This window comes from Notolepis coatsorum (assembly GCF_963971535.1).
Source record: "Notolepis coatsorum genome assembly, chromosome: 12".
NCBI lineage: Eukaryota > Metazoa > Chordata > Actinopteri > Aulopiformes > Paralepididae > Notolepis > Notolepis coatsorum.
The window spans coordinates 108,150,461-108,218,734 of record NC_140176.1 but is presented as its reverse complement, the minus strand read 5'-3'; the positions used below and the strand labels follow the sequence as shown (position 1 = coordinate 108,218,734).

The window sequence follows — 68,274 nt, the reverse complement described above, 5'->3', positions numbered from 1 at the left end:
GCTGTTGCTTCACTCAGGGAATTACTCACAAGTACTCCGGGAAGCGACAGTTGTGATTGGCGGTTTGAGATGGGTCAATATTATTTTTCCTATTCAGCTTATCTATTCTGAGTATTTTGAGTAACAGTGAGTGCCTTTACATGTACAATGTATTCTGAATGATATCTCATATCCCAGTCTTATTCGGGATAAGATGCTTATATGCATCTTAAAGGTGCATGAAGTGGTATATTGTTGTTCAAATAAGTGTTAAATAGCTCTACTGTTTGGTCAGCAACATGGGTCTCTCAGTCCCGCCACTCTGCAGTAAACGGAATATACATGTTCTGATATCCCGTTCTCACTTTATCCAATCGTGAGAGAGAACCCTAGACACTTTTACTTATTGCTGGCAGATTATTTTACTTGTTTCAAGCACATAATTTGCTTAAAACTAGTTTTTATTTCTTATTTTTGTCAGACAATTTTTGCAGTGTGGAGTTCTCTCTCCTGAGTTGGATAAAGTGGGAACGGGATGCCAGGAAATATATTTTGTGTTTTACTGCAGAGCAGGAGGGACTGGGAGACCCGTGCTACTGACCAGACACTCTATATCAGTGATGGCTGTCGTAGAGCTATTATTGTAACGAAGAAAACAAAACCACTTTTACAACACCTTTTTTAATTCCCCGCTCACAGAAATCACCGTACACATGTAATATTCTGAATATTGCCATGGAAACGGGAGCGTGTGAAGACTTCAGACAAATCAGTTTGTCCCCAGTGTATTCACCTTACTTCTCATTATTAGGACGACACCTTATCTGGCTTTATATGTAAATGAAATAAATGTATATGCGCCGTCTCAAAAAGCACTGAATTACTTAACCCCCGAAACCGAATGCATGTAAACGCACTCACTAAACGTTTAAGCCGTCAAAGTGTTCTGGCTCCAGTCGTTGCGACGCCACCTCCTCATGGTTCCAAAGAAAAGGCCTTGCTGTCCTCGGCAGCAAGGTCCCCCGTCGAGAAGCTCACGTGAGGCTGCTGTCCGGTGGAAACCGTGTGTTTTCACTCTGCATCGGAGGCCCCGGTTGGTCCTTAACGGTTTACATGGGAAGTTGAATGACCACCAGGGGGCGCCCGTAAAAACGAGTTGGGATTTTTTTTTTTTTATTAAAGATGCAAGGTTTTCATCTCACAGCAGTGCCAATATTCATTTAAATGTTTTAATGTTTCATACCAGACCAGTTGGCGTAATGCAAGAACTTTGACTTTAAAAGGTTGATATGTTTTTTTTTTTTCTTATGTTTCTTCTTCTTGGAACTATTTGACCTATTTGTTTATCATTGGACCTTCTCTGAGGAACTCTTGAGCCCCTGCTGATGGAAGTGTTTTGATTGTATGGCTCTGTGGTTTCAGACTGATGTGTGTTTTTAACTTCACTGCTCGTTCCAGAAACTGTTCTGCAGAAACCGTTCCATGTGCAGTTCTGCTTTCTGTACTCGTCACGGTCGATCGCTGACATCTAAGGCTGAGACCACTTATCGATTTATCGATAACTGCCTGAAATCGATAAGTGGCATCACTTATTTTTTTGCATGTGTTAAAAAAAAATATATATATATATATATATATATATATAAAAAGTTTTAAATACTTTTTTCTTAAAAAAGAAAAAAAAATTAATGTTAGTTGGTGTGTGTCGTGGGCCAGCGTCGCAAAAACTACAGTGAGTGCACGTGACGCACACAAACTAACATTAAATAATGTATTTAACTACTTTATTTTATTATATATTTTTTTTACATATGCAAAACAATAACAAAGAAATCTTTATTTATCGATAATTTTGTCCCGATTTATCGATTCTTCCAAATGGCATATCGTCTCAGCCTTACTGACGTCATCTCCCTCGTGTGAAACGTGTTTCTCCAACGGCCCTCGGGGCACCGAGTCAACCTGCCGACGACGTGTTCCGTCGAGTCACCAGCGCCAATAATCAATAATCAGTCTGTCGGAGATGCAAGGTTTCCACCATGTCGATGCCGAGTGTGTTTACGTGAGCATTAGTATTCTGGACACTAGCTAACGTCCCGGTTGTGGTCTTGGGTCTTAACCCTTTCACTACCACACTACGGAAGGTTAACCCTTTCACTACCACACTACAGAAGGTTAACCCTTTCACTGTGTCAATACAGAAGGTTAACCCTTTCACAACCACACTATACAGACGGTTAACACTAGGCGGTCTCTAGTGTGGTAGGGAAAGGTTAACCTTCTGTATTGTGGTAGTGAAAGGGTTAAGGTATCGCATGCATTTTTATATCCTGATTCTTACCTATATGCCTGTGTGTGTATATATATATATGAGTAAACAGAATATTGCTATGAGCGTTGCCATGCAAAAGGAACTCCCCTCTATAACCATGAAAGCCACCGGTAAAAGGGATAGCTCTTCATCACAAAGTGTTCACATGCCCCAGTATCATATTTAATATCCGAGTGTCCCTGCGATCGTATTCTGGTTCCTCATATTATCTGGATACGATCTTACCGGGAGTCTGGTCGTCTTAACGTGTGACACCTCATAAGCGCAATACTTCCTAATTCCTCCTGATGTTAATGTTCACATAAACACACAGAGTCATGGTCAACTACTGGTTCTTGATGAACAGACGACCTGCTCGAGGAAGCGGTTTCTGTCTTAAACAACGTGTTCATTCCAAAACCATGAAGAAATGTAATCGATGGCTGTGACCCCCCCCCCCCCCGTCTGTCTGTCTGTCTGTCGTTCCGTCTGCCGGTTAATTTCAGACTTCACACTATTATCTACGTTTGTCTGTATGTCTTCATCCCATTCTGGCTGTGTCCCGTTTTGCACTTCTTCTAAAAGAAAATGATCTTGGGGGGAAAACGTTTTTTTATTTTTCATCACGCCTTCAGGAAGTGTGTGTTAAGACCTAAGTTAAGATAAGTGACACGTCTGTAGTGCAGAGCGAGCACGTGACTCGAAACCTCTTAAGACGCGCTTCGTGGCTCTGAAGGCATAAGGTAACACAGACACGCTTCCTAGAAGTTCTTTCTTTTTGCACTTGTTGTCAAAGTCTCCCCATCCCATCATTTGTTTGTTGTCATGGCTACTAATAGGTCCATCATTCCGGCGTGTGGCGTCTCTCTGGGACCCTCCTGCTTCCAAGCTTTGTCGTTTCATTCACAACACGCTTCCGTTTGCTCGGTTGAGCTGATCATATTCAAGGTGTCTTCCTGTAGGCAGTGTGGCTTTTCCCCCCACAAGGTTCTTTTTTGGTTTTTAATCGATGATGATAAATCACACATTCTGTACAGCTTAGCATGATATTTAATAGCCTGATTGATTTGATTGTATTTATTTGATTGCTCAAAACAATCCCCAAATTGCAATTTCCACTGAAATATTGCCCCGTTTGTGTGTGTGTGTGTGTGTCATGATCTTAACCCTTTCACTGCCACACCACAGAAGGTTAGCCCTTTACTATCAGTAAAGGGCTAACCTTCTGTATTGTCACAGTGAAAGGGTTAACCGGCTGTTGTGTGGCAGTTAAAGATGTGGAAGATGCGATACCCAGAGTATCGAGTGGACCAGACATGCATTGCATATCGTCCGTGTTCTTGCATGAGCCTGGTATCTACAACCCCCCCCCCCCCCCCCCCCCCCCCCGTTTTATTAAATTATAGTTGACATCGTCACCCACTCGCAGAACACGTTTCATGAGTCTAGGACCAAGCCAACCCATTGCAAAGGCATTATTAATCCTTGATTGATTGATTGATTGAAAACTTTATTAACAGATTGCAGAATGGGTACAATACAGTACGGCTCAATACACTTATTGTTAAGGGGATGCAGACCAGAGAAAGACTTTCGTCTCGTTTACATCAGGGTCCCCCCATTCTTTTCACTGCCACATTACATAAGGTTAACCCTTTCACTACCACACTACAGTCTGTTAACCGTTTGTAGTGTGGTAGTGAAAGGGTTAACCTTCTGTAGTGTGGCGGTGAAAGAAGGGTTAACCCTTTGTAGTGTGTTAGTGAAAGGGTTAACCGTCTGTAGTGTGGTAGTGAAAGGCTAACCTTCTATAGTGAAAGGGTTAATGGGGATTGCAGGGTTTGACGTTACCAGGTCCACGCAGGGCACCGGCACGTGTTTGTGTGAACCATATATTCTATTTTATTTACAACCTTTTATTATTATTTCTTCTTTTGTTTCTTGACGGAGCATCTTTCTGTGGAGGTGCTCGCATACCTTTAGACCAAACCAGCCGTTAGGATTTCGCTCAACTTATGATGATGACGATGATGATGATGATGATGATAAGCTTTCCAAGTGTGTTGCATATATAAACTTCGTACAGTGTACACTAATAAAGCTGTTTTAATTCAATTGAATACCGTTTCTGTGTGTGTGTGTGTACATCGCACGTGCATGTAATTGTATTTTGACTTTGTTGCTGTCCTGCAAAAACATTTTTAATTATCAAATAAAAAAAATTATGATTGACCGCTGACGGTAATCCCCTACATGTAGGGGATTCAAGCCAAACTCTGGGTAGGAGATTCAAGTCAAACTGCATGTAGGGGATTCAAGTCAAACTGCATGTAGGGGATTCAAGTCAAACTGTAGGGGATTCAAGTCAAACTGCATGTAGGGGATTCAAGTCAAACTGCATGTAGGGGATTCAAGTCAAACTGCATGTAGGGGATTCAAGTCAAACTGCATGTAGGGGATTCAAGTCAAACTGTAGGGGATTCAAGCCAAACTGTAGGGGATTCAAGTCAAACTGCATGTAGGGGATTCAAGACTGGCAGTTTTGACAGTGGCGATTTTAGGAATTTTTAAACAAGGGGGCACAGGGGGGGGGGGGGGGGCATGAGCTAGTATTGTGGGGCACCAAAAAAAACGGAAGTAAAAATATTGTTTTCACATGCATTTTTTTTTTTTTGCTACGCATGACCGGTAAGTATAAAGGAAGTTGGATTTATCTACACAGGTAGCCTAAGTGTAGCAGGTAAGGTATAAAGGTAAGTATATTAGGTTACATTATTTTACCAATAGCAGATCAGACAACTCTTCAGCCATTGTGGTTCATAGAAAATATTTTATTGGCACCACTGCTGTACAAGTCTCTTTTTTTCACATGAAAGACACAACAACACAATAATAATAATAATAATACATAAGACATCACAGGACAGAAACCTATTGCAATAATGACAAGACAATAGAGATAGAATAAATACAATTAAAACAGAAATAAAAATGTAATTATATTGATAGACATTACAAAAGAGATTCCTAATTACAACAATAATTGTTCACCCAAGGGCTGTCTACTATTAACAAACCTAAAACATGTTAGCCATTGTAGGTCATTCACCAGGTCAGAGCGAAATAGTAAATTATAGGCACAACTCTCAATATCCGTAACGGATCTATTGTTCTAAGAATAACATTAGTCTAAGAGCCCAATAGCCAGCAAGGCCACTGGACTGGAGACCAGAAGCAGAGCAGCCATTGTAGTGCTGTACAATTATTTAAAAGTGTTTTATCACTCAATAAATTCAATTAATAATAAACTAAATTAATTGTATCACTATCAAGTTGCCCCATGGCATGAAATTATTCATTCATATTAATTGAAGTATTTGCATGTGAGTGGTACATGCATCGTTTCAAATATTGTATTGCCACCAGTGCTGTGCTTATTTACATTTATACAACTGGTTACAAATCAAAGTATTTTAAACAAGTGTTTTCTCACTCAATTATCAAGTTGCCCCATGCATGACATGAAAGGGATTCAAGTATTTGCATGAATGCAAGGTACATACATAATATTTCTCCACTGCTGTCAGACAACTATTTACTTCTCCAAGTATTAACATAAATGACCACTCATTAGCAGATCAGACTTTTCTCTTGTAGTACTTTTACCACTGGATGGCACTATCACTAAATACCACCTCTGGTTGTAAATGCTGTATGGTGCAACAAGCTCTGGTAAATATACAACAGGTTATGGGCCCAGATCGACGCTAAGAAGCTACACAGAGTTTTGTGTGAGATGAACAGTAATGTGGGATTTCACAATGGATGACAAGCTGTTTATTGACCGGCTGAGCGGACCAGAGAACTGGGCAACTGGAAGTTTCAGATGGAGCACTTGCTAAAAGCTAAAGGACTATGGGGTAATATGCTAATGGCGACAGATACATTAGCTGCAGGTGCTAATTCTCAAGCACGGGCTGAGTTTGATAAATGGAGAGATATATACAATATACAGTAAATAAATACAGTAAAAATATACGGAGGTCTACAGTAGGTGTAATATTGCACAGTGCGGTTTCAAAACTAAGAGTCCAGGAAGATGGTAACTGTCACTCTATGCCCAGTGATGCAGTGAGGCACAGTGATGCATTGTATATTCTGATGGCTGTCGGAATGAAGGACTTCCTGTGCCGTTCAGTGCTGCATTTAGGTAGTGTGAGCCTGGCACTGAACATGCTCCTCCTGTCAGCCAAGTCTGTGTATAGTGGGTGGGAGGGGTTTTCCCTGATGGCCTGGCACTTAGCAGGGCTCCTCCTCTCCGCCACCCTCGCTAGGGAGTCCAGCTCCACCCGAACCACGCTACAGGCCTTCCTGACCAGCTTATCCAGCCTGTTTGTGTCCCCTGCTCTGTAACTAACAAGCATTATGCATTATTATTAATTTGAGGCATATATACATATCTTCTGTATATTGCTATACAGGCATGTATAGCAACCTATAATTGACTCTTTGATGTCCGGCTCTGACCTTTTTTGATTGATTGATTGAAAACTGTATTAACAGATTGCAGAATGAGTACAATACAGTACGGCTCAATACACACAATTGTTAAGGGGATGCAGACCAGAGAAAGACTTTCGTCTTGTTTACATCAGGGTCCCCCATTTTCAATTCATCATAACATATATGACATACACAACATACAGATAGACAGTACTGCTACATTTATGACATACCAGATTTGCAAATACAGTACTGTTTGTGATACAAAAAGAGTCCAGAAAAGAGAGTATATACATTTGACATAGAAACTGTACATTGGAGGAGGTTGGGTAGGTGGGGTGGGGTTGGGGGGGGGGACTGTACATTGGAGGTGGTTGGGTGGGGTGTGGGGGGGTTGGGTAGGAGGGGTGGGTGGGGGACACTGCAACTGTACAAGCAAAACTGTACATTGGAATATTGACAACCATACTTGGTCATTTACTGTACATTGGAGGGGGTTGGGTTAGGACATTTACAGGGGCCAGTTTCGAATTGCAGTCTCCCGTAGGTGTTCTTTGAGAGTGATTTTGAAAGTGGATAGTGATTCACAATCCTTTACAGCTTTGGGTAGGGCGTTCCACATTGATGTGGCATAATTGCGAAACGTGTTTAGTCGAATCTGGGTTTAACATGATTTGTGGAGCTCCCTCTGGTGTTGTGATCGTGGTATTCACTGACCTTTGGGAAGTATTTTGACATGTACATGGGTACCTTGGTCGTGTAGTGTATCTTGTAGACCAGGCCCATTGCAAGTTGCTGTACTGTCGTCTACTACTCTAAGCCATCCTAGGTTGTCAAAGTGGGCAGGGGTGAGGTGGGTTCTAGGAGTAAGGTCAAGCAGTAGTCTGACCAGTTTGTTTTGAGATGTTTGTAATTTTGTTTTTAGCGCCTTTGAGGTGCTTTGGTACCATGAGGTGCAAGCATAGTCGTAGTACCCTTGAATGAGTGCTCCTGCCAGAGTTTTCAGGGTATTCTTGTTTACCAGTGAGGAGATCCGGTACAAGAATCGAGTTCGTTGGTTGACTTTTTTTATTACATTGGATGCCATTTTGTCACAGGAAAGATTTGCCTCTAGGATGGAACCCAGGTAGGTAATTTCTTCTTTCCTTGTGACAATATTGTCACCCACTGTAACTGAGAAGCCGTCGGTCTTGCTGAGTTTGTTATTTGAACCGAAGAGAATGGACTGTTTTGCCCAGGTGTAATGATAGTTTGTTATCAGCGAGCCATATGCAGATTTTGCCTAGTTCCGAGCTGAGTTTTTTTTTCAACCTGTAACTTGTTCTTGTCAGAGACCAGCAGGGCTGAGTCGTCCGCAAACAGGAACAAGTTGCAGTCACAAGCTGATGACATGTCATTTGCATAAATTAGGAACAGTAGCGGTCCTAGTATGCTTCCTTGTGGAACACCACAGCTCACTGTGAGGGGGGGGGGGGATAGAGTACCGTTTACCTCCACCATCTGTTCTCTCCCCTCCAGGTAGGATTGCATCCAGCTCACTGATAGACTATCAAAACCAATTGCTTTTAGCTTGTCAATCAGAATGGTGTGATTGACAGTGTCGAAGGCCTTTTGTAGGTCCAGCATGACCACGCCGCAGTATTTGCCCGCGTCCACCTCTTGTTTGATGTGGTCGTTTAAATAGAGAAGGCATGTGTCAGTGGAGTGGGATGTTCTGAAGCCAGATTGGAATTCGTACATTAGATTTTTTTCCGCAAGGTACTTTTCGATCTGTTCGTATACAATTTTTTCCATGACTTTCGAGATGGAGGTAAGGATAGAAACAGGGCGGTAGTTGCCTGGGTCTAATTTACTGCCCTTTTTGTGCAGGGGTGTTACTCTCGCAATTTTGAAGTCCTTGGGGACGTGTCCCTGTTTTATGGAGAGGTTTATTATGTGTGTGATGACTGGGGTGATGGCGGCTGCTGAGTCTCTGAGGAATTTGGAGGGGATGTTGTCATGGCCAGTGGCCAGTTGGAGGGTGCTCAGTTTTTCTTGAGTACCTCATCTGTTGTTACCATTTCCAGTTTGAAGTCGTCTTTGTGGACCCCTAGGTTCTTGTAGTATGCTACTATGTGTTCTACCCCATAATGCCCTGAGTGGGAGGGTAGTTTGTTTACCAGTGTTGTGGCTATGTTTGTGAAGAAAGTGTTTAAGTAATTGGCTACATCCAGCTTGTCTGTGATGAGCGTGTTGTCCGTCTTTATGTTTATGTTTGAGAATCTGGTTTTAAGTTTTTTACTGCAGCCTAGTTGATTGATTTCCAAAGTTCACGTGGTTTGTTTTTGTTTTCCTCAGTTTTGTCATTGATGACATTTTTGTTTGCTGTTTTGATCATGGAGTTTACGTCATTTCTTAGTCTGTTTCTTTCCAGTTTGAGTTCAGTCACGTGGGCTTGGAGTTCACTGCTTGTGCTTTTGGTAAGCTTTGACTGACTTTTACGAAACTCAGAGAATTTTTTGTCTCTGGTTTTCATAGCGGTCAGTATTTCAGTGTGCATCCACGGCTCAGCGCGATTTTTTACCCTGGTGGTTCTTAGGGGGGCCATGTTGTTTAGTATTGTTGAAAATTTGGTTTTGAAACCAAGCCATGTTTCTTCAACCAGTGTACCATTGAGTTCATCTGACCAGTCCAGTCTAGTCCAGTCTACATGACATAGATATACAGTAGTTACATTTGTGAAATACAAGATATGCAAATATACAGTACTGTTAAATAGAGATCCCAACAGAAAATATATACATATGAGGGGGAGGAAACTGTACATTATTTCGGAGGGGGTGGGAGGGGGGGTTTAGACATTTACGGGGGCCAGGTGCTCTTTGTCTTTCTTTGAGAGCGGTTTTGAAGGTGGTATTAAATTTTTTTTTTCGGTTGTGGGTAGGGCGTTCCACATTGATGTGGCATAATTGCTAAACGTGTTTAGTCCCTTGTTTGAGCCGAATCTGGGTTGAACATGAAAGCAGTGAGGTAAGTTTGTCTTCTAAGTTTGTCTTCTCAGCGCTGGAGTTGTCTAGGGTTGCTTCTTGAAGCAGTCAAAATGCGCTCCTTGGCTACACCTACAATGGTTGTCAATCATTTCGACATCAGCTGTGACCGGTTCAGAAGAACCCACATTGAACTTGAGAGGTTATGTATCCTTTATTCCTTCCGCGCCGGCAAATTATAGTCCCCTGTGTAACTACTGTAACCAGAGTGCTACGGACTGGTTTAAATTTGCATCAGCTTGCGCCAATATGGGCAGGGGCACAATGGGGGCACATACATTTAGTCATTTAGGGCAAGGGCACGATGGGGGCACATACATTTAGTCATTTAGCTGACGCTTTTATCCAAAGCGACAAGTCATCAGGAAGGGCACAACTCTCTCAGCTGAGTAACAATGTTCATCAAAGTGTTGAGTGTTACAGTGTAGGTTAGTTTATTAGGACGAGTGCATGACGGTAAGGTTAGTTAGGGTTAGATATTTTTATAAAAAATAAATAATAATAATAATATAAAAAAAACAATAATAATAATCTGGGGTGGCACCTCAGGGGCACCTGAGATTTCAGGGGGGGCACGTGCCCCTGGTGCCCCAGTGGTAAAATCGCCACTGACTGCGTGTAGGGGATTCATGCATCTCCAACATAAACACCTATAGGTTGAGAATGTTCCAAGATGCATCAACCTTCCTCTGGGTGTGAGCAACAGACGTACAGCATGGACAGTATTTATTATTCATGACCACGAGATAACGACACCGTCTGATCCGCCCGACAGCAGACGGTCCCCTCGGTGGTCGAAGACGACGCTCTGCACCGAGTCCGTGTGGCCGCCCGACAGACACCACACCTGGGAAGAAGCCAGCTCCAGTAACTTCACCGTGCCGTCGTCACTGGCGACCGCCAGTGCGCCTCCCGACGGACTGAACGCCACGCGGTTGCCGGCGTGCGGCCCCGTATCCACGGTGACCACGGCGGCCGAGTTCTTCCTGACGTCCCACAGCTTGATCACGCCGAAGGAGTCGCACGAGGCCACGGCGCCCCCCAGTGGACTGAAGGCGACGTGGTTGCAGGAGTGCCGGTGGCCGTGGAAGGTCTGGGTGCTCTGGCCCGCCCGGACGTCCCACAGGGCCAGCGTCTTGTCCGCGGAGCAGGTGAGCAGCGTGTTGGAGGAGGGCAGGAAGGTGACGGCGTTGACGGAGTCCGCGTGGCCGCGCAGGGTCCAGCGGCAGCGCTCGCTCTGCAGGTCCCACACCTGGAGGATGATGATAACGGATGTAATTTAGATACTCAGTGAGCTCTCAGGTCCCACACCTGGATGATGATCATAGATTTAATTTAGATACTCAGTGAGCTCTCAGGTCCCACACCTGGATGATGATCATAGATTTAATTTAGATACTCAGTGAGCTCTCAGGTCCAACACCTGGATGATGATAATAATAACAGATTTAATTTAGATACTCAGTGAGCTCTCAGGTCCCACACCTGGATGATGATGATAGATTTCATTTAGATACTCAGTGAGCTCTCAGGTCCCACACCTGGATGATGATGATAACAGATGTAATTTAGATACTCAGTGAGCTCTCAGGTCCCACACCTGGATGATGATGATAACAGATGTAATTTAGATACTCAGTGAGCTCTCAGGTCCCACACCTGGATGACGATGATAATAACAGATTTAATTTATATACTCAGTGTATATTTTATATACTCAAGGTGCTTCACAGCAGAAGGAAAACAAAATAAAAAAATAGAATAAAAAAGGTTTAAAACAAGAAAACATTCAAATGAATAAAAATAAAAAGATAGGAATAGAAAGGTTTAAAGATGTTCAATATTGGCTTTTTTTTTTCGATATCCGATATACCGAGATTGTCCAACTCTTTATTTCCAATACCGATATCTGCAGGGTTTCCCCCCCAAAAAAACGTTATAATTTCAGGTAATTAACATTACATATCTCTTGTTGTGGAATTAACACAACATTATGCACATACTTTTGACAATAAATAAAATAAGAATTTGTTCTTACTTGCTTGCCTGGGTAAATAAAGGTTAACTAAATAAATGTAAAAAAAATATATATATATTTTTAGACCGATACCGATAATTTCCGATATTACATTTTAACACTTTCGCGACCACTGGGACCCGTCTAATATAGTGGTTGAGGACCAGCTTTTGTAAACAAACCGTGTCTTTTTGTAGAGCTAAATCTATACTTTATAGTATTGCCATCTGTCCATTCTCATTGTTAATTGAGTTCATAAACCGTCCCTTCAAAATGGCTTAAAGAAAAAAAAATACATCAATAGGTTGTCATTTTATAGCGCCGTGAATATGAGCATTATAGCGGATTTTGTCTCGTATATTTTCTGGGAGGCTAGTTATAGGGCTAATAGCTGCTAACGTTATATCCAATGGCATTTCCGTTTTACAGATGCTACAGAAATAACTGAAACTGCATATTATCGGGACTGTCCCAAAGCATGTATGCATGAAAGGGGGGGGGGGGGGGGGGGGGGGGGGGCGGGGGACGTTGTTTATTATTATTGATTACCAATAGCAGTGTTCGTCTAACTAGCCACATAGGCCGTTCACCTGGTTGGCTATCAGAACGGTGTCCGATGGGGCTGTAATTTACGTGAAGGGGATCTTACTGTGGTCGGGCCTGATCCCCCCGAGCATTTCCCCGTTATCGATCGCCATCTGGTAGATCGATATGTCCATTGGCTGATGATAAATCCCCTTATTGGTGAAATCTGCTACCCGGAACGTAATCCAAGATACCAGGCTGTAGATCCAGAATTATGCTACTGGAATATCCATTGAAAGAAAGAAAAAGAGGCTGATTCCTTCAGCCACAGGGCACACTGCAGTGGCGCGATGGCGCCCCTAAGAGGATCTGGCCGGTATTGCACCTTCTTGAATTCACAGACTAGGGAATATCTGCAGTGCCGCTCCGCGACCTTGAACCGGTCATTAAAATGGAATAAAAGCAATAACAACTTGCCACGGCTATATACGTGATTCTGTTCACAACGCATGGATTCGAAACCTGTATAAACTCGTGGTCGGGTGGCAATGTGTTAATGCCAATATCGGATATCCCAATTTAAAAAACATAAAAACATTTCAAATGAATCAAATAAAATAAAATAAACAAAAGACAGGAGAACCTTGGCGGTGTTGTCCATGGAGCAGGAGGCCAGGAAGTCTCCGCAGGAGTGGAAGGAGCAGCCCCAGGTGGCGTGGCTGTGGCCGGCCAGCGTCAGGATGCAGCGGCCCCTGGAGAAGTCCCAGATCCTCACCTGGAGAGAACCGGTCAACGTGTCAGTATAGAGGGAGGTTCCATATCGGCTTTTTCACCCATATACCCATATTGTCCAACTCTTAATTCCCGATACCGATATCAACTGATACCGATAATATGCAGGATCCCCCCCCCCAAATAAACGGAATAATTTCAGGTAATTAACATTACATATCTCTTGTCGTGGAATTAACACAACATTATGCATACTTTTGACAATAAATAAAATCTGAATTTTTTTCTTACTTGCTTGCCTGGGTAAGTAAAGGTTAAATAAATGTTTAAAAAAAAATATATATATATATATATTTTTTTTTTCTTTTTTGAAAACAGATACCGATAATTACCGATATTACATTTTAATGCCAATATCGGCTGATAATATCGGACATCCCTAGTATAGAGGAGTTCGTTGGTCCACTTTTGTATATTCAGATATCGGGGAAACAGAATATATATATATTCTTACCATATAATGTAATATATATATATATATATAATGTAATATATATATATATATATATATATATATATATATATATATATATATATATATATATATATATATATATATATATATATATATATATATATATATATATATACATTTATATCATAAATCAAATAAATTGTATCCTGTTAATCTGTAGATCGTTTTCGCCTAAAGGTACATGCCTAAGTAAATGGAAGATTGCTCCACTTCTACAAGGTCAATTTGCATGTTCTTGGTATCTAGGAACATCTAGGGACCTGAGGGTATGTATTTCCAGTGTCATAAATATTGTGTCTGTTACTAGGCTGAGTAAATTGTAATGAATACATTAATTATGATTAATTATGATTTTGATGATGATGATAAACATTTTTTAACATTTTCTGAAAAATGCTCATTGAGCTCATTCACCACCTTATTGAGATCATGTGTACAAAAAATCTAAGCAAATGAACTGCGGGAAGATGATTAAACAGAAGGATTTGTAGATACAGTAATTAATGATAATCGACTTTAATTATGAATTCATATTTGACCTTGAACTTGACCTTGACCTTATTATGGCCAAATCATACATCTATGGATAGGGAAAATGCTCCTCTTTCCAATGGCAGGGTTGAATGGATTTAGTCATTTCTTGCGTTTTTTACGATAATTAGCATTTTCCAATAAATTTGTATTTCCGATAAAACATATAAAACATCGGTAAAAATGAAAATATACACTTTGACTACTGTTTTGATAGGGTTATGGTATTTACTCTTGGCTAAAATGGAAAACATTAAACTCTTAACATCCAAGGGCCCACATGTGGACGATTAGTTGCCGACCTCTAGTGGCTCGGGTGTGCATTTCTTTTAATACAATATATAGGTAGAATTAAAGCCTATTAAAGCCTACCTATTTGTTGCCTGTCGAACCGTTCAGCGGTTCTCGAGTTACATGCCGATATGTGAGGCGTGCCCCAAAGTATGCAAAAGTACACATTACCACCCCCGACTCCCTGGGCTCTAGCACCGTCAATCATTTGGCGATCTCGAAAATCTTTGCACAGGGTTGTAGCCAATGTGTGGCTTTCCAATGATACCCCATGATATGATAATTGGGGATCTAATACGGTCTCTATTGATCGTTTTATGATAAAGGGAAAAAAAGTCCCAGGTTATTTGTAAGGCCTGACAACAGATGTTAAAACATTCCCTGCCATAATTTATATCCATCAATATACCCAGTCTGCCACCACTGTAAGCCTATGGAGATGTTCACCTTCTTTGCATGGCTATAACTTTTAAAATTGTATTGCTAAATTTACATTACTATGGCCCATTCAACATCGATTATCTATCGTTCAGGATGTAGGAACGTTATACTTTTTCATTCATACATTCATACAAAAATACCATCTAGAATATAAGTATGTTTTTATCGTTTTCTGCAGTAATTCCTAGAACGTGAGTTATAGGCCTAAACGCATCGATTGCCGTGTCTTCCCTATACACGCTATATTAAAACATTAAACTGTATATGATCGTATACGTTATGCGTCATCATGCGCGGAGGAAAGGGGGGGGGTCGTTTATAATTCCGTGATAGTCAGTAAATGCTTTATGTAGTATGGGTCAATGGGTGATATATTGATCAGATGGTTTGCAGTGAAATGAATAAACAATTGGGCTGAAAATACCGTTAGCATCCTCTTACCGTGCGTCAAAGAGACTGGCGGTGAAATATCGCAATAAACGCCGAAATCATATCTATTATTACGTTTATAAAGCGATCGATATGTACTAGTCTGTCGGGAGCCTTGCAACAATGTCTGACGGCCGGATGAATTTAATCGACGCACACCTCCCACTTCCTGTTGTTCGAGTGTAACTCGCCCGACCATCCACCAGGCGGCGGTATTGAGCCGTCGTTGTATTGAGCCGTAGGGTCCAGCTGCAGCGTCGGAGGTGTATATATGAATTATGAATGCCATGGCGAAAAAAATTAATATTGATCTCAATATCGCTGTACAGCGTGGTCTGGCGGTCAAAGCATGGCGGGCAATAACGTGTTACAGCGTGGATGGCGGTTGTAGCTAAGGGGCTACACAACCCTGACTGTATTTAGATGTTTAGATTAGACCACTACTAGAATATTAATTAGCCAGACAATATAGGTACACAAAATGGCGGACACTCCATTAACTGCGAGGGGACAGTGATACAAGTTAAACAATCACTTTAATATTAATGCCAAAACATACATAGCATATGAACACAGATCTCCTGTTATTACTTTAATATCAATGCCACAATGTCCGAGGTAACGATAGTTCCTATACTACGGGTACCCGACCGTTGGAGCTCTGAATGGAGTAAGGCGGAGCGAAGCAGCACAGGGAAAAGCAAGATGGTGGATGGAGACGGTAATTCTCTCTGGAGCTCCGACTCCAGAGAACTGAAGACTGGTGGGATAATCCTGTCGTCGCTGGGGAAGAGGGTCTCGTACGGACCGGTCCTTGTATTCCTAGCGCCCGATGGCAGGATTAATAGCTATTAGTCCAAAAGCCTGTTGGCATGGGTGATAGCTAGTTAGCCCCTTTGCTAGGCTAACCCGCATGAAGTCTTCAATAAGTAGTTATATCCAGAACATCGCTGGGTTCAACTATAAGTCTCTCCACGTTACTTCGCTTCCACAAGTCACTATACTGGGCCAATAGTGGCTCGACGATATTATGGTTGTATCTAATTAGCCGCTCGGCTCTCTATAAACGATACGTTGCCTTGCCGTCTGTTTACAACTGCGCCAAACGTTACTTCTCTCTCACTCTGTGTTACCTGTGGACTGAGCCTGTTCACCCACACAGATCAATGCGCTCTCTCTGGGCTTGCCTGGGCATGTTCTGAACATATCTAGAGGGGCGCGCGCTGGCACCTACGGCGTTAAGAATGGGACATATACAAAAGGCGAATGATAAATACTGGCACGTAAAACAGATGACGTGAAGATATATATCTTATATATATAAACAATATATAAGTTATACAAAATAATAAACGCAGACTTTCAGTGTTAATCTGGACCTTCAGAACAGCCACCCCCTAATTAGTCCGAACCTAATTAGCAAATAAATTTGGGCACAGATTAATATCCAGGGTCAAGTCAATTTCTCCATAATGGGCTGTGGGGAGTTGGAAGTAATCTATAAAGTCAGTGGGTTATCGTCGTCGTCAGGGGGGTCAGGGAACGCAGGAAGCTCTATCAACTTAGCTACTGGTCTGGTATAAGTCCGCCCATGGACGATGACTTCTGCCGCTCTGACCTTCCCATCCGAACCATTGATCACTCTGCTCACACGGCCGGCTGGCCACGTAGCTCGGGGTAGTGACTGGTCTATGATCATCACGACGGTCCCCACGGTCAGGTTGTCCCTGTCTTTCACCAATTTCTGACGGGCTTGAAGGGAGGGTAAGTAGTGTGGGAGGAAGCGGGCCCAAAACTGGTCGGCCAGTACTTGGCTGTGTCTCCACATTCTCCGTCCGTTCATCTCGTCCTGTCTGTACACAGTCTGAGGAAGGGCAGGGTCCAGCCGCGCCATCAGGAGGTAGTTTGGGGTGATGGGGTCGATGTCAGCTACGTCGCTTGAAACGTAGCCGAGGGGCTTGGAGTTCAGAACTCCCTCAATCTCGGTGAGGACCGTAGCTAGGACTTCATCGCCCACTGTCTGGGCTCCAAGTACGGTGTACATAGCAGTCTTTATTGATCGGACCTCTCTCTCCCACGTTCCTCCGAAATGGGGAGCATTCGGTGGATTGAACTGGAAGGTGACCTGCGTCGGAGCAAGGCGGGTCTTGAGTTCTTCACCCATGTTCAGGAAGCTCGCTCTCAGTTCCGTGTCTCCTCCTCGGAAATTTGTCCCTTGGTCTGACAATAGCACGGAGGGGGTCCCTCTCCTCGCTTGGAACCTCCGGAATGACATGAGGAACGAGTCTGTACTCATCGACTGGAGGAGCTCAATGTGAACAGCTCGGGTGGTCATGCATTTATACACGATGCCCCACCTCTTCTGTTCCTCTTCCTCTCTTGACGTTGAATGGGCCGAAGCAGTCCACGCCCGTGGAATGGAAGGCCCGCTCGCCGAGTCGGAGACGGCAGGGAGGCAGGTCTGCCATCTTCGGGATAATAGGCTGTGCCCTCCACTTGCGACAGGTCGGGCAAGTTCGTTGGAATCGGCGTACAGCTTCTCTCCCTTGGAGTATCCAGAAGCGCCGTCGGATCTCCGCAAAGACTCGCTCTGCCCCCGCGTGGCACACCACCTCGTCGTATTTCTGAATGATCAGATCTGTTATCCTGTGTCGGCTGCTTAGGACGATGGGATGCTTAACATCCTCGGCCAAGTCCGGGGCCCGTCTCAACCGACCACCCACCCTGATGAGGCCCTGGGCGTCGATTTCTGGGGCTAAGGTGAGGAGTCGACTGTCTGAGGGGACTGGCTTTGCCCTTATCAGACACTCCATTTCCTCTGGGAAAGAGTCTCTCTGCGCCCTCTGCAGCACAAGAAGTTCCGCTTCCTTGTAGGCAGATGCACTGAGGTCTGTGGTGGGGAGGAGCTGCGGGTGGTGCCATAGGAATGTCCTTTTCTGGGCACTCTCCAGAGTTTGACAGTCGTCTAGGTCCGGGCCCGTTGGATCCGGGGCTTGACTCAGCCCGCAGAACATATACCTTTTTATTTCTGACTCGTCTTGGTTCGCCTCCCGCGGTGTGGAGATAGGCCACTTCTCCTCCGGGAGCTTGAGGAACTCTGGGCCATCACTGTATGGGTTAGGACGGGTGAGGTCGGCTAGGGACATCCCCCGTGTGATGACATCCGCCGGGTTCTGCTTGGTGTCAACATATCTCCAACATAAGGGGGGGCAGGTGGCGCACGGAGATTACGTTCGTCACCAACACCGGGAGACACTAGGATTCGCCTGTTCGAATCCAGCTCCCGGCGTTGCTATCAGCTTGGCTGGCCTCTCACACTGATACAATTGGCTGTATCAGGGGGTGGGAAAGCTGAAGGGTGGGTCCTGGGCGTTGTGGACAGCGACCCCTACAGTTCGGTCGGGGCGCCTGCTCAGCGAGGGTTGGAACTGAGGAGAGATAGTGTGGCCTCCCACACGCTACACTCTCCCCGGTGAGAACCTGCGCGGCCAGGTTGGCCTGCCCCAGGCTGCACATGCGTCGGAGGAAAGCATGTGACAGTCTCCGGTCTCCCGGACCAACAGTAGGGGAAAGTATGCAACAACCAGGAAGGGTGGGATGGGAGAAAAATCAGGAAAAAGGAGGGGAAGAAAGATAATAATAAAAAAAAAAAAACATATCTCCAACATTCCGCTCCTACCAGGTCTTGGATTTCAGATACTCGGACTCCTACGAAAACCTTGTACCGACAGGAGGCGGACTGGATCCAGGTGATCACGGTCATGGAGTCTGACCATAGGATGATCTCACGCACCGGTATGGTGAGTTCACTTTGCACCATTTTGGCGAGTTGTGCGCCTACCAAAGCTGCGCAGAGCTCTAGTCGCGGGATCGACTGCTGCTTGCGGGGAGCTATCCTCGATCGGGCCAGGCCGAAGGCTACGTGGACTTCTCCTCCCTCTTCTCGAGCTCTCAGGTAGGCCACTGATCCGTACGCCACTTCAGAGGCGTCGCTGAAGACATGCAGGTCTGTCTGACACTTCTCCAGTCGCACGGTAGGGGGGAAGTAACTCCGCGGGATGGCAACCTCGTGGAGTAAGACAAGTTCATCCTCCCACTCTCTCCATGTGGTGGCTAGGTGCTCGGGTATGGGGTCGTCCCAGCCCTGCTCCTTGGCCCACAGTTCTCTCACCAGCATCTTCGCCCGGGTGGTGTAGGGGAGAATACACCCCATGGGGTCGTACTGGCTGGCGAGTGTTCGGTACACACTCCGCCGAGTGGTCAGTCTAGTCGTGGACGTCTCTTGATCCGTCCTCAGAGGTGTGTGTCGGTAGTGAAGCGAGTCCGTCTTGAAGCGCCAGACGAGGCCCAGAGTCATCTCTTGCGCTTCGCCTGGGGTGTGCGCCATCCAGGTCTCGCTGCTAGCGGCTTTAGTCTCTGGAGGGAGGTGCTGGAGCACTTGAGGGTCGCTACTGGCCCACTGTCGGAGGTCGAATCCACCTTTGGCTAACGAAGCCTGTAGCTTCATTAGGATGCTCTCTGCTTCTTCTGGCGTGGATACGCTCTGTAGGCAGTTGTCCACGTAGAAGCTTCGTTCAACGCTGTGTCGGACATCATCGTCAGCTCCGGGGTCTTCGGCCACGTGCTTCTGTAACGCGAACGTGGCGCAGCACGGGCTGCAGGTGGTGCCGAAGGGGAGTACCTCCCATTGGTATATCGAGGGTTGTTCGTCGTCGAGCCTCTCCCTCCACAGAAACCTCAGTAAAGGCTTGTCTTCTTCCATCAGTCGAACTTGTAGGAACATCCCCTTGATGTCGCCGCTGATGGCCACTTTGTCCTGACGAAAACGTATCAGGACGCCGAGGAGGGAGGGTCCGAGTGTCGGGCCGGGCAGGAGTAGGTTATTCAGATTCTGCTGTCCAATCTGATAACTGCAATTGAACATAATGCGGTTCTTTTTCCGTTGTGGGTGACCTTGTGGTGGGGCACGTACCAGGACTCTGTCGTCCCTTCTGCCTCGTGGTCATCGATTTTCTTTATGTGGCCGGCCGTTACCAGCTTCTCGATCTCGGCGCGATAGATCGTTGCTTGTGGGGGATCCTTGGCGAGACGCCGCTCAGTGCTCTGTAGGTAGTGGTGCGTCGCTCCCTTAGGCACATGCAGAGTGGGCATCCCTTCCCGCCTCAAGAGTGGGGTTGCGTATCTTAGCACTCCGTCGACCTCGACCCTAGTAGTCTTCTGCTCTCCTTGGACCAAACCATCTTGCGTTCGTTCTTGAATGGCAGTGCGTCTAGTGTCCATAGCCTCTCAACATGCTGTAGGAGTGTTGTCTGTGTCGCTCGCCTTGGTGTAAAGGCAGCGTGTGGACGTTGGTCGGCTGGAAGGCCCGGAGAGGGGGCCCTGGAGCGTCCACCCCAGTCGGGTCTTAACCGCGGCTGGGCATCCTCTGGGTCCGATGTGGACCGCATCAGTTGGGACAATGAGGTCCGCGTGGTCGGAGCCAATGAGTAGGGTCGGTGTAGCGCCGCTGATAAGCGGTATGGGCAGTTGGCGTAGGTGGTCGTACTTTTCCCTCAGCTGTGGGATGGGGTAATCGTAGCATGACAAACCTATGTCGTAGCTCGTGAACGCCTTGCTGATGCTGTACCGCTTCTCAGGCTGGTCGAGCGCTGCAATGATGAACGAGACGTTTTCACCTTTGATTGTCTTTAAGTCTCGACGAATGGTACGGAGGGTCATGGTCTCCTCTGGGCCCGCAGGTCCAACTGGGTCGCGGCAGAGGCGAGGAGGAGTGTCTTCTCCGACCCGTCATCGAGGATGGTGTAGGTGTCGAGTACCTTGTCCCCGTGACTGAGGAGTACTCGTACCACCTTGAGGAGCACCCTGGAGCTCCCACTCTTCGCGGGGTCGATGTAGAGTACTTCTGCTCTCGAGTTGCTTTGTGGAGCTGGGTTTCGCTTGTTGCTCTCGTGCAGTGCCTCGAGGTGAGCGCCGTCACACTTGCCACACTTCTTCTTAAGGCGGCATTCTGCTGCCATGTGGCCGCGCGTGCAGCGGAAGCAGCGGCGGTTAGCTTTAATTCACTGACTTACTTCGGCGGTGGTCAGTTTCTTGAATGCGTCGCACTGTGACAGCCAGTGTTCGCTGTCGCAGTATTGACATGCGATCTTCCATTTCTCCTTGGCGGGGGGGTTGTGACTCTTCTGCCGTGACACCGACTCGGCCTGGTGCATCACTGTGATGGGCCTGCTTTGGTCTTTAAACCTCCTCGGTCCCTCTTTAATGTTCGAGCCACCCCATGCGAAGGTGTCAATTCTTAGGCTGCTAACCTCCCTGGCTAGGAAGTCAGCAAGATCCAGCAGTGACTGTTCTGGGCCATTCGGGTCACGGTAGTTTTGTTGCCGCCGAAAGCGTTCTTGGCGGAATGGGGGGAGCTTCTCCAATATGCGCTCCACGTTGGAGTTGGCGTACAACTCGTACATCCCCTTCTCTCGTTGGGACCCGAGCATCCCTACCAGGGACTGTACCTTGACGGATAAGTCGTCCAGGGCTCGGTTGTCTTTAGCCGGGGGGAGACGTTCGATCTCACGTATCTCCTGAATGACATAATCCCACGTACGTCCGTAACGTGCGTCGAGGGCAACCAGGGCGTCAGAATAGGGAGTTTGTGAATTGGAGTATGCCAGCGCTATGTTGTGCGCTCTAGTTACCTTGAGGTGCTTGAGGAGAATGGCATACTTGTATGGCTCGTCCTGTACTCCTGACATGATTGTCTCTAGGCACATACGCAGCTCGGTATACTGCGCTCGGTCTTCTCTTGTGAAGTCTGGGAATGTGTGGGACCCAATGTAGGGTGTCATAGAGGGCTGTGACACTGACACACGTGGGGGGAGAGGCATCCGCGGCGAGTCTCCCTGTGCGTTGGGTCGTTGGTTCGTGCTGGGCGGGAACCAGGGGCTGGGTTGCCAGGTGCTAGTCCTCAGTGCCGTCTGGTGCTCGAACTCCCCACTGGGGCGTGTTGGGGGTTCATGACGCAGCGTGTCGTGACTGAGCCCGGGGCTGCGCTGTGCCTCCTGGTCTGAGATGGAGTAGTGCCGGTGGGCCCTCTGCCCTCCCTCGTCCTCAGTCAGGCTTTGTAGTCGCTCGGCTAGCTGCTCTGCAACGTAAGCAGGTTCTTCCCTGAGGGGGGGTCCCATGTAGCTTCGTCGGGGAGGGGAGGGTGCCCTCGACCCTTGGCGTGATGATCTCCGGGAGCTCCGGGTGGAAGAGTGGGGAGTCATGTTCTGGAGCGCTTGCGCCATTATTTGTGCTTGTAGACGGTCTCGTTTCTGCCTCGCGCTGCGCATTGGCGCGGTCTCGCTCCATGGTTTCTTGAGCCTGGAGGCGCCTCTCTTCCAGTCTGAGATGTATCGTGGCGTCAGCCTGGAGGCGACTCTCTTCCAGTCTGAGATGTTCGCGCTCACTCTCTCGTTGCGCCTGGAGGCGGTCCCTTTCGGCCGAGGCGGTTATCGTGGCGATCATGACTTGCGCTAGCCTCCTATCGGCTCCGCTTGGGGAGGACGCTGATGATGGTGATTTGGAGCCGACTGGGCTTGGCGGTGACCTGGTCTTCTCACGCGCTCCGAGGTCCATTTCGGGGGCGCGGTACTCTTTACTTTCATGCGCTTCGAGGTCCATCTCGGGGGCGCGGTGCTCTGTGGGTATAGTCAAGTCATGCCCCGTTTGTCCCCCCCTGTAAGCTAAGTTAGTTTCACTTAAACTAGCTTGGGTCTCTACATCTAGGGTTGACTTCTCTGTAAGGTTGGGCATGCTTGAGCTACCAATGCTATCCCTGCTTAGCGTCCTCGTGGATAAACTATGAGGTAAATCTACAGCGTAGCCCTCCAAGTAGGGAGGGGGCTGAGAGGGGAGTAAGTAAAGTAGCGGGTGAGGAGGGGGATTGAGAGAAGGGTGGGTTATGGAGTGGATGGCTCACAGATTAGGAGACTAGATTATCCACAAGCAATTCCCAGATGTTATTAAATTGTGAGACTTCGATGTGATCCACGGTTGAGATTGTTTCCTGTGATATGTAATTTGAGAGAAGGCCCAACCATTGCCCAGTATTCAAACTTTTTCTTGTCTTCCAGTTTAAGAGGATAGTTTTCTTGGCAACAGCTAGAGAAACGAGTAGGGGTTTGGTGTTCTGGACTAATAAATGGATAGCAGTAGTATCCCCAAGTAGACAGAGGGAGGGGGAGAGAGGAATACTGCAGCTCATGACCCGGGATAGTGTATTGATGACGGAATTCCAGAAGTCTTGAACAGGTGGGCAGAGCCAGGTGGCATGAAAATAGTTGTCTGGGGTGTTGAGGGTGCAATGGGAGCATACATCTGTGCTTGCAAATCCCATTTGAAACATCCTGTGCTGTGTGATATGTACTCTGTGTAACACCTTATATTGGATTAATTGAAGGTTAGTGTTGTTAGTCATTGTGAATGTGTTGGTGCAAATTTGTTCCCAGGATACGGCATTGGGAGAGAAAGCCAAGTCCTGTTCCCATTTTGTGAAGGGGAGATGGAATGTAGTGTCTGCGCTTGCCAGTATTTTGTATATTTTTGAAAATATTTTCTTCTGTGATGTTATTTTATTCATTGCTAATATAATTGGAGGTGGTTCAAGATCATTCTGTGTAGTGTTAATTTTTTATTTCAAAATTGATTTCAGCTGTAGAAATTGGAAGTGTTGGTCTGTCTCAATGCCATATCCTTCAGTCAAATCTTGATAAGTGATTAGGCTGTTGTCTGTGAAGATGTGGTGAAGATGAGTAATGCCTTTTTGTTTCCAAGCTGGGAAGTATATGGGTGATTTGCCGAGTTGAAAGTCAGGGTTGTGCCAGATTGGGGTGTATTTACAGGGGGTTAGTGTGTTACCAGTGATTTTGTTGGCTTTCCACCAGGCTGTCAGAGTTGTGAATTGTGTCAAACAGCCCTTTAGTGAAATCCACTTATCACGTTGCCATTTTTCGCCTGATTATCGAATCATCCTGAAATCAACGCTATATTATCGGTATTATGTTTCCTCGCGCATGCACGAAAGGGGACGGGGGAAAAACCGGCCCTCCGTGCGTCTATCGCAGCCAACGGCACACACACACACACACACACAGGCTGCAATCTCGGGAAAGATTGATAATATATAGTCCTTACCTTGTATATGATGTACTGCAAAAAGAATAATCCAATTATCTGATCGCCATTCCAAATATTCATCGCAATCGTTTGTCCAACGCTATCCAGCATTGCACATGAACGGGCGGGCGGATGAACTCGTCGAGGCAACCGTGGTGACCGCTTGTCTGGCCGGAGTGTTTAGAACCCGCCCCCACGCCGCAGCTCGGCCGAGAAAACAAACCACATCGTTTCAAATGGAGTGCAATAGCGGCCGCAAGGCGTTAGGCGGCTCTATTTGCCGTCTGCGATCTCAGACACATTCAGGACAGCATGCACAAGGTGCCTCGATTGATTATGAATGGCAATAGCGAATAAAAGAAATAACGAAACAGAAACGTAGATCTACGTTTCCGGCACTCAACGGTCGGGCCACAGAAACGTATACCTACGGGAATGGCAGTCAATGTGTTAAACTATAGCAGCTAATTGTATTCAACTAAAACGTGTAAAATGCTATTCATAAATGGTTCAAATTCATTGAATTCAGCTCAATTCGATTTCAAACGGCACAATGTATTTTTTTTTTTATTATGTATAGGTTACTAATCATTATTTAATACATATTAATTAACCCCAATGCCAGTTTTTACAGTGTACACATTGACAGCTTGCACTCAGTGCGTCCCCTGTATATGTATGGATTGCATTTCATTGAGACCAAAACGCCACAACGACCAAGCAGGGGTGTAAAGTACTTGAGTAATTGTACTTCGTTACAATACTTAAGTACTGTTTTTGGGGATTTGTACTTTACTCGAGTATTATTAGGTTTGTATACTTGTACTTTTACTCAATTACATTTCAGAGGGGGAAACAAATACTTTTGACTCCTTACATTTAAAATGCAGACCTGCAAAGTACAAATCTCGCAGGTCCAACTATTTTAATTAGTATTTGTTTCTCTGGCCGAACTAGAAATGGATATTTGATTAAACACCTGCTATCAGAAGAATAGACAGTGAGACATATATTTTTTATTTTTACTTTTTAGTACTTAAGTACATTTAAAAGTAGAAACTTTTAGATTTTTACTCAAGTGTGTTTTTAGCCAGGACTTTTACTTGAGTACGATTTTGAGACGGTACCTTTCACTTTCACTTAAGTATAATTTCTGGGTACTTTTTACACCCCTGCCTGTATGTATGGTTTGCATTTCATTGAGACCAAAATGCCACAACGACCCAGTGTGTTCTATATGATCCCACGTCAGACTCCTTTACTCTCCAAACTCAACTCGAGCGCCTGCGTTGGGAAGACAGCGGTCCTTACCGTCGTGTCTCCGCTGGTGGTGGCTAGACTTCCCCCGTTCGGATGGAAACTGACGTCGGTAAGCCAGTCGGTGTGGCCCTCTCCCGTCATAATCATTTCCCATGCCTATAGGAGCCATGTTAGAAGAATAGTATCTGTTTTACAGACCTTGAATGAATGAAAACTTTATTTAACAGATTGCAGAATGGGTACAATACAGTACGGCTCAATACACACAATTGTTAAGGGGATGCAGACCAGAGAAAGACTTTCATCTTGTTTACATCAGGGTCCCCCGTTTTCAATTCATCGTGACATTCACGTTGGAATTGCATTATCAGAAATAAACGTTTCGAGTTAGAATATTATGTTTGTTGTCAAGTTATAGAAATGGTCTATATTAAATAATATGAACTAAACATTTGTCAATTGAATGATACCGTGGGGTCTTCACCGGGCAGCGCCCACAGCCTCCACAGGTGGTCATCGCTGGCAGAAGCCACTATAGCCTTGTTGGGATGCAGGGCCAGGCAGCTTATGGGAAGGGTGTGGGCATTCAGGGCGCTGGCGAGGCAGAAGGACCCAATGCTCTTCTTGGTGGCCTGCTGGGCCACGGTGGCCAGGGATTTGATTTGGGCCAAGTGGTGGGGGTTCAAACGCATCCCGAGAGGGAACTCTGAGTCCGGGTGTTGCTGCTGCTTGTTGATGCTTTTCTCCGACTTGGACGCCTGGGGTTTCTCATCCGAGTCTGATGAGGGGATGAATGAATGAATGAATGAATGAATGAATGAATGAATGAATGAATGAATGAATGAATGAATGAATGAATGAATGAATGAAAACTGTATTTAACAGATTGCAGAATGGGTACAATACAGTACGGCTCAATACACAATTGTTAAGGGGATGCAGACCAGAGAAAGACCTTCCGTCTTGTTTACATCAGGGTCCCCCATTTTCAATTCATAGTGACATTTATGACATACACACAGGGAACAAAATAACCACCCGCCAAACGCCAATGGCGTGTAGATTTCCTCCTTGGCTGGTAAATTACAGAGGCTACTAAGCCACTCTGGCGTGTAAAGAAATTGGGAGGCATATGAGCATATTAGAGTATTCTATCAAGGCATACAGTGCAAGCATTTCACTCGCATTTGCCACAAAAAAAATAGATTTGTGCGAACTGGAAAAATCATTTAGGAGCACAGTGTGCGAGTAATCGTCTTGCGTAGTGGGCGTGTCAACGCGCAATTGTCATTTCATAATAGTCACGGAGCAGCGCGGACCAGCTCTGTAACAACTCATCTCGAGTCTGCTTCTATGTGCAACGAAAACTCTGCGAGCAGCGGTTCCAATTGTCTAACATGCTTTGCATCCTCACCAGTCCTGTATACCCACGCCGCGCTAAAACATTAACTACTGTAATGTTATCTGCTAACTGAGAACTCCAACTAAGCTAACCTGCTAACGCTAACTACTGCTAACGCTAATCACTGGGAAGTGGGAACGCTCAAAGGCATAGTGAGGGAAGGAGGGGCTGAGAATCTCTTTCTCTCTCTCTGTGTGTGTGTGTGTGTGTGTGTGTGTGTGTGTGTGTGTGTGTGTGTGTGTGTGTGTGTGTGTGTGTGTGTGTGTCTCTCCCTCTCTCTACATCTCCTGAACCTATTTCAGGAAGATATTGATGGACAGTAGCTATAGTATAACTATTATTCAATAGCGCTTAAATTATAATGCATTAAATAATTGTATAAAGAATTTTCCAAAGCAGCTTGACAACCAATATCCTTTGCGTCTAGTAGGCATGGGCCAATATGTGATTTTGGTGGTATGTGCTATTTGCACAGATGTTTGTCCCTTAGTATGCACACGCACAGTATAATATGCATGTAATAAATAGTTTGTTTATAAACTCTGTTACTTGAAACATGTTCACTGTGCTCCTAAATTTCTTTGTGTGCTCCTAATATTTTTTTTTATTTAGGAGCACATGTGCTCCCTGGGAAAAGGGTTAGCGTAGAGCCCTGTATAATAGTAATAATAATTACACATGGCGATATACTAAAAAGCTATTTCTAATTTCTGGCTGGTAAAAAATCTGCCTGGCTGGTAGTTTTTTTAATCTACCAGCCACCTTGGCTGGTAAGCCAAAAAGTAAATTTTGTTCCCTGATACACAACATGACATCATGACAATTATGACATAGGGACATACGTGACATACAGGTATACTGTTACATTTGTGACATATACGATATGCAAATATACAGTACTGTTACCCATAGATCCTGTAGAGGTGGATGGTAATGAATAAGGCACTGGAGAGAGTGGATCCATTTCAATTGACTATTCTTTGTTTAGTTCCTGCATAGCATCCCACATCATGGCATACAAACCTCACTTCCTGTATTCACGCTTCTTCTACATACCTGTCTAGGCAGGTCACCTCTGGTGACACCAAGTGGTGCACATAAGTAACTGCATGCTTTAAACACTGTAACAGTAGGACACAACAGATCCTAACAGAGAGTATATACATATGATGGGGAGGAGACTGTACATTAGGAGGGGGTGGGTGGGTCATGGGAGAAAATATATACATACGGTGGGGAGGAGACGAGGGGACATTATTGCGCATGGTGGCTTCCAGGTTCTGCTGCCTGAGTGCCCTGTCCCTCTGCAGGCGCGCCATCACCTTCTCTCTCAGCGCGTCGCGGTGCTTGTCGCTCAGCTGCTGGAGCTCCGGCGCACAGGACGCGCGGAGCGCCGTTAACCGCTGCACGTCTCCCAGCAGCCGCTCCTTCTCCCCGCAGACGCGCCCGTACTGCAGCCGGTGGAAGTCCCTCTCTCTCTGGACGGCGATGAGCGCCTCGCTGGCCCTGAAGGCGGCCTGTCTGAAGCCGTCTCTCTCGCCCAGCGCGTCCCTCAGCTCCGCGCGCAGGAGCCGGTTGCGCGTGTGCGCGTTGGGGACAAACATAACCTCGTTTTCTTTCAACGCGCCTCTTTCTTGCCGCGTCAGCGTCACCCCGTCGTACCACTCCGTTTGGAAACTCGCCAGAGTTCTGCTCATGCCCATGTTGACGAGGAAGTTGCGAAGGAAATCATCCACCACCTCTGGGATGATGTGGTCACAATCCTGCCGCGTCCTTACCGCGTCTGTCCGTGGCGCGTCGTGGGGGAACTCTCCCTCTGAAAAACGTCTTTCTTCATCGGGAAGAACTTCTTCATATTGATAATAATCGTCCTCCTCTGCGTCCGCTGGCATAGACATAGCCTGTTTTTGGGATTCGAACTTCGTCAGGGTTTTTCGAACGGACGTTCGAACCTTCGTTTTTAATTAAAACATTAAAAAGAATTATACTTTTTTTTTATAATCTTTTTTTTTTTTTGTATCCTCAAACAAAATCCTCAATTTGAATAAAGTGTTGATTTAGAATTCGAATGCCAACGTAACGATTACGAACGACTGTTAAAACTTTTGGGCTCAGCCCTAGTGGACACTCACCTTTCCACGGCTAAACGGTAAATGATAAATGAGATCTTCTGAGAGAATTGTTGAATAGATACACAAATGTTCTAGAATGTTCTATTATGACATCATACTGTGCCATCACACATGTTCTAGAATGTTCTATTATGACATCATACTGTGACATCACACATGTTCTCAAATGTTCTATTATGACATCATACTGTGACATCACAATGGAACATGTTTGAGTTCTATTTGAATAATATAAATACTGTTTGGTAAGGCTGTCCCCGAAGCCTGTTTTTGGGATTCGAACTTGACATACAGATGCCGTCTAACAGTGAAGTGAGCTTGTGTTATTGGATTGATTGATTGATTGCTTGAAAATTTTATTAACAGTGAAATGACGAATGGCATCTAACAACAGACTTCCCGCGATTTATATTTTGTTCCACAATGAGTCATGACCAACCAATTACATAATCCAACATTGTGTAAGCAACTAACACATTCCACGTGACAGAATCGTTTTTTGAATGAGTCGTTACGACGCTATCAACACATCCATTCGTAAAGATTATTGTCCGCCATCTTGGTTTAATTTCTAAAAACTCGAACTGGCGGAGTGATTGTAATTCGGTTGTGGGCGGGTTCTGGGATCACGAGCGTGTGTTATGAGAAATAACCACATCTAACTTGACTGTTTCAGCCAATCAGAATCAAGAAATTTGCATGCCATTGTATAACAGCCAATATTCAAGAGGCCCAAAGCCTATGATCAAAGTATGGACTGGGAAAAACAATGGATGAGGAGGTGGTAGAACATACGGTTATCCTATATCCATAGTTATATGAGTATAGCGAGCGCTCTGCTCGTAGTGGAACTGTCCCTTTATCCAGTCTAATAATGAATAATTTTCTCCACATGCACACACCCATCCGCCTGGCCACACCCACATCCGCTCCTCTACATGAGCGGGTCGTGGCCACACCATCAGCTCCTTCCCAAGTCTTTCACCACCGAAGGCGAAGACCACGGGGCCCTCAGTGAGTCCGAGCAGAGCGCTCGCTATACTCATATAACTATGGTTATAGAATAACCGTATGTTATATATTGTAATAGCTTACGCTCTGCTCGTAGTGGAACACAGGAGCTGAGCAGAGCGGAAGCTCGACAGATGTACCCGCTGAGGCCCCCCACAACCATCAGAACCGGGGAGGACCGAGCCCCCTGGACCCCCCTAAAGGAGGACGGGAGGAAATCGGATCCGACTGTGCGAAGAGGGTTTAGCACCTCAAAATGCACACGGTGAGCAGACCGTGGGACTTACCTTCACACAGAAGCACCCACGACCACTCAGGCGCGCATCCCACATGCCACCAGGGAACGGACGGGAAGTTGTTCAATGCTGTTCTCTGCTGGGGGGGAAGCATCACTGTTTCGGACAAAAAACTTATAAATAAAATCATCAAAAAGGCTGGCTCAGTAGCTCCGGGGTTGTCACCAGCTTGGCTGGCCGTTCACACTAATACAATTGGCTGTATTAGAGGGTGGGAGAAGCTGGCGGGGTGGGTCCGGGTCATTGTAAACAGTGACTCCTACAGTTCGGTCGGGGTGCCTGCTAAGCGCGGATAGGACCTGAGTGGGATAGTGTGATCCTTCCACACGCTACGCCCTCTCAGGGAGGATCCGCGCTGCCAGGTGAAAAAGAAGCGGTTGATTGGCTGGACGTGTGTCGGAGGAAGCACGTGATAGCCTCCACTCTCCCAGATGATCTGACTGTGGGGGGTAAGTGCGCAGCGACCAGGAAGGGATTGGGAATTGGCATACGACTAACATTGGGATGGGAGAAAATCTGAGGAAAATGGAGGGGGAAAAAGATCAATAAAAGAAAAAAAAAGGCTGGCTCAGTGATTGGCCTTCCTCCTGATTCCCTGGAGATCACCATAGTCAAGCGAACCAGGACTAAACTGAACACCATTTTATCTTTTGTAGGTCACCTATTGTTTAGTATTTTCGATGCATTTAGTAACAGATTGCTGATGCCTCAATGCTCTACTGAGCGATTGAGAAGGTCCTTTGTACCTGCTGCGGTAAAAAAGAAATACGAACACCGATAGCACTGTGTTAAGAGGCTCTCCTATTGTGTTGTGTATCCTGTAGTGTATTGTATCATGCAACTGTGTCTTTCATGTTTGTATATGTGTATTCGCTCTGGTGGCAAATCATGTTTCCCCTCGGGGATTAAGAAATAAACCATACCATACCAAAACACCCCCGTCACAGCCCCCAACATCACGGGGTCGAAGGTCAAGAACCCAACCCTGTGGCAAGGCCGTAGCAGCGGAGCGCGGAGGAGGACCCAGCCCCAGGAACAACCTGAGGGCCAGGACCCCCCGAAAAAGGGGCGTGGTGAGGCCAACGAGGCCGTAGCATCGGGACCCCACCAGACGGTCACTGGTGACACCACCCCCCACATCGCCAGCGTATCGGACAGGGCCCAACCAAGAGCAAGCCCTTCCCCCCTTGGCACGCCGCTCTGAAGCACTCCACAAGAGGCTACACCCCCACAACACTGTGGGGCCAGTCGGCGCGCCGGGGAGACAACCCCCAAAGAGGTTGATCCCTCAATCCAGGCAACAGGCCCCAAGAGCATAACTCGACCTGTGCCCGGAGCACTGCGGACTAGACCCCTCCAGCGGGGTCGAGGTTCAAGAGAAGGCTGACACGATTGGCAGATGTCATGAAAGGTGCAGGGGCACACTCGCGGGCAGACGGGGTCAAGCCCGGCCTCAACCCGAGAGTCGACTCTGCTACCAACACACTGGGGAACCAACCACCCCCCTATGTTTAGTTTAACAGGAGGCGGTCGTTCCTTTAACCGACCAAGAAAAAACTCAGAAACATAACTGCGCAGGATTTATCAAGGATTTTACCGGGGTCTTTTCCTCCAAAATACGCAAGAATCGTTGTTCAAAACTGGCAGAGCTGGAAATGCTTTACTCTACGTTATTTTCCTCTTTACAATACAACTACTCGGTTCGATTGGAATCTCAAATTATTGTGTTAAAAAAAGAGATGAATGCCATTTTAAAACAACAATATGAAGTTCAAATACGTAGCACAAGACAACAGTATTACTTTCATGGTTCTAAACCAAGTCACCTACTAGCTATGCAGATACGAGCCAACGCAACATTTGCAGATATCCCTACTATTAAGGCACAGCAAGGACTTGTTACAGACCTTAAAAAAATCAATGAGACATTCAAAAAGTTTTACTCCAACTTGTACAAATCAGAAATGGCCTTCGATCAAAACAAAATGGACATATATCTTAATCAAATTAACCTTCCTAAACTATCAGAGGATGACGCTAAATAGTTAGAAACACCCAGCCATCACACTAGATGAACTTAGGGAGGCCATATCTGAAATGCAAAGTGGTAAGGCTCCTGGAAGGGACGGTATCCCACCAGAAATGTACCTCTCATGCTGGGATGTAATTGGACCCCTATTACTTAATATGATTTTATACTCAATTAAGGAGGGGAATTTCCATAAGATCGACAATATTGCACTCATAACAGTCCTCCATAAAAAAGACAAAGACCCCACGATTGCGGTAGTTATAGACCCTTAAGCCTCCTCGGAACCGATATCAAGCTGTATTCCAAGGTATTAGCCATCAGACTTCAAAAGCATATGACGTCTTTAGTTCATCCTGATCAGACTGGCTTCATAAGAGGCCGCTTGATCACGGATAATATAAGACGGTTATTACATGTGCTAGATGCCAGCAAGGATGACACCCCACCTATAGCGATGCTGTCCCTGGATGTGATGAAAGCCTTTGATAGGTTGGAATGGTCTTATTTATGGGCAGTACTAGAAAGGATGGGATTAGGAAAAGGATTCATTGATATGATTAAAGTATTATACAAAGACCCATCGGCCATGATTACAACAGGTATAATCACCTCCGAAATCATTCCGGTATCGCGCTCTTCCAGACAGGGTTGCCCTCTTAGTCCCGGATTATTCGCTTTATCATTAGAGCCTTTAGCACAATATATAAGACAATCCCAATCCATAGAACCAATCGCAATTAAGGGCACACAACATCATATTAGTTTATATGCGGACGACGTAATATTGTTCATGCAAAACCCTAACACCTCAATGCCTCATCTTCTGAAGTTGATTGATGACTTTGGCAATTTATCGGGATTTAGGATAAATTGGCCAAAGTCGGCCTTCCTTCCACTTAATGCCCCTGCAAAGAATATACTCCTTCCAGAAAAAATACCAATGGTTAAACACTTCAGATGTTTAGGAGTTGAGGTATTCCCTACTATAAGCCAAACGGTGAAGTACAATTACATAAAATTCCAAGATAAGATCAAATACGACTTTGACAGGTGGTCCAAACTTAAAAACTCAGTACAGGCACGAGTATCAATAGTTAAGATGGATGTTTTACCTAGAATCAACTTCATTAGCTCAATGTTACTGTTACCCCCTCCTGATGGTTACTGGAAAAAATTACACTCCACCGCATATACATTTATTTGGAATAACAAACCTCCACGAATAAAAAGATCCACCGCACAGAGAAACAAAGCCGACGGAGGTTTGGCATTTCCAGACTTTTACCACTATTTTAAAGCGTACTCTTTAAGACCACTGACAACCTGGTTTGACTCCCAAGCATCTGTATCCTAGAGAAACTTAGAAGAAAATATAGTAGCACCACATAGACTGCAGGACATAGTATACACCATATTATCAATTAAGCAATGCAAATTGAAATTTGGCCCCCTTATTACACATGTGATCCGGATATGGCGTGAAACACAAAAAAAATATTCTAACTAACATAAATGGCATAGTCATACTCCCCTATTCAATAACAATGCACTCATTGGAAAATGACCTATAAAATACCCCAAATGGGAAAAGCAGGGCATACACACATTGGGAGATGTTTTCAACAAACTGGGTTTTTGTAGCTATCAAGATATACATAAAAAATGTTACCTCACCAGTTCCACATATTATTTTTACGCACAGTTATTGGATTGTTTGAAGGCTCATGGAGTCCCATTAAGGATACCAATTGAGCACCACAGATATCACAAATTCTTCTATGAAAGAGACATCGAGAGGCTTCGTATCTGATTTTTATCATCACTTACTAACGTCCTCGTATGGAATCCTCCCCCTAGACTCAGTCTGGAGGAGGGATATAGACTTGGAAATAGATTTTGATTGGCAAGAAGTCTGGGCAAACGTTCGAATTGAGTCACGTAACCCGGACCATCAAAAAATGTATCTTAATTATATTCATAGGACATACCTGACTCCTATAAGATTGAACAGAATGGGACTTAAAGGGGAACTATCTTATAAATGGCCTTTTTCAGTGTTTAGCATTGTTTCCTAGCTATGTGGACTTATATTAATATGATCTATGTCTCTAATTCTCATATTGGCGCATTCTTCCAATTCTCCTCTCACAATATTCACCCTCACTGAACTGAGTCATCTGAAAATGTGCTGATTTGTGATGTCAGAGAGACACCGCTGCATGATAATGTTCAGGCGAGGCAGTGATTTACCATTGTGGTTGGAGCCCAGGCTCAAAACGGCTTAAGATCTTGAGGTAGAAAAATGCTGTTTTTGAGGACTTGATTAGAAATACAAAACAATGAATTAAAAAAAATAATTACAGAGGTGTTCCATAAACTCACAGGAATTGTGTAAAAGTGCCCAAATAGTGAAAGAAATAGTAAAATAGTTCCCCTTTAAACAAGACTCCAGATGTTCCTTATGTACAAATGGGGATGAGGGTACATTTATGCACATGTATTGGGATTGCCCACCGGTTAAGATATTCTGGAAAGAAGTGTCCCAGCAATTATCAGAATTCTTATTTCTGAACATACCTGTACACCCCTCTGTATTGCTGTTGAATGATGTTTTTCAGTTTGCAGCCCCTATACAGCTAAAGAGATTAGTTTTATCTGGTATCACAGCGGCTAAAAAGCTGATAGCATCACAATGGTTTCAACCGGAAAAAATTTGCCGGAAGGTATGGGTTCTTACCTATCTCGATGTGATTTATCTAGACATTTCTACAGCAAGAATTTTAGGTGTCAGTGAAACCAACATTGCAATCTGGTTAGAAGTGGTGGAGAGAATAAAAGCTAGCATATGAATTGTAGTGCCTGGTTAGAAACGAATGAAAATGGATGGATTATCCAAGTGGGGGTCCGGGGGGGGTGAGCGAGCAAGAGCATATGTATGTAGGGTATTAGATAGCAAGTATTAGGTATATATCTCGTAAACTACATTTATAATGATTCAAATGGTGATTTCATTGGATGTTTACTGTTAATGCTTGTGTGTCTAATTTGATGTTATGTTTAAAAAATAATAAAAAATTAAAATATTAAAAAAAAATAAACAACTGCGCGTATACACCGGCTATACAGGCAGTACAAGTGTTTCAGTTTTTAAAGGGTTAACCCAGGCCAACAGGTCGACGAGAACGAGTTCGGACCTGGGCGCGGCAGACCGGGACCTAAACAGGGATGCCAGAGGGGTTCAACAGAAAAAGCTCCTCGACAGCCCCCTCCCATCCCTGCCCAGCAGGGGTGAAAACAAATGGAGAAGGACCAGGCCCCCTAACACAGTGCAAGGTACAACAGTATGGACCAAGCACATCACTGTGAAGGGCAACTCGTAGTGGCATACATATGACACACACATCCATGATATCAATCCCTGCGACGCCCGGGCCGACCCGGCATTTCCCCCCCGGAAAAGCACAAAGTCCTTCAGGGTACCAGAACAGCAGATCTGCGCCCCGGCGGACAACGGGTTAACTGAGCTGGTCCGGTGCGACCAGAACCAGTCCCGTGTCCTAGTCACGCCGCCATCCCCAGTCCTAAGAGGGGGTAGGTACGCGTGTCGATCCAAAACATCACAGAGGGCGCCACCAAGATGGTCAGTACGTGAATGCACTGCACCTGGTGGCCCACCCCATGGGCGTGAGACCCCTCCGCCTCATCTCCCCCCGGAGATGAACGTGAGTCGTCGAGTCTAACCTAGTACACTGGCGCTCGGTAGAGATAAAAAAATCTCCTTCCCAGCTGCTCGCATAAAAAACGCAGTTTCTATGAATTGGGCAACCAAGGCGCGCCAGCCCATGACGTGGTTCCACACCGAAAGCACCCAGGGCCAGCGCTATGTACACGTCGAGACCCAAAAAACACATCAATGGTCAATTCTAATAAGAAAAACCAGACAACGTTCCCTCCATGCTGTCTGGGACGAGCAGCAGGAAGCCGGTCAAATAAGACACAGATATGGGTTCCATATGACGCGTCTGAGGGGGAAAAAACCGTCAACACCGCTCTGTACACAAGAGGGAAGACAGAGAATCCCCCAGAGACCTTCCACGTGAGTAACAATTGAAAAGATATATCATTGAGCCACGTGATCAAAGGCCCAATACACATTCCAATAGAGAGCAGAGCAGAAAACAAACAGTTTCCAACGCATCGCATCACCCAACCTTGACAATGACAGTGGTCCGTAGTACGGAGCCTGAAAGAACTCACGGAAGTCTCATGGCCAATAGAAACGTAGAAACGCGCCCAGTGACGTATTCCATGGCCGGGGAAATCCCGTGACCCACTTATCCTAATATGGCGTGGGACCAGGGAACTACCCCCCCCCCGCCCCCCTTTCCCCTCCCTGTGACGCGCTGACCCCACAGCTCGACAGGAAGACCGACGAACAGGAGGTCCAACCCCCTGGCCAATCAGTAAAAAGGGGGGAGGGGTTTATCAGTTCACACCCTATGACCCCACACCCCGGATACGATGAAAATAACAAGCAGCGCATGACACCAGTTGTCTAGCATGCTACATGAAAAGCGTATATACCTCTAGGATAAAGCTTAACAGTTTGCACACCAGCCACAGACGATAAACTCATTTGTGTGAAAAACTGGCTTTTATACAAGGCTTTAGGCTCATGTGCGAAAAAAACTCGCCACCCGCATTTTTATACCTTTACCAAGTAAATAAAAAACAACAGACGTTAAAGAGAGGGTCCAAAGACCTCGGTACAATAGCTACCTATGTGATCACTTCTGTAGGCTAACACTCAACCTAGTTGTGGACTCGATGCCATGTTTCCCAAACGTAACAGAATACACACAACCCCCTCAGATAAAAAATGTAAAGTTCACTCTTACTACTGCAAGAAGAACGCTGTCTTTTATGATGAGAGAAGACAAGTCTTTCGACTGAGTGCTAGCCACAGGCCTTGCTAAGCACACATATATATAGCGACCAGAAAAAAAGAATTCAAAGAAAACTGCCCCACTCCCTAAGCAAGCACACAACCCCACAGCTAGGTGAGGGTTATACATCGTATCCCCAGTGAATAAACTAGGGGATCGACTGGTTGGGCACCACTGGTCTAGACCCTCCGACGGCGAAGACATTATCTCTTAGTTTTTTCAGAAATTTGCGAGAGAAAAAACAAAGATACAATGTCAACGTAGCTCCTTTCCAACAACTATTTTGGCACTAAACTTAAAGTGGTGTGTTACAGACACTTTTCGGTGGTGAAAATAGGGAAGGAGCTGATGGTGTGGCCACGACCCCGCTTATGTAGAGGAGTGGATGTGGGTGTGGCCAGGCGGATGGGTGTGTGCATGTGGAGAAAATTATTCATTATTAGACTGGAACTATGTTCTATAATATAAAATAACTGGTCTCGTTAACTTCAAAAGTGATGCTGTTTTCTTTTTCTTATTTTTCAGGTTTTGGTTCAGGATAAGTGTAATAATGGGTTAAAAATAAACCCCATGGGACATTATTCCAACCTGTTACCTGTCAGAATCTTAAAATAGACACTTCAAGGATTAATAAAAAACAGGTGGTGAAAAAAAATCCACCCTATGCAGGTGGACCTATGTTTCCATGTCTATAGTGGCTGTTCTGTATAATAGGAGCCTAATACTGCTCTTCTCATTTAAGGCTCACAATGACCTGTAACAATGAAATAGTATAGGCATATTATACATTTCCTGAATCCTTATGGTCCTGAGAGTGTTGTAGATTTTGTATTGTGTCCCCCTGTTGCTCCTAGATGACACAAGGCTAAAAGATAGTATATCATTTAGGCGAAAATCATGTACAAACGTGTGTTGTTGACTGTTCAAAGAGCTCCAGTGACCTCTATATTGGTCAGAAAGATTCACATCTTAGGTTGAATGAAAGATGACATAGTCCCCTTTAAAATTATACCAAAGACAATATTGTGACACATTGACAGCTGTCCTCTACGTGAGTCTAAACAGGATATGCGCCAGCATCTGAAATGCTATTTCCTGAGGGGGGGTGGGTATACTTCATGACTTGATGATTATGATAAAGGTACTGTGAAGGGTAATTTCACATCCTCCTCCTCCTCCTCCTCCTCCTCCTCCTCCTCCTCCTCCTCCTCCTCCTCCACCCCCTCCTCCTCCTCCTCCCCCCCCCTCCACCTCCTCCTCCCCCTTCTCTCTTTGTGAAGTCATGATTTCTGTTTAAAGACAGGGCACCCATTCATCTGGCCTGATAAGTTTGTCAAGGTCAGCGCCGGCTAGAAGCCCTTTTTGGAGCCTCCCAAGAATGCATCGAAGGAGGCGTCTCTATCTCACTGTGTTAAGCCATTACAATATTGCTTTGTCTTCACTTTCACTCTGACAGACCTGTGAATATGCACTCTGACAGACTGAAAGTCCGTCCGTATGGGCGTACTGTATTATTTTCTTTTCCAATAAACCTGTATTGTATTCATTTAACCGGCTGTCTCTTTCTGCTCCTGTTTTATTATTTCAGAATATCTAATTCGCAGTGTGACACTGTTTTAGGCTGCTGGATGTCCGTGGAGAACCTGGTGGTTTGCACTCTGATTTAAGGCCAATCTCTTGTCTCTGTATTTCATTTAACCATCCCTGGAGACATCAAAAATCCACCACATTCTTGGTGTCTGAAGCGGGGATGCCAACCGATCCTGCCGGTGCAGACGGGCTCTTCATCGCTCTACAACACAGCCACGTCTGGGACAGTGAGGAATTGTCTGTCTGCATCGGCTGGTCGGGACGGCATTCCACGGGCATTACATGCAGCGTCGCGGCGAGTTAGGTAAGCAGGAGTGGGGGGGGGGCCGTCTGAATGTAATACTATCTGTGTTTATCTCTATATGTATGTGACACTGCGAGAAGTCAACCCTGGTTACTTTGGTCACTATCTGTGTTTATCTCTATATGTATGTGACACTGCGAGAAGTCAACCCTGGTTACTTTGGTCACTATCTGTGTTTATCTCTATATGTATGTGACACTGCGAGAAGTCAACCCTGGTTACTTTGGTCACTATCTGTGTTTATCTCTATATGTATGTGACACTGCGAGAAGTCAACCCTGGTTACTTTGGTCACTATCTGTGTTTATCTCTATATGTATGTGACACTGCGAGAAGTCAACCCTGGTTACTTTGGTCACTATCTGTGTTTTTCTCTATATGTATGTGACACTGCGAGAAGTCAACCCTGGTTAGGCTTTGGTCACTATCTGTGTTATTGATTATGTATGTGACACTGCGAGAAGTCAACCCTGGTTAGGCTTTGGTCACTATCTGTGTTATTGATTATGTACGTGACACTGCGAGAAGCTCAACTTTGATGTGGGCTTTGGTCACTATCTGTGTTAAGATAAGATAAGCTACATACGTGACACTGCGAGAAGCTCAACTTTGATGTGGGCTTTGGTCACTATCTGTGTTAAGATAAGCTACATACGTGACACTGCCAGAAGCTCAACTTTGATGTGGGCTTTGGTCACTATTTGCTACATACGTGACACTGCGAGAAGCTCAACTTTGATGTGGGCTTTGGTCACTATCTGTGTTAAGATAAGCTACATACGTGACACTGCGAGAAGCTCAACTTTGATGTGGGCTTTGGTCACTATCTGCTACATACGTGACACTGCGAGAAGCTCAACTTTGATGTGGGCTTTGGTCACTATCTGTGTTAAGATAAGCTACATACGTGACACTGCGAGAAGCTCAACTTTGATGTGGGCTTTGGTCACTATCTGCTACATACGTGACACTGCGAGAAGCTCAACTTTGATGTGGGCTTTGGTCACTATCTGTGTTAAGATAAGATAAGCTACATACGTGACACTGCGAGAAGCTCAACTTTGATGTGGGCTTTGGTCACTATCTGTGTTAAGATAAGCTACATACGTGACACTGCGAGAAGCTCAACTTTGATGTGGGCTTTGGTCACTATCTGTGTTAAGATAAGATTGCATGTTACAACTTGTAACCCCTGGTGGTCACTATTTCCACATGTTTCAACTTGGGCGACAGCTAACTGTAAACAGTTTTTTTCTCTTTGTTTCCAGCCAGTACAACTATGAGGGATATCCAGACATGTAACACACTGACCATGTTTGAAATTGTTGTTGTTTTTTTTGTGTTTGATTTCTTTTCCTTTGGCCGGCGCAATCTCATTAACGCGACGCATGACATCCAAGATGCAGTATTAATCAATGCTGTCGAACTCAGATCTATGGAATGTGAGGGGGAGGATGGTGCGTTTCTCTCAGCGCAGGAGAAAGAAGATAACGAATATGCACCAGGGCCGTACTTCCCACTGCAGGGCCACGCTGTCCCTGGGCAACCACACCACCTAGGGGCCCCATCTCCACCGGCACACCAGCCACCATACCCATATGAACCCGCGGAGGACGACGACAACCTAATCAGGTTCAGTCCCAAGTCCAACAGGAACCGCCTGCTCAACATCTCGCATGATATGGCAACACCACAGCAGGGCCGGTGCTACGGAAGCGGGGCCCAGGGATCAGTGGAGGCCCTGGGAGGGCAACTGGGACAGGAACTCCAGCTAAGCTCCCTGTGCAATAGCCCCGCCCTGCCACGAAGATAAGAACGCATCGCTGCTGGGATCCACAGGAACCCCTACCACGCACCCCAGTCGGCAATACAAGCCCTTTTGCACCTGGTATGCTGCTGTATTCAACTATGGGGAGATGACTGCTACTCTACTCAACGGCATCCAGCCTCCTTGCAACAGATATATATCGTTCTGTGTGTGAAGGAGTGGGAAGACACCTGACTGCTACTGTACTCAACGGCATCCAGCCTCCTTACAACAGATATATCGTTCTGTGTGTGAAGGAGTGGGAAGACACCTGACTGCTACTGTACTCAACGGCATCCAGCCTCCTTACAACAGATATATCGTTCTGTGTGTGAAGGAGTGGGAAGACACCTGACTGCTACTGTACTCAACGGCATCCAGCCTCCTTACAACAGATATATCGTTCTGTGTGTGAAAGAGTGGGAAGACACCTGACTGCTACTGTACTCAACGGCATCCAGCCTCCTTGCAACAGATATATCGTTCTGTGTGTGAAGGAGTGGGGAAGACACCTGACTGCTACTGTAGTCCACTGTGACTGCTACTGAGAATGACAACAAGGGAAGCCAGTGTGCATATTAAAAAGTCAAATTTCTGATTTAGATATGGGTACATATTCAGAGTTTGAAAATACTACTTATATTAAGACTGCCATTTTATTTTATTTGTTCTTTGTTTCCTATTAACTGCTGTCGGCGCTTCGGGTCACTGAGAAGCGCTTTATAAGGCGCCAGCGACCAATCTGTCCCCGGCCTGGGACTCCTCCCCTTTTCAATTTGCACCTGAACTTTTTTCCCCCTCTTCTTTCTTTCTCAAGAGTTATTGTTCTACCTTATTATGTTTTAAAAAAAAATATATATTGTACCTAAGGATGCAACATTTTGCAATTACCTGCTTGGAATTATCGTCCTACTTAGCCAAGTATGACATTATGATGTATTAATGTTGATTGATTTGATGTTCTGCATGGTGTCTTGAGACTGTGGTTTAGTGATATTGATGGTTGAAATTACCAGGATGTGCCAAAAATGGCACAAAGTGGGGAATGTGAAGGGTAATTTCACATCCTCCTCCTCCTCCTCCTCCTCCTCCTCCTCCTCCTCCTCCTCCTCCTCCTCCTCCTCCTCCTCCACCCCCTCCTCCTCCTCCTCCCCCCCCCCCCTCCACCTCCTCCTCCCCCTTCTCTCTTTGTGAAGTCATGATTTCTGTTTAAAGACAGGGCACCCATTCATCTGGCCTGATAAGTTTGTCAAGGTCAGCGCCGGCTAGAAGCCCTTTTTGGAGCCTCCCAAGAATGCATCGAAGGAGGCGTCTCTATCTCACTGTGTTAAGCCATTACAATATTGCTTTGTCTTCACTTTCACTCTGACAGACCTGTGAATATGCACTCTGACAGACTGAAAGTCCGTCCGTATGGGCGTACTGTATTATTTTCTTTTCCAATAAACCTGTATTGTATTCATTTAACCGGCTGTCTCTTTCTGCTCCTGTTTTATTATTTCAGAATATCTAATTCGCAGTGTGACACTGTTTTAGGCTGCTGGATGTCCGTGGAGAACCTGGTGGTTTGCACTCTGATTTAAGGCCAATCTCTTGTCTCTGTATTTCATTTAACCATCCCTGGAGACATCAAAAATCCACCACAGTACTACCACTCTGGAAGGGCTATCATACCAAAATATCATCTCTACAGCAATAGATCTTTGAAAAAATGATATGTAAGTTTAGTCACCCTGAGTGGCACCAGCGACAAGTGACACGTTGGCACCTGGCCCCCCGTGGACTGTGAGCGCCCTGTGGCCCCGGTCCCTCTGCAGGCGCGCCACCGTCTTCTCTCTCAGCGCGTCGCGCCGCTGGTCGCTCAGCTGCTGCAACTCCGGCGCGCAGGACGCGCGGAGCGCCGTTAACCGCTGCACGTCTCCCAGCAGCCGCTCCTTCTCCCCGCAGACGCGCCCGTACTGCAGCCGGTGGAAGTCCCTCTCTCTCTGGACGGCGATGAGCGCCTCGCTGGCCCTGAAGGCGGCCTGTCTGAAGCCGTCTCTCTCGCCCAGCGCGTCCCTCAGCTCCGCGCGCAGGAGCAGGTTGCGCGTGTGCGCGTCGGGGACAAACATAACCTCGTTTCCTTCTTTCAACGCGCCTCCTTCTTGCCCGTCGTACCACTCCGTTTGGAAACTCGCCAGAGTTCTGCCCATGCCCATGTGGACGAGGAAGTTGCGAAGGAAATCATCCACCACCTCTGGGATGATGTGGTCACCATCCTGCCGCGTCCTTTCCGCGTGTGTGCGCGGCGCGGCGTGGCGGCGGCCCGTGGCCCTGAGCACCGCTTCAAAGTCCTCCTCTCCCGCCGACAAACTGCGTTCTTCTTCATCGGGAACAACTTCTTCATATTGATAACCGTCGTCCTCCTCCTCTGCGTCCGCTGCTATAGACAGCCGCTCGAGGTAGAACGGCCCGTCGAAACATTCTTCTAATTCTGGCTCCGCCGTCTCGTTTGTTGTCGCGGCCATTTCTTCTGCTTGTTTACATACCGTTGCCATGTTAGCAGCTTGTCATACATGGCATGGGGTTAACGAGACGCAACTTGTCTATAATAATAATACTAATAATAATAATAGATTTTATTTATATAGCACACTTTAAACCCAGTGAGCTCTCAATGTGCTTCTTCACAGCAGAAGGAAAACTAAATAAAAAAATAGAATAAAAAGGTTTAAAACAAGAAAAACATTCAAAAAATAGAAAGATAAGAATAAAAAGGTCTGTGCGGTGATGGTGCTTTGAAGGGTAACCCGAGTGAGTTTTTCCCCTCAATAATAACTTGTATAGATTTTTTTTATAAACAAAACATACATTTATAAAATAATGTTAAAATGAAAAATAGACATCCAAATAAAAACAAATGCCCTCCCTTCCACCCTAAAGACAATAGAAATATATATATAAAAAAAATTGCCTATATTTTATAGCTATCATATTTACATACCTATATACAGTACATATATATTTATCCACATACACCCCTGCCCATTACAATACAACGATATAAAAAGCTCTGGAGTCCTGCTATTCACTAATTTAACACTCCAGGCAGAGTTGCAATCAGTGGTTGAATGGATAAAGAATAATAAACTAGTTATAAACATATCAAAGACAAGTAGCATCCTTTTCCGTTCAAACCATATACTCTCAGTACGAACCCAGTCTTGAAACTTTTAATAAGTGATGTAATTGATCAAGTCCAGGAGACTAAACTCCTATAGAGTAACATTAGACAGTAAATTCACTAAAGTGTCATGGTCACAACATAAACAATCTATAGTGAAAATGGGAAGAGGTATTTCTGTTGTTAAGATGTTCTCATTTGTTACCACTAAATTATATCAAACAGTTCATTCAAACTCTAATTTTGTCAAATATTGACTATTGTCCTGTAGTATGGTATAATGTAACAACGAATAAACTGAAAAAATTGCAAGTGGTACCAAACAAAGCAGCTTCACTGTGAGTACAGAACTAATGTTGCAGCGATGCACAGTTGTTTAACTTGGTTACTTGTCAAACATAAATTACTCTGCTCACTCCTTGTATTCACTGGGAATATTCTTGTTACAAAGATCCCCTCAATTTTATATAACAATTTATCTCTAAGTCTTGACAGACACAATCATTCCACCAGACATGCTTCTGCACGAGGTTTTACACTTCTTCCAAAAGTGAGGTCGAATGCAATGAAGCGAACTGTCATGTTCCGTGGTATGCAGGAATGGAACTCTCTTCCCAGACATGTTACGCAGCGTAGGAGAATAGTAAATGTCGTTTCAGAATCTTGGTAGAACAACATTTTCAACCAAAGACATTTACATTCCCTAATAGTAATAGATATTGAAGGTGTGTATATGTAACGGAGGTCCGTGAGTAATATCCACAGTCACGATAAACAAAGGTGTGTTGAGAAGTGACTGTGGCAGTAAGCGGGCTGCGAGTTAAACTCACTTCCCCATAACAGGGTCAAAAGACACATAGATACGGTACCCAGGAGTTAAACTCACCTCCCCACAACAGGGTTAAAAGACACATAGATACGGTACCCAGGAGTTAAACTCACCTCCCCACAACAGGGTTAAAAGACACATAGATACGGTACCCAGGAGTTAAACTCACCTCCCCACAACAGGGTTAAAAGACACATAGATACGGTACCCAGGAGTTAAACTCACCTCCCCATAACAGGGTCAAAAGACACATAGATACGGTACCCAGGAGTTAAACTCACCTCCCCACAACAGGGTTAATAGACGCATAGATACGGTACCCAGGAGTTAAACTCACCTCCCCACAACAGGGTTAATAGACGCATAGATACGGTACCCAGGAGTTAAACTCACCTCCCCACAACAGGGTTAATAGACGCATAGATACGGTACCCAGGAGTTAAACTCACCTCCCCACAACAGGGTTAATAGACGCATAGATACAGTACCCAGGAGTTAAACTCACCTCCCCACAACAGGGTTAAAAGACACATAGATACGGTACCCAGGAGTTAAACTCACCTCCCCACAACAGGGTTAAAAGACACATAGATACAGTACCCAGGAGTTAAACTCACCTCCCCACAACAGGGTTAAAAGACACATAGATACGGTACCCAGGAGTTAAACTCACCTCCCCATAACAGGGTTAAAAGACACATAGATACGGTACCCAGGAGTTAAACTCACCTCCCCACAACAGGGTTAAAAGACACATAGATACAGTACCCAGGAGTTAAACTCACCTCCCCACAACAGGGTTAAAAGACACATAGATACGGTACCCAGGAGTTAAACTCACCTCCCCACAACAGGGTTAAAAGACACATAGATACAGTACCCAGGAGTTAAACTCACCTCCCCACAACAGGGTTAAAAGACACATAGATACAGTACCCAGGAGTTAAACTCACCTCCCCACAACAGGGTTAAAAGACACATAGATACAGTACCCAGGAGTTAAACTCACCTCCCCACAACAGGGTTAAAAGACACATAGATACGGTACCCAGGAGTTAAACTCACCTCCCCACAACAGGGTTAAAAGACACATAGATACAGTACCCAGGAGTTAAACTCACCTCCCCACAACAGGGTTAAAAGACACATAGATACGGTACCCAGGAGTTAAACTCACTTCCCCACAACAGGGTTAATAGACGCATAGATACAGTACCCAGGAGTTAAACTCACCTCCCCACAACAGGGTTAATAGACGCATAGATACGGTACCCAGGAGTTAAACTCACCTCCCCACAACAGGGTTAATAGACGCATAGATACAGTACCCAGGAGTTAAACTCACCTCCCCACAACAGGGTTAATAGACGCATAGATACGGTACCCAGGAGTTAAACTCACTTCCCCACAACAGGGTTAAAAGACACATAGATACGGTACCCAGGAGTTAAACTCACTTCCCCATAACAGGGTCAAAAGACACATAGATACGGTACCCAGGAGTTAAACTCACCTCCCCACAACAGGGTTAAAAGACACATAGATACGGTACCCAGGAGTTAAACTCACTTCCCCACAACAGGGTTAAAAGACACATAGATACGGTACCCAGGAGTTAAACTCACCTCCCCACAACAGGGTTAATAGACGCATAGATACGGTACCCAGGAGTTAAACTCACTTCCCCACAACAGGGTTAAAAGACACATAGATACAGTACCCAGGAGTTAAACTCACTTCCCCACAACAGGGTTAAAAGACACATAGATACAGTACCCAGGAGTTAAACTCACTTCCCCACAACAGGGTTAAAAGACACATAGATACAGTACCCAGGAGTTAAACTCACTTCCCCACAACAGGGTTAAAAGAAACATAGATACAGTACCCAGGAGTTAAACTCACTTCCCCACAACAGGGTTAAAAGACACATAACGGTACCCAGGAGTTAAACTCACCTCTTAGTGCAGTGGTCTGTGTCGTCGCCCACGGCGTGGAAGACCCGTGTTCGACTCTCCCCTCTGGGCATCGACAAATTACACAACGCAAGAGGAGTACCATACGATTGGTCACATATATACGTAAATGAAAATGTACGTGTCTGATAAGGAGATAGGGATATATGTAAATGAAAATGTATGTGTCTGATATATTATTAGAAGATTTAATAATTGGTTGATATAAACATAGATAATGTATGAAAAAGCTAAATTGTATATTATGCTGTATTGTATTATGAATCTATTAGGATTATGTATTGTTGTTGTTGAGATAAGAGACTCTGTATGGGGCTGTTAGTGACTGTCCAACTGTACATATGACAGTTTACACTTGTAGCTGTTTACCTGTGTAGATCATTGTCTCCACCAGAGATTGCCATTGGTGCATATATATCTGTCTCCACTGGAGGGCGCTCTGGGCGTAGCTACCCAGGTATTGTACCTTAGGGGCGACTATAAAAGGGAAGGTCCTCCCCACCCCTATCGTTCTCTCCTCCAACGGCTCTCAAAGAGACTAGAGTGTTGTATAACTATTGCTCATGTGTGAATAAAAGAAGCCAAGCCAGTTCAGGCACAAGATAGAATCCATGTCTCTTGACCACATTATTGACGCCCTAAAGCGAGTTCTGTTAACAGTTGTATTGTATTATGAATTGATTAGGAGTATGTAATGTTGTTTTAATGAGTCTGTATGCCATCAGTGAATGTTTGTGAGTGTATAATGTAAGTCTGTGGCTGTACATCACTGCTGTGGCTAATGGGGCTCCAAATAAACTTAAACTTCAGTCATCCTATTATAGCTTTCATCCTATTCTCTTACTCATCCCCATGCCCCTCCAGCTTTCCTACAAGTCCTAAGCTACCCGTAGATGCAGGGATGTGCACAGAAGTGCCCTTTTGAGTGGCAAAAATATTTAATATTTTTATATATTTTAAAGAACATGAATAAATGGACAGGACAGAGAAAACAGGGAACCAGGCAGACGGACAGACAGGAAACATCAGAACACCTCAGACACACAACACAACAGCAAAGTAACTCAGTGATCATCCAGAGTGAAAAGGTGGGTTTTAAGTGAGGCCTTGAATGTCTGTACGGTGTTGGCAGACTTGATGTTGAGAGGGAGCTTATTCCACAGTGTCGGTGTCATCACTGCCAAGGCCCAGAAACCCTTTGTCACCTCAATGTGTCACCTCAATGTAGGCCGGAGCGAGACCACTGAGGGCTTTATAGGTGAAAAGCAGAATTTTTTATTGATTCTCTTCCTCTTCCTTGTCTTGGAGAGAGACAAGGACTGGGGAGATGTGGTCCCTCGTTCTGGTGCCTGGGACCAGCCTATATACATTTATAAGGGGGGGGGTTCCCTTTTTCCAGGTTAGAGCGATAGCCCCCCCCCCCCCGTGTTTTTCTCCACCCTCTCCCCTGCTCCTAACCCTTTCACTGCCACACGACAGCTGGTTAACCCTTTCACTGTGACAATACAGAAGGTTAGCCCTTTACTATCACACAACCGACGGCGATGCTCCATCATTAGCTCCACATTTGCGGAGCTAATGATGCTAATGATGGAGCATCGCCGTCGGTTGTGTGATAGTAAAGGGCTAACCTTCTGTCGTGTGGCAGTGAAAGGGTTAATGCATTTTTATTCCATATAATGCAACGTAAAAAAGGCAACTATTTTGAGTGACGTTCCTGATCTGAAGGGACGTCAGGCAAAATCGGCATTTGAGATATAGCCTAGAGTTATATATATAACATATTACATATTATTAGGCATATTATGGAGGAATTGAAAGTAGAAGAGTGCAGGTGAATTCAGGATGTAATCGAGTGGAGGGTGCAGCTGCCATTCAATTTGTCCACGAGGCAGAGAGAGGAGGTAGGGTTCTAGGCAGGCATGAGTCAGGCCACCTAAATGGAGCTCACGATTGGGAGCAGGTGGATTTGGAATGAAAAATGGTTGTTCCACGAGAGATAGCTAGCACTAACTAACTTGAGGCCCGACCTAGTATTATGGTCTGCTAGTCAGCGGTTGGTTTATTTTATAGAATTGACCGTGCCTTGGGGGGATTCAGTGAAGGAGGTGTATTAAAGGAAAAATATTAGATATACACTGAACAGGGAGGATGGAAGCTATAGTGGAAGTATAGGATGCAGAGGATTTATAGCACAATTGACTTTATCATCATTGGAAGAGTTGTGGGTTCTTGGGACGTCGGAGGAAGCAGTGGAAGGAAAGTGGATCTGGTTGAGGAGGAATAACGGGGTCAGCTGGGGGGCAGAGTAAACAACGAGGACGAGTATTACCCTTCTCTGTTGTTGCTGTTTCAGGTGTGATACTGGGATCAGGAATTCTTCTATTTTTGTAGGATAACCCTTTCACTACCACACTACAGAAGGTTAACCCTTTCACTACCACACTACAGGAACCCTTTCACTACCACACTACAGAAGGTTAACCCTTTCACTACCACACTACAGAAGGTTAACCCTTTCACTACCACACTACAGAAGGTTAACCCTTTCACTACCACACTACATAAGGTTAACCCTTTCACTACCACACTACAGAAAGTTAACCTTTTCACTACCACACTACAGACGGGTAACCCTTTCACTACCACACTACAGAAGGTTAACCCTTTCACTACCACACTACAGAAGGTTAACCCTTTCACTACCACACTACAGACGGTTAACCGTCTGTAGTGTGGTAGTGAAAGGGTTAACCCTTTGCCGTGTGGCAGTGAAAGGGGTTAACCTTCTGTATTGTCGCAGGGAAAGGGTTCACCATTTGGTGGTGTGGTTTTGATTGATTGACATATATGACATAGACGACATACAGATAGACAATACTGCTACATCTATACATTTATGACATACCAGATTTGCAAATACAGTACTGTTTGTGATACAAAAAGAGCCTAGAAAAAAAGAGTATATACATTTGACGTAGAAACTGTACATTGGAGGAGGTTGGGTAGGTGGGGTGGGGGGTTGACGTAGAAACTGTACATTGGAGGAGGTTGGGTGGGTGGGGTGGGGGGTTGGGTAGGAGGGGTGGGTGGGGGAAACTGTACAAGCAACACTGTACATTGGAATATTGACGAAACCATACTTGATAATTTACTGTACAATGGAGGGGGTTGGGTTATAGGACATTTACAGGGGCCAGTTTCGAATAGCAGCCTCCCGTAGGTGTTCTTTGAGAGTGGTTTTGAAAGTGGGTAGTGATTCACATTCCTTTACAGCTGTGGGTAGGGCATTCCACATGGATGTGGCATAATTGCAAAACGTGTTTAGTCCCTTGTTTGAGCCGAATCTGGGTTTAACATGATTTGTGGAGCTCCCTCTGGTGTTGTGATCGTGGTATTCACTGACCTTTGGGAAGTATTTTGACATGTACATGGGTACCTTAGTCGTGTAGTGTATCTTGTAGACCAGGCCCATTGCATGTTGCTGTACTCTGTCGTCTACTCTAAGCAAGTTGCTGTACTCTGTCGTCTCTAAGCCATCCTAGGTTGTCAAAGTGGGCAGGGGTGAGGTGGGTTCTAGGAGTAAGGTCAAGCAGTAGTCTGACCAGTTTGTTTTGAGATGTTTTGTTTTTAGCGCCTTTGAGGTGCTTTGGTACCATGAGGTGCAATCATAGTCGTAGTACCCTTGAATGAGTGCTCCTGCCAGAGTCTTCAGGGTATTCTTGTTTACCAGAGAGGAGATCCGGTACAAGAATCTAGTTCGTTGGTTGACTTTTTTTATTACATTGGATGCCATTTTGTCACAGGAAAGATTTGCCTCTAGGATGGAACCCAGGTAGGTAATTTCATCTTTCCTTGTGACAATATTGTCACCCACTGTAACCGAGAAGCCGTCGGTCTTGCTGAGTTTGTTATTTGAACCGAAGAGAATGGACTCTGTTTTGCCCAGGTGTAATGATAGTTTGTTATCAGCGAGCCATATGCAGATTTTGCCTAGTTCCGAGCTGAGGGTTTTTTCAACCTGTAACTTGTCCCTGTCAGAGACCAGCAGGGCTGAATCATCCGCGAACAGGAACAAGTTGCAGTCACAAGCTGACGACATGTCATTTGCATAAATTAGGAACAGTGGTGGTAGTGGTAGTGAAAGGGTTAACATAATAATAATAATAATAATAATAATAATAATAATAATAATAATAATAATAATAATAATAATAATAATAATAATAATAATAATAATAATAATAATAATAATAACAATAACAATAACAATAATAATAATAATAATAATAATAATAATAATAATAATAATAATAATAATAATAAAATAATAATAATAATAATAATAATAAATTGGATTTGAAGAGAGAAGCGCCTTTCTCAGACTCAAGGACACTGTACAAGGAGAGAGAAGCTATATAAAAGAAAGGGTAGATACAAATATATAGTAACAACAGGAGAAAAAAAAAATAAGATACAAAAAAATAAAGGAAGCAAGGTGATGTCAACATAGGGAGGTTCGGCCTGTGGATACCATGGAGGGGGGGGAGCGTGAAGGGGGGGGGGGGGGGGGTTCTGGGACCATGTGGATATCATGGAGAAAGGGGAGCGTGGAGGAGGGGGGTGGTTCTGGGACCATGTGGATATCATGGAGAAAGGGGAGCGTGGAGGAGGGGGGGTGGTTCTGGGACCATGTGGATATCATGGAGAAAGGGGAGCGTGAAGGGGGGGGGGGGTTCTGGGACCATGTGGATATCATGGAGAAAGGGGAGCGTGGAGGAGGGGGGGTGGTTCTGGGACCATGTGGATATCATGGAGAAAGGGGAGCGTGGAGGAGGGGGGGTGGTTCTGGGACGCTGGAACTAACTGGTGAGCCTTCCTGAGGTGGCATGGGCCTAACTTGACGAAACACCAGTGAAGGGATGTGCCCTGCCCACTTGATAACCCTGGCGATATGCCGGCCCACATTGCTGGCACAAGGTGCACATGAGAATTATAATCGGAATCAGAATCAGACTTGAATTGGACAGTAGCCTAATTGGACTTGACATATTAGCATGACATTATGTCAATATCTGGAGCTCACATTTGAACAATTTCCTCCTGCACCCACCCCTTACCCTAAACCAGGTTCATATCATATTCCCTGCCCCCTACACCCCTTACCCTAAACCAGGTTCATATCCTATTCCCTCCCCCTACACCCCTTACCCTAAACCAGGTTCATATCCTATTCCCTCCCCCTACACCCCTTACCCTAAACTGGGTTCATATCCTATTCCCTACCTCTACACCCCTTACCCTAAACTGGGTTCATATCCTATTCCCTGCCCCCACACCCCTTACCCTAAACTGGGTTCATATCCTATTCCCTACCCCTACACCCCTTACCCTAAAGTCCCCTTACCGGAGTCTCATGGCAAGCACAGAAAGACTCAGAAGAAGCTTCTATCCCCAGGCCATCAGGCTGCTCAACGAACAATAACACTATGTAACAACCATCAAATGCACTCACAGCACACACTCACTTTAAACAAACAACTCACTGCAGCACCCACTCTACACACTTTAGAACACCTAAACACACTTTATATTTATTGGTAAAGAATTTGCACTACAACCCATACCTCATTACACCTTACTGTAAATTGTACCTCATCCCATTTCTCCTTTGCACTATATAGTATATTGTATATTAGTATATTGTATGGTAACTCAGTTACTTCTACTCTGCATTGAACATTGTACATTATATATATATATGTACATACTGAACACTTGTGTCTACGTACGTGACTTCTATTTTATACTGCTATACCTATTTTATTTTATACTTATCTATTTTTGTCTAGCACCGTCTCTGGAGCATAACAGAAAGAAGCATTTTGTATAAAAGTATGATGTACTTCTGTATGACAACTAATAAAGAAACTTGAACTTGAAACCAGGTTCATATCCTATTCCTTACCTCGACACCCCTTACACTAAACCAGGTGCATATCCTACTTTCCAAAGCAGTTTTCTATCATTTATTTCATGTAAAAGTTAAACCTAGATTTATTATTTTAATTAAGCAGTCGTGTAAAAACACAGATCTGATTTAATTATGCTTGACTCTGCTCCTGATGTGATACAATTGTGAATAAAGATAAAAAAAAATAAAAAATGAATTCAAATGAATGAGAAAAGCACAGACACATTCATCAAAATGATTGCTTTTATTTCTGTGTACATAGTGGTAACTGTACTGTGCTCTATATTAAAAAAAAACGAAAACAAGGCAGCAACTATATTAATATATAGCCAAATGATAACAATAGAAAGCATGTAGCCAGATTCTTGAGAGAAGTCAAGGATTTTTGGGCCAGAGAAAATTCCAAGAAGCCTCTTGAAGTCAAACTATGACACAAAATATTTACAAACAGCCTACTGTAGCCCTGCGCTGCCCACATATTGTGTTTTTGGTTATCATACACAAACCACACTATACTGTGTTCACACTGCAGGCAAAAGAGTGGCCCCAATCAGTTTTACTTTGTTGATATGCGACTCAGATACATTTTTATTTCAGTGTGAACGGCACAAATCCCATGGAATCTGATATTTTCGTACGTGGTCCTAAATCAGATACAGGTCTTCCAGGATTTTTTTGCAATGCGACCTCAGTCAGGAATTTGTGTAACTTTTTTTGCATCACTCTAGATTGACATTCGTCACAATTATGCACTGGCGGGGGTCACTCTATAAATACAAACATGGAAGATGCAGGTGTTCAGTTGACCTCGTAAGTATTTGGGGTGATACTTCTGTATACTATAACTTCTGTAGATATGATAGCTGGCCTCCACTCATGCACATCAACTTCCATCAAGACGGATTACTTCCATCTTTGTTATTGTTCATTTGCGCATGCGGTTTTGGATAAAAAAAAAAATAATCACATTATATTACAAATAATGTTAACAGCCAAACAAAGAAATTGGACCTGAGCAATAAATCAGAATTGAGCGCTAAGGCCTGCAGTGTGAACACAGCCTAATACTGTAGTTGTTCCACACACAAAAAACATTCACCTTCATTATTATTTGTCTATAAAACAAATAGAATACATTCAACCAAACAATGACTGTTGACCACCTTCATTTCGTTTAGTCATTGAGGCACAGACTTCATTTAAAACAAATAATATCAAAGACAAAAAGCTAAAATCGAAATGTTTGATCACAGTAAAAACCAAAACAAAAAGCCAAAAGCTTCTCACAGCTCCTTGGCGGGTTTGAAACCCGCTCATCCTGAGCTCTGTAGCGCGAGTCACGGAGAGGTGGCCCCCCCGGCCCCCGACAGCATGGAGACACCTGCCAGCGACCTGCACATGACCCCTCAGCAGTGGCGGCTGGTCCATAGAGGGACGCTATAGGGCGCCGCTCCCTCTGGTGGAAAGTCATTTTGGATTTTTCTATAAGAGTAGATTTCGACCGCTAAAAATATAATAAACATTTTAAAAATAAATAATAATTACAAATGTTAAGTATGTTTGTGTTTAAAATGCACAATAACGTGTAATATATCAAATATAAATCATTGTTCGTGTGTCCTGTTCATCCCCTCTCTCTTCTGGGGCGCTAGAAATATCGCACCCACTGACTGGCCGTCAGCGTGCAACGCAGCCAATTGAAAAATGCACAGGGCAACATAAATGCACCTAGCAACAAAATGTTGCCAATCAGCGTCTTCAAATGTGATGCCTGATGGGCGATTTCTCTAGCGCCCCAAGCAGAGTCAGGTGGTGTGTCGGGGGGTGCGCGGACTGATGACGACAACAATGATGGACGGAGTCAAGACGAGACAGGATAATAGTTGTTGTCGTCATCGGAAATTGATAATAATCACAAGATACATTGAGACAGTGTTGGATCTTAACTGAATTGATTCATATGGACACATTTATGGAAAGTTCAAGCCCGGACCACAAGGCTTCTCGAAAGGGTTTAGCGGCTCTTCCAATTCGTACGTGATGTTCTACCGGCAGTAGAAAAAGTGAGTCTCAGCCTCGATATAATACTGTTGTGTAGTTACTGAAACTGATTGAATATGGCACCGCCTCACCTCGAATCATCTTCACCAGCCACCACTGCCCCTCAGCTCATATAGCCGGGCCGGTCCACACAGGGTCTAGTCTCAATGGAATTCCAGATCAGTCCATTCAAAGGCGTTTCTCTCGATTCTCAAATAACAGGTGTGTTTTCTTTCGCTTTTCAAACGATATTACGAAAGCGTCGTTTCGATTCGCCCTTTAAATGACTTCATTCGAGAAATCCACCGATATGAAATCAAATACTTTCATCGTCATTCAAGTTGATAATATAGAAGCCATCAGCGCTATTACACAATGGGTTACTATTCAAGCAGGCATCTCACGGTCCAAATGAACCAAACTTCATGGCTGTACAATGATCAGTCGAATCTGTTTCTGTTTCAGCCGGGTAGCTATAGGACAACATCTTTACATAGTTAAGAAAGAAAAACTAGTAATAGTAATAACTAATAGTTGTTCCTTCTCTCAAAACACTTTTAAGGCAGAAGAATCGGTTCATCACAAACTACATCTGAACATTTTCCAATGACACTTTCCCAGTAGCCCCACTCCTGTTGCGAAGTGCGAACTAATGACAGCAGAGACCACACAGGTTTGAACCCCCGATGCTTCTCTGCAAGTGGTTTTCGCTCCAAACCTCAAAACAATAGCGGAGGTTATGGCATTCATCAGCAGCGCAATTCACGCAACTTTACATGTTTAAACCGACATACAAAATAAAGAAAAAAAAGAAATTCAAGAGCTATTTCTGTGAAATTATGATTGAAAGAAAAAAAACAATAATACGTGCAATTACTTTCGGACAAGTAAAGTAGGGCACCGTGCAATGATAGAATGAGTTTACCGTTAACACATATGCAGTCAGTGCTGTAAATCTTCCAAGCTTCAAATCTTCAGGGGTTGAAATGAGGGATACAAAATCTACGCTCGTTATTGGCACAGTAGAAAAGTTATGCTAAGGCCCTACTGGACGTCTCTCTGTCACTCCACCTTCTCTACGTAAGATTTACAAATGCACGGGAGTACTTTACAAGTTGAAAATGTGTAAATATACAGCGGTCTGTGTGATATGCATCCTCATCATACATATGGAGGAATGTAAAGCGGTTCAAAATGTATTATATTGTATATACAACAATATGCCATAATGCATAGGCATTTCATTCGCGGTATTACATATATATCCAGTAACACTGATAAACACAGTTATATACCTCTTAAAACAGTGCATGAACAACAACAAAAAAAGACAACAAGCCTTTGAAATGTATACTTAGGGCCATATTTCCGTGAATCTGGACCCATGCATGGGTGCTGGTGCTGGGTGCAGGGTGCTGGGTGCACGTGGGTGTGTCCCATTTATGTTTGGTAATTTGTTGACTATAGAGAATACAAGCACGGCACGCATTGGTCAAAGAGGCTGGAGTAGGAGGAATATACTAAGTAAGGAGGAGTAAGGAGGAGTACTCACGCTCCACTTGTGGGAGCACGCACGTGTTTGTTCAATTATATTATCAAAACATCGTGGCTTTAATAGTTTGAGAAAACGGGGGCGCCCGTGCGGTGCACCGCACACAGCACTACGGTGCAACACGGCCGACACGGGTTCGACTCCCGGACCCGGTGATCCTTGCCGAATTGTCTTCCCTGGTCTATCTCCCATTCCTCCTCTCTCTCTCTCTCTCTCTCTCTCTCTCTCTCTCTCTCTCTCTCTCTCTCTCTCTACCGGGAAATCAATAAAAACCTACCAAAACATAACTTGTCCGAAAGGACAAGTAACATTTAATAGATTGAGAAAACACACTGTATACACTTGTTAATTATTAGATTCGATTCCTGCACAATCGCAATAAGTCTAGTCTTCTGTTCAAGTTGATCTTATTTTGGTTTGTTTGCATTCAGTCAGTTTAGTTGAATAAGTAACGGGACCCCTGTCAGTCACCAACGATGAGCATTGACTGATTCTGGGCCCCGCACGTTTAAAGCTTATAGAGCTGGTTGTGATCAACAGATTGAAATGTCGTATTCGGTTGGAAATCGGTTGAAGGGATCTACTTAAAAGCGGGGGTGGAATGCATAGCCTAACATCCATTAAAAACATGTGGGAATATCTGGCCAGATGTTCCTACAGTATGCACCCTGGCCCTGAGCTACCGTCACGACAACAGTCAGCCTCAGCGTCCGCACGTAGACACGAGGTCTGAGCAGGCGGAGGAGGTGCAGGCGTGACTTCATGTCGAGCGACCAACACGACCAAACAGGCACAAAGCGGGAAAGGAATTCGCCTCACGACCGATAATAATCGCCGATATACCTGCGCCCAGTGTCTGCGCCTGGCACGGAAATAGAGCCCATAAGATTTTTTAGGATAATAGAGCCCTGAAATGTTACTATAAATCTGAACCACATTTTAGTTGAGCTGTGTCGACGGGACACCTATCAAAAGAAGAGTAGTCTTAAGTTTGGCTCTCCTGTGCTGTTGTTTGCTAACAGCAGAGGACCCCTGAGAGTGGTGTATGATACCTAAAGCTCATATCCAATGGACAGCATCGCCCTGGTCCCCCAGACCACCCAATAATCCCTCTTACTCGCTGATATCTGAGAGCGTCTGAGTATTTATAAAAACACGGCATAAGGAATCCATATTCCAGTCAATCAGAAGGCACGGCGAGGTTACATCGAATCCTCCCAAAATGTCCAGTTGTTGGGGTCTTCAAGGGTCTGTTTGGCATAGGACCACTATGACTCCCCCTCTGGATCTCTAGTCGTATAGAACGCCGCTTTGTCTATTTTACAAGCCTCCTTAGAGCTCCGGCACAAGGCCGACTTGACTGAAAAGAGCCCAGAGAGTCACAGAGACCAGTGACTGACGTCAAACGAATCCTAGTCCTCAATCTAGTATCTCAGTCGATCGCCGAGACGAACACCTGTGTACACTAGGTATGTAAGCTCTCTGAGGTCAGTACCTCCTCCGCTTTAGTCCAAAATTATGTTCCCTCCCCTAACGCGCACCCTCAGAGTGCATCCAACACGAAACGTATAGACCCAACCCAACCTCCATATTTCTAATTACGGACAGGGTTTTCTTTCACGATTTTTCTACAGACGATATTTCCCGACCCTCAGAATTCTTTACCACCCTAACCCCGCCCGGCCCCGCCCGCCCGCCCCGTCCCACCCCTGTCACTCAGGAGTCCTGCGGGGTCGTAGTAGGGGTCAAGCCGATGTAGGTTCCGTTGTCGTCCTTCTCGCCGTTCTCCTTGCCGCTGACCGGGGAGTACGACGTCTCCTCTTTAGTGGTCGTCTGTGGGGGGGGGGGGGGGGGGGGGGCGAGATACCAGTTTAAGCGGGTGATAAATGTCTTTGTTATATACTATTATATAAAAAATAAATAAAAGAACGTAAAATCATTTATAGTTAGGTTGTGTCAAATTGAACTTCCCTTTGGAATGAGAAGCGGTGCTCACGGAGAGCACGGAACATCATCAGAGACGCTTCTCACCCCAACCGTGGACTGTTCACCCGCCTGCGGGGTACTCGCTATGGGGCACGCTACCCGCCTGCGGGGTACTCGCTCTGGGGCACGCTACCCGCCTGCGGGGTACTCGCTCTGGGGCACGCTACCGCAGCCTCCCAGGCAGAACCAACAGGACCACAAATAGTTTCTTCCCCTCAGCTGTCAGACTTCTGAATCAAAACTCTACTTAGCCCACTGCACCTCACTGTATACCTGTGTACCTGCCATAGCTTATGTAGACTTTATTATTTTAATGATTCTTTTAATTATTATTTTGTATTCTCACCATTGCACATTGTGCTAACCATTGCACTTTACTGTACAGTTTTATTTATATGTGTCTTATATTGCAACTGACTGTTGATTGTCACATCCTGATTGAACGTACACAATCTCGTTGCACTATCTTGTACTGTGTAATGACAATAAAGTGAATCTAATTTAATATCAGGAGTATTCCTTTGAGAGCCTACTATTCAATAATTCAGCTATCCTTTGGATAGAAATGCATGTGATTGGTTCCAAGATGATCTGTCAGGGAGACGTCAGTGTGAAAGGTCGGGTTACGCCCAATAACTAAAGGTGTGCCACAGGGTTTAATTCTAGGTCCTGTCCTCTTCACTGTTTATATTAATGATATTGTGTCTTTGCTGAATGGCCCATCTGTACACAGGTGATACTGTGTATTGTATTGCTGAATCTGTACAATTGGCCATTGAGAACTTACAACTTTCCTTTATTATCCTCCAGGAAGCTCTTATTAAACTTAAATCGGTTCTTAATGCTAGTAAAACTATAATTGATGCTGTTTTCTAGAGCCAAAACATTTAATATGATGGTTTACACATGGCTACCATAAGTGGTTCTACCATTGAGAGAGTCACTGAATATAAATATCTTGGTGTGTGGCCCAATGAGAAATTTACATTTAAATTCCATGTGGACAACAAGTTGCGACAGACACAGAAACAGAACCTGATGGAGTTGTCGAAGCAGTTTTCTTATCAGTCTTGGACTATGGTGATATTTTAAATGCTGTGGCCTCAACCTTTAAGTCCCTGGACTCTGTGTATCACTCTGCCCTCAGATTCATCACTAGTGTCCTTAATGAGAAGGTTGCTTAGTCCTCTTTGATGGAGAGGCACAACAAACACTGGTATTTGTTAATTTGTAAGGCCCTTACTTGTAAGCTACCTCCTTATACTACATCATTATTGGTAAGCTACCTCCTTATACTACATCATTATTGGTAAGCTACCTCCTTATACTACATCATTATTGGTAAGATACCTCCTTATACTACATCATTATTGGTAAGCTACCTCCTTATACTACATCATTATTGGTAAGATACCTTCTTATACTACATCATTATTGGTAAGATACCTCCTTATACTACATCATTATTGGTAAGCTACCTCCTTATACTACATCATTATTGGTAAGATACCTCCTTACACTACATCATTATTGGTAAGCTACCTCCTTATACTACATCATTATTGGTAAGCTACGTCCTTATACTACATCATTATTGGTAAGCTACCTCCTTATACTACATCATTATTGGTAAGCTACCTCCTTATACTACATCATTATTGGTAAGCTACCTCCTTATACTACATCATTATTGGTAAGATACCTCTTTATACTACATCATTATTGGTAAGATACCTCCTTATACTACATCATTATTGGTAAGATACCTCCTTATACTACATCATTATTGGTAAGCTATCTCCTTATACTACATCATTATTGGTAAGCTATCTCCTTATACTACATCATTATTGGTAAGCTATCTCCTTATACTACATCATTATTGGTAAGCTATCTCCTTACACTACATCATTATTGGTAAGCTATCTCCTTATACTACATCATTATTGGTGAAGAATGTTGGAACCTATGGAACCCCTTCTAGTGACTGGCTGGTCCTTAAGTAGTTTGCTCTGAACAGGGTAAATCTGCATTTCTCTATGATGCCCCTCCAGCTCATGGAATGAACTCCAACAGTGCTGAGATTCCGAGATTCTCCCCTCTGTCGCAGAGTTTAAAACCTTGATCTCCAACCTTTGTCTATCAAGTTGTACGTGTTTTAATTGATTCGTTATCCTTACTTTTGTCTCGTCTTGTTGTCTTATTGTTATGACTTTATATGCTGTGTGATCTTATATCCCTTTTTTTGTGTGTGCTTATTTCTGTGTGTACACTCGACGTGACTGTAAATGAGGGAACCCTCAGTTGCCTTTCGAGTTTTCAATAAAGGTTTGAAATTAAATTAAATAATCTCATTGAAGGGAGATCCCCTGATACATTACAGACCGTTTACAGCTCAGGAGCCAGTGTTAGCAAAAACAAAATGGAAGTGAGGAAGTGATTTTTCTATTGATAAAATAAAATAAAAACCTTTAATTAAAACAGGCTATGGTTATGTCATGCAATGTGAAAATCAAATGATTGTACACATAATTATGGAATGAGAGATGTAAATTAAACCAGTGCAGACTTACAGGAGCAGTATAGACAGCCTTGGTAAATACCATGCGTTTGACTTCGCTCTACACAGGAACATACAGGGAAAACACATGCACTGTTAGTATGAAGTTAACCCTTTCACTACCACACTATACCAAAGGGTTAACCTTCTGTAGTGTGTTAGTGAAAGGGTTAAGCAACGCAATGAATTACATGACAAATTAATATCACAAAATAAAAACAAACAAGAGTATCCCTAGGTTTGGAAGTCACAAGCACATAGTTAGTGGCACACGTGTTTGCCTATTAGTAACCATTCCATTGTGCCGTTTGTTACATGTATTAGGTCAAGGAATGGGGGTTCTACCAGCAGGCTAGTGGCAGCTTTGCATGACGTGATCGTTTGCCAGTGTTTTTGACATGTGGATGCCAAGTCAATCTTGACCTTGATACAAAAATGAAGTCATACTTCTTACTTTTGTTACTTACTTAGTTTTGTTTGTTTTGTTGTGCTAGAAATACCCTAACCAGGGGCGGCCGGGTGGCGCAGCGGTCTAAGCGTCTGTCTACCACCACAGAGACAGTGGGATTGAATCCAGCTGTGGTGCCTCCGGCTTGGCCGACCGTCCATACTAACACAATTGGCAGTGTTAGAGTTCTAAATAAATGCACTACAGGTATTAGGGTGGTATTTTTGTCAGATGTGGTGACTTTCATGGGTTCATGTGGTGTTTTAAGATACATTTTCAGATACAATGTCTGCCTATGGTTTCAGTGGTGAAATACCAACGTTATTTTAGTCCGATTCACCACATATAGGATTCCACTGTATCTGAGAATGTGTCTCAAACGCCACATGGAAGTCACCACATCTGACAATAATACGGTGTCTAAACAGAAAGACGAGGAATACTTCCTCAGATGGACTTTGTAAAAACATAGTTCCAAAACATGTTTCATGTTTAAATTATTTTACTCCTCTCTCGCTCTCCCTCCATTTCCCCCTAGTGTCTTTGGGCTCTCTCTCTCTCTCTCTCTCTCTCTCTCTCTCTCTCTCTCTCTCTCTCTCTCTCTCTCTCTCTCTCTCTCTCTCTCCCTCTCTCTCTCTCTCTCTCTCTCTCTCTCTCTCTCTCTTGTTCCTTCCTTCCTGCTGATTCATTATACATTATACTCTCCCTTTAACTCTCTCTCTCTCTTCCTCTCTCTCTATAAGTCTCTCTTAATTGGTCTTTGAATATTATTATAAAAACCTGTAATGTCCACAATGACAAAACCTTTCAGAAAACAAGTGACACATAAGATGTTAACGTGGCGTTTTTTAGTTGAGTGGTGACTTTCTTCCGTTTAGAAAATAAAGACCAAATAATTATGTAAAAAGAAATGGCGCCTTGATGTTTGTAACGAGACAAGAATGACTTGGAACCCACATGTCAAAAAGACTGGTGTGGTCCTTTAAGTCCCATAATGCAGTCAATACAAAAAGACTGGTGTGGTCCTTTAAGTCCCATAATGCAGTCAATACAAAAAGACTGGTGTGGTCCTTTAAGTCCCATAATGCAGTCAATACAAAAAGACTGGTGTGGTCCTTTAAGTCCCATAATTCAAACAAGACAAAATGGGCAACGAGGGAGAAGATAGCCAACTCAGTATCCCATAATAACGTGTGCAGCGTGACCTACTGTAGCAAGAGCAGTGAACACTAATAAAAACGCAAGTCTGTTCCACACACCGTTTTCCATACCCCCTGCGTGCGGGCGCGGACCAGGAGCACAATGAAGACGACGAGCAGGATGGCGCCCAGGCCCACGATGATGAGGGGGAAGTTGGAGGCCAGCGCCACCATGAAGAGCAGCCTCTGGAGCCTCTGCACGGAGGCGTCGTCGATCACCACGCTCTGGGGGAGAGAATAACAACACGTTACTGGAGGACGCTGTGTGTCTATACTCAACTCCAGTGGTCGGGGTGGAGCTGGACTCTCTAGTGGTGGTGGTGGAGCTGGACTCTCTAGTGGTGGTGGAGCTGGACTCTCCAGTGGTGGTGGAGCTGGACTCTCTAGTGGTGGTGGAGCTGGACTCTCTAGTGGTGGTGGAGCTGGACTCTCTAGTGGTGGTGGAGCTGGACTCTCTAGTGGTGGTGGAGCTGGACTCTCTAGTGGTGGTGGAGCTGGACTCTCTAGTGGTGGTGGAGCTGGACTCTCTAGTGGTGGTGGAGCTGGACTCTCTAGTGGTGGTGGAGCTGGACTCTCTAGCGGTGGTGGAGCTGGACTCTCTAGTGGTGGTGGAGCTGGACTCTCTAGTGGTGGTGGAGCTGGACTCTCTAGCGGTGATGGAGCTGGACTCTCTAGTGGTGGTGGAGCTGGACTCTCTAGTGGTGGTGGTGGAGCTGGACTCTCTAGTGGTGGTGGAGCTGGACTCTCTAGCGGTGGTGGAGCTGGACTCTCTAGTGGTGGTGGAGCTGGACTCTCTAGTGGTGGTGGTGGAGCTGGACTCTCTAGTGGTGGTGGAGCTGGACTCTCTAGTGGTGGTGGAGCTGGACTCTCTAGTGGTGGTGGAGCTGGACTCTCTAGCAGTGGTGGAGCTGGACTCTCTAGTGGTGGTGGAGCTGGACTCTCTAGCGGTGGTGGAGCTGGACTCTCTAGCGGTGGTGGAGCTGGACTCTCTAGTGGTGGTGGAGCTGGACTCTCTAGTGGTGGTGGAGCTGGACTCTCTAGTGGTGGTGGAGCTGGACTCTCTAGTGGTGGTGGAGCTGGACTCTCTAGTGGTGGTGGAGCTGGACTCTCTAGTGGTGGTGGAGCTGGACTCTCTAGTGGTGGTGGAGCTGGACTCTCTAGTGGTGGTGGAGCTGGACTCTCTAGTAGTGGTGGAGCTGGACTCTCTAGTGGTGGTGGAGCTGGACTCTCTAGTGGTGGTGGAGCTGGACTCTCTAGCGGTGGTGGAGCTGGACTCTCTAGTGGTGGTGGAGCTGGACTCTCTAGCGGTGGTGGAGCTGGACTCTCTAGCGGTGGTGGAGCTGGACTCTCTAGTGGTGGTGGAGCTGGACTCTCTAGTGGTGGTGGAGCTGGACTCTCTAGTGGTGGTGGAGCTGGACTCTCTAGTGGTGGTGGAGTTGGACTCTCTAGTGGTGGTGGAGCTGGACTCTCTAGTGGTGGTGGAGCTGGACTCTCTAGTGGTGGTGGAGCTGGACTCTCTAGTGGTGGTGGAGCTGGACTCTCTAGTGGTGGTGGAGCTGGACTCTCTAGTGGTGGTGGTGGAGCTGGACTCTCTAGTGGTGGTGGAGCTGGACTCTCTATCTCCCTGTCTCCGGCTGTCCCTGAGCAACGACCGGAGTGTTAAATGTCCCTTGACTAAGACGGGGAGGACGTGACCCTCTTTGCGCCGCCCCTGTGCCTCAAATAGATTGCTATCAGCTCTATCTTTAATCTTTCAAAATGTTCAGTTGCTATCGCTATTAGCTCTATCTTTAATTTTTCAAAATGTACAGTTGCTATTGCATGCACTCATCTGTGTTCCACTACACACATGAGTGCATGCTTACCAACTGTCCGTCTGCAACACTACTATCACCAACATCTAAGAAGGGAGATCCCCCCTTGAATGGCCCTTCTAAGGTTTCTCTCCTCCACACTGCCTGTGGAGCTTTTTTTCACACTGCCTGTGGAGCTTTTTTTCCCTATTGTTAGGTTTTAGTGAGTTTTTCCTTACCTTCGCGTGGGGTATGTCTGGGAGTGCTTGCATTCTTTCATTTATTTGCATCCATCTAAAAATGTTTGCACCTTATGGTGTTCTTGTTCTGTTCTTGACTTATTGTTATGTTTTCTTCTTGACTTGTTTAAAGAAGATCTGTACGGCCCATGAAGACATTAACGTGTGTTGTCGGGCCCTATAAATACATTTGATTTGATTTGATTTGTGGTGGAGCTGGACTCTCTAGTGGTGGTGGAGCTGGACTCTCTAGTGGTGGTGGAGCTGGACTCTCTAGCGGTGATGGAGCTGGACTCTCTAGCGGTGATGGAGCTGGACTCTCTAGTGGTGGTGGAGCTGGACTCTCTAGTGGTGGTGGAGCTGGACTCTCTAGCGGTGATGGAGCTGGACTCTCTAGTGGTGGTGGAGCTGGACTCTCTAGTGGTGGTGGAGCTGGACTCTCTAGCGGTGGTGGAGCTGGACTCTCTAGTGGTGGTAGAGCTGGACTCTCTAGTGGTGGTAGAGCTGGACTCTCTAGTGGTGGTGGAGCTGGACTCTCTAGTGGTGGTGGTGGAGCTGGACTCTCTAGTGGTGGTGGAGCTGGACTCTCTAGTGGTGGTGGTAGAGCTGGACTCTCTAGTGGTGGTGGAGCTGGACTCTCTAGTGGTGGTGGTGGAGCTGGACTCTCTAGTGGTGGTGGAGCTGGACTCTCTAGCGGTGGTGGAGCTGGACTCTCTAGTGGTGGTGGTGGAGCTGGACTCTCTAGTGGTGGTGGAGCTGGACTCTCTAGTGGTGGTGGAGCTGGACTCTCTAGTGGTGGTGGAGCTGAACTCTCTAGTGGTGGTGGAGCTGGACTCTCTAGTGGTGGTGGAGCTGGACTCTCTAGTGGTGGTGGAGCTGGACTCTCTAGTGGTGGTGGAGCTGGACTCTCTAGTGGTGGTGGAGCTGGACTCTCTAGTGGTGGTGGAGCTGGACTCTCTAGCGGTGATGGAGCTGGACTCTCTAGTGGTGGTGGAGCTGGACTCTCTAGTGGTGGTGGAGCTGGACTCTCTAGTGGTGGTGGAGCTGGACTCTCTAGTGGTGGTGGAGCTGGACTCTCTAGCGGTGATGGAGCTGGACTCTCTAGTGGTGGTGGAGCTGGACTCTCTAGTGGTGGTGGAGCTGGACTCTCTAGTGGTGGTGGAGCTGGACTCTCTAGTGGTGGTGGAGCTGGACTCTCTAGTGGTGGTGGAGCTGGACTCTCTAGTGGTGGTGGAGCTGGACTCTCTAGCGGTGGTGGAGCTGGACTCTCTAGTGGTGGTGGAGCTGGACTCTCTAGTGGTGGTGGAGCTGGACTCTCTAGTGGTGGTGGAGCTGGACTCTCTAGCGGTGGTGGAGCTGGACTCTCTAGTGGTGGTGTGTGTGACCACCTCCTAGTACAAACTTCTCTAGGAAGAAGACGAAGATGAGGATTAAGGCGAGACACTGCAGGTGAATAGGCAAATATACTTTTTTTGTTGATTTTGAGATTTTGTTATATTTTGCTTCCTAAACATGTCTTCTATGAAACTAGTGACAATAAAACGTCAATAACACACATTTAGTTGTTCATTTTACTTCATTTTGCCTTATTGCATCCATAAATGTCCACATATTTAATGGAGAAGTGCCTCATTTGCATATATAAACATAAATTTCAGAAAACTTGTCTCTACTAGGAGGTGGTCCAGAGGGGGGGGGGGGGGTCTTTATACTGGGAGGTGGTCCAGAGGGGGGGGGTCTCTACTAGGAGACTAGTGGTCACACACACACTGTGGAACAGTGTCTATCTGTCTGTCTGTCTGTCTCTCTGCTGTCTGTCTCTCCGGCTCTGCAGCTGGACCTTCTCAAATAAGCACGGAAAAGCTTTTAAGCTCATAGCTCCAATTTGGGTCCCAAATTGCGGTACAAATGAAGGAGGTGTCTCGGGTAGTGTACTCTAGTTAATATTATGTTCTCTCTGCAATTAGACTGCCCCTCATTCATCCCTATCTGATGCTATCTCTGAAAACAGTTCCTGCGAGCGCAGTCAGTGCACCCCATAACGCTATATATATAAACCTGCATTCATTCGGAGAGAAAGACCTATTCCACATGCTATTTAGGGTTTTGACAATAATTACACTAATATCGCTATTTCACAATGAACTATAATGAATTACGGGGGTCATACAGAACACGCGCCAGTGTCTTTATTTCCGCGTTGGAACGAATGCATGTACTGAGGAGCGCTTGTGCGTAGTAACGATATTCTACCACTGGGCGTCAGCTAAGTGTGCTCAGAGCTGTGCGTAGACATAAGCACAAAGTCAAGTTCAAGTTGAAATTGATGAATCCCACTCTTTGCTTAGAAATGATCGTACGCACAGGGTAAGCACAAATCTGTGCGTAAGACACGTTGATGAATGAGGGCCCTGGACTTTTACTTTTAAAACAACATTGTACAATTTTACACTTACTGTATAGTTCTGTATATTTTTACTGTATATTTTATATTAGAATGTAACATAGGAAACGTATATCCCGGACCGTATTTTATTCTTATAGGCTTATTGTTCAGATTCAGATTCAGATTACTTTATTCACCATATTGCAGTACAAATGGAACGTGATTTGACGTTTACAGTGATTAAAGTATTTCTATTCTATTCTATTCTATTTTTGAGGGTGCCCTGTATTTTTTTCATCACCAAAAGTGCTTGTTTGTGCCACTGGAACTGAAATCTCACTCTGAGATCCCGCGAGGTGTGAGTTGTTGCAGGAGAACAACACTGGTCAGCTGTGGAGCATGAGAGTGTGACCGCGGAAGCGTTGTTGTGTTGGAAGCTAGCTAAGCGTTATCTAAAAGATTAAAACAGTTAGCTTAGCGTTATCTGAAAGATAAAAACAGTTATAGCTTAGCGTTATCTGAAAGATAAAAACAATTATAGCTTAGTGTTATCTGAAAGATAAAAACAGTTAGCTTAGCGTTATCTGAAAGATAAAAACAGTTATAGCTTAGCGTTATCTGAAAGATAAAAACAGTTAGCTTAGCGTTATCTGAAAGATAAAAACAGTTAGCTTAGCGTTATCTGAAAGATAAAAACAGTTAGCTTAGCGTTATCTGAAAGATAAAAACAGTTAGCTTAGCCTCATCTAAAAGATAAAAATGGTTAACCGTCTGTAGTGTGGTAGTGAAAGGGTTAACCGTCTGTAGTGTGGCAGTGAAAGGGTTAACCGTCTGTAGTGTGGTAGTGAAAGGGTTAACCGTCTGTAGTGTGGTAGTGAG

General features: G+C 45.0%; 2 protein-coding genes across 2 annotated transcripts in view; both read right to left on the bottom strand.

The window, feature by feature from the left end:
- Nucleotides 1-10,552: 10,552 nt before the first annotated feature.
- Nucleotides 10,553-29,030, bottom strand: spag16 (sperm associated antigen 16; the record flags this gene model as incomplete). The annotated part of the gene is made up of 5 exons (XM_084325982.1): nucleotides 10,553-11,071; nucleotides 13,005-13,136; nucleotides 25,782-25,886; nucleotides 26,216-26,508; nucleotides 28,364-29,030. The coding sequence occupies 5 exons, from the start codon at nucleotides 29,028-29,030 to the stop codon at nucleotides 10,553-10,555; spliced, it is 1,716 nt and encodes a 571-aa protein (XP_084182108.1).
- Nucleotides 29,031-58,490: 29,460 nt separating this feature from the next.
- The window catches only part of LOC311238371 (lysosome membrane protein 2-like), a 55,262-nt gene continuing 45,478 nt past the window's right edge, over nucleotides 58,491-68,274 (bottom strand). Inside the window, exons 9-11 of the mRNA XM_084326404.1 lie at nucleotides 63,038-63,202; nucleotides 61,344-61,391; nucleotides 58,491-58,617 (exon numbers count right to left, since the gene is read on the bottom strand). Of these exons, the coding sequence (XP_084182530.1) occupies nucleotides 58,501-58,617; nucleotides 61,344-61,391; nucleotides 63,038-63,202 (330 nt within the window). The 3' untranslated portion in view covers nucleotides 58,491-58,500. The remainder of the gene's footprint in view (nucleotides 58,618-61,343; nucleotides 61,392-63,037; nucleotides 63,203-68,274) is intronic.